Source organism: Ornithodoros turicata, chromosome 4 (genome assembly GCF_037126465.1).
Source record: "Ornithodoros turicata isolate Travis chromosome 4, ASM3712646v1, whole genome shotgun sequence".
Lineage (NCBI taxonomy): Eukaryota > Metazoa > Arthropoda > Arachnida > Ixodida > Argasidae > Ornithodoros > Ornithodoros turicata.
Window position 1 is genome coordinate 59,985,789 of NC_088204.1, and position 72,089 is coordinate 60,057,877.

The following is a 72,089-nucleotide window of genomic DNA, read 5'->3' on the forward strand; positions in this document are numbered from 1 at the left end:
CTGGTGGATCTGATGGATACTAGCATGCGCTACCTAGAGATCTGTGCTCGGTGTGGCTCGTAGGCTGCGCGACCCGTAGCGAGAGGCACCTGGCGAGCGGCACCGATCGAATGCCATGCTGACGATGACTGTCACTGATGACTGTCTGCTGCTACTTGCACGGCTACAACTGGCTTCTTGCCGCTTCCGCCTTCCTCCGTGCTTCCGGCAATCGCGATGCTTCTTGGGATTGCACTCTGGCGCTCGGCCGATTTTCTCGGTATGAGTTCGGGGCAACTCAGTGCTGCACTGAACGGGTGCACTCCTTTAATCGAGTACGCACCAGTGCAGTTTATCGAGGATGGCAAGCCGCACCAGGTCGCACCGGGGCGCACCGGTGCAGTTTATCGAGGACGCTATTAGTGTTTTAGTCGCCTGCGTGTGTTCGAGTCATCAGGGCTAAACGCATGGAGCGTTTTCCCGACGTTTTCAGGACGCGCGCGCGCTCGGCGTGCGTGTGACCTCGTAAAAATCAGTTTTTCAACGCGCGCGGAGGGCGTACGCCGGAATCTGTCAACTACAGATAATCGCGCGCGTCTGGGCGCGTTTTCCGAGAAGTAGACAGAACCTGGCCGTCGTGCGGCAGACAAGGTGGCGTATGAGCAGCTCGCATAAAGTTTTGGGCCATTATCCATCACACTAAATTTACGTGAACATTTTAATAGTTACTGGAATGAAGGAACGCAGGAACCACAGGAAAGAGGAGCATCTGCACGTTCTAACAGATATTTGTGGTCGACGAATATAGCAACAGTGACGCGCGACACGTTTCGTGACACGATGCGTTTCGGGTGGTCGCCTCGCTGGCGTTTCTTCGCCGCGTGTGCAAGGCCATGGCGTACGCGCGACATTTTGACGCTGAGAAAACGTCCAATGCGTTTCGCCCTATCTTGAATAAACCTCTACCCGAGAAACGTCATCATGACGTTGGTAGACAGGCTGAAACCGAAACAGATCGAAAGGGAAGGGATGGGTTCCACGAATGTTCCCTTCTTCGCTGCCTCCTATTGAAAGAAAAGTAGAACCACAGACCGTGGTAGAACCGAAGGTCGCGTCCTATTCAGGGAGCATTGTAATCCCCTCAAAACCGTGGCTTACGAGCACGACCTTGTTCGCAGCTAACTTCGAGCAGAGCCGGCTTCGAGCATAGTTCAACTCTACCAAACTAGTGGCGCTGTCGAACCCAATGACGTCATTTGTTTACAAACAGGGACAGGTCTATTGTTCGTTTGGGACTTGGCACTGTGCCGTAGATTCATTTCATATCCTCTGTTGTTGTACATATCTGATTAATAGTATTTTGAGTACGGCATTCTTTACCACTTAATCAAGTAACGTCAATCATACATAATGTCAATCATACATAAATCATCAATAACGTCAATCATACATACGTTGGAAGTCACCGTTGCTACACGTGATGTTTCCGGGCCCGCCTACTCCTTTTGCGTTCTGCACGCTGTGACTGGTCTTCTAATAGAAGTGTAAACATTCGAACACACAGAAATAAAGTGCAAGCACGCGTTCAACGTAATACTGCCATCTGAACTGCGACACAACTACAGCTCGCGTCGTCTGCTCTAGTGGCGCCGTGCTGCCTGGAGGGTCACGTGAGCGGTCACGTGGTAGACAGGAGCATCCCAGCATGCAATGCGAAGCCGGCTACTCTCGTCTAGAGGTGTGCGCCGTGGGCATTTTTTCGGCGGCGGCGTAGAGCACGTTGAAGGCCCGGCGGCGGCGGCGTCACGCCGATGCTGTCATATCGGCGTGCGCCCCGTGGGCTGTCAATATGTTCTCTTCTCCAACGGGGACGCACGAACACCTCAGAGCGGGGATATTTTCTCCATCATAGTCAACGCGACGGTGGCAGTATTTACTGTACCTTGCACCAAACAAGTGCGTCAGCACTGGATAGTATTATGAAAGAAAACCGAACACACAAAGGAACATTAGGAGAAGTAATGCACTTCAAGAAGGTCGTCGCCCAAGAACTTCGACTGGGCGCGTTAAGTGAACGTTAAGCGCTGGAGAAAACAACATAGCTAGATAATCAGAATGACGAGCCATCCTTTTAATGGCAACTACACGTAACAGTTATAGCGAGTGCTGATCGAATGTTCACAGGAGGGCGACGCGTGAAAGCTCTGTCCACTGATCCAGTGGCTCTTTTTGGGAAACCATATAAATATGCGAACTTTAGCAAACGATATGACATAAGGCGCACCCACCACGTCATTGAACAGTATTTTTGCAGATGCTGTAGTTATCATGAATAAATACTGTAAAATCATTTAATTTCGCAGCCCTAAATTTTCGCGAATCGAGTAGGGATGTATTCGCAACAAGTAAATTTCGCGCACTCCACGAGTTCCTCGAATTTTCTCGATTCGCAAAATTCGCGAAAATTAAGGTCTCGCGAAATTAAAGGGTTTTACAGTATAAACTTGTCCAGAACGAGTGGGTTGAGTCTGCCATGCTTCGCGTGCATTATAAGCCCCGCAGTTCCGCGATTGAAAACACCCTCTCTGACTGTGTGCTTTTCGCCGGCACACACAAAATGCACTATTTGCTACGCACTTTTCGAGCGCAGAAAGAGCGACGGGCAATCCACGTGAGAGGACCAAGTGCTTTGGAGCGATCGAGCTGATTGGTGTAGGCGCTAATCTGTTGGTCAGATTGACCGCTTTCCAACCCAGATAAGGCGAAAGTCGCGTTATTTCTGCGCTCGGAAATGGCGTACTTCTTGTTTCGGCTCATTTGCATAGCGACATTCAGCGTCGGATATTTCAACACACGTGCGCGTTTAAGAATTTCTTATAGCGTCCTCGATAAACTGCACCGGTGCGCCCCGGTGCGACCTGGTGCGGCTTGCCATCCTCGATAAACTGCACTGGCGCGCACTGAACGTCCTCGATTAAAGGAGTGCACCCGTTCAGTGCAGCACTGAGTTGCCCCGAACTCACACCGAGAAAATCGGCCGAGCGCCAGAGTGCAATCCCAAGAAGCTTCGCGGTTGCCGGAAGCACGGAGGTAGGCGGAAGCGGCAAGAAGCCAGATATAGCCGTGCAAGTAGTAGCAGACAGTCATCGTCAGCATGGCATTCGATCGGTGCCGCTCGCCAGGTGCCTCTCGCTACGGGTCGCGCAGCCTACGAGCCCCAACGAGCACAGATCTCTAGGTGGCGCATGCTAGTATCCATCAGATCCACCAGTGCAGTGCAGTTTCATGTTCGATAATGCCTCCGCCCAGGGCACCGCCAGTGTAGAGCGCCACGCACCACTGTGGTTTCGGGGCAATTCCGGAGCAAGTTTATCGAGGACGCTATAAAACATGGAATGGCTTTCAACGATGAGTATCTTCCGTTCTGCTATCCCGTTTTTACACGAAATTCCTTAATTAAAGAATTAATGAATTTGAGGTAATTAATGATCTTATAGTTCCATACTTTCTTCGAGATAATATTCGCATGACCAACTCAAAAGCGGCATGTATTTCGTCCCGCTATTTTTTAAACAAAAATTCTGTGACGAATAAAAAACAAAACACCCTGTATATGGATAATGACCAGTGCTATGGTGTTGGTGGATGACCGGCAAACAACCTGCAAGAATTGAATGACAAGTTTTCCTGGAGTTGTGTGCCTCAAGGGTCGACTATTAGCGTCCTCGATAAACTTGCTCCGGAATTGCCCCGAAACCACAGTGGTGCGTGGCGCTCTACACTGGCGGTGCCCTGGGCGGAGGCATTATCGAACATGAAACTGCACTGCATTGGTAGATCTGATGGATACTAGCATGCGCCACCTAGAGATCTGTGCTCGTTGTGGTTCGTAGGCTGCGCGACCCGTAGCGAGAGGCACCTGGCGAGCGGCACCGATCGAATGCCATGCTGACGATGACTGTCTGCTGCTACTTGTCCGGCTACACCTGGCTACTTGCCGCTTCTGCCTTCCTCCGTGCTTCCGGCAATCGCGATGCTTCTTGGGATTGCACTCTGGCGCTCGGCCGATTTTCTCGGTGTGGGTTCGGGGCAACTCAGTGCTGCACTGAACGGGTGCACTCCTATAATCGAAGACGTTCAGTGCGCACCAGTGCAGTTTATCGAGTATGGCAAGCCGCACCAGGTCGCACCAGGGCGCACCGGTGCAGTTTATCGAGGACGCTATATGAAACGAAACTCTAAAGCATAAACAGCATATCAGGAGATGAAATTATCACTGCTAAAAACACCACAAATGAAGCCTGGAACCTAAGATGAAAGAAAAACAAACAAAAATATTAGGTATGGGAGATATTCGTTTATAGAAAGTGGATCAAAATGGGCACATTACACAGCCGCGCCGATTTTTCAACATGGGCGGAGGCGGCGGCGGCGCGCCGACAGTTTTGGTACAGCGGCAACGGCGAGGCTCCAACCCCCGGCGGCGGCGCTTCGGCGCGGCGGCGCACACCTCTACCTCGTCCCGATGGAAAACTGTCGGAGGCAGAGGGGTCGGACTCGCTCAAAAAAGCGTGACCACACGGGAGCTGCCATCCGTTGGTCATGGAAGGCGTTGCCTTCCGTTGGCTGCTTCATTCCGCTAAACTTTTTTTCATCGTTTTCCTAAATTAATTACATGCTATTTAAACTCGGCGTACTATGTACGTGTCTCATACGTATTCGTTAAACAAACAAGCAGTGAATATTTTCCCACTACACCACTCGCTTGTGTGCTGTCGTTCGTTTGTCACTTTATTATCACGAAACTCGACAGACCAGAGCATGGAATGGCGGGCGGTTTCGTTTTTGCCATTTCCGGTTCCCGTTGGTTCGCAGAGCAGCATGAAAATGGCGGTTTACTGTGTGTATTCATCATGGTAATACTGTTGCCTTCGGAAATACATGCCTACATTCGTTACGATGGGTAACGATTTATTGATTTCGCTCGCGCAGCATACAAACGCCACTTCAACATGCCATTGGCGGTAAACATCTTCATCTGTGTCGGCGAAAAGCAAAGGGTTGGTGGTTTCGGAGGTAATTCCATAGATACGATTCACGTTTAATATGACGTTTACCTTGTGATTCCGATAGCACTACTCAATTCTGCACGTATCCCGAAGATTCGTACGTTCTCAACGCAATTACGCGGCTGGCCTGGCGGCCTGGCTTCCTATGGTGGACGTCGTTCCCTCTATCGGCTCGTTCACCCGTTTGTCATCTCACGTGACTTCACAGGGTTGGCAACAAACGGAGTAGCTCCGCTGTAGCTAGGGGGCTGAAATTCGTTCACTAACACTGTCCATGACCAACGGCTGGCTGCGCCCGTGCGGTCACGCTCGGGGATAGGAGAATCCCATCGACGGCGCGCCGAGTACGTTCTCTAGAGTTTTCCTATATTAACTCTATGGTCGGAGGGGCCGCTCCTCGTGTTTCATTCCTCCATGGTCTCACAGAACGGGGCGTCTGGACGGCGCCTTTCTCTCCGCCTTTCTCGCCCTCTCATTCCTCTGCTTAGGCAGTGACGTCACGCCACCGGAGCCCCTGCAGCTGCGGAAGCAGCCCTGGTCTCCAAAGTGTCACTACGGACTAAATCTCGTGTCTTCAGAATCCTACCAAAGTTATGTTACTGAAATCTTTTTGTTTCACTTTACATTCCTGCAAAATGCTCTACGGCTCAATTCCTAAATAATTCCTAAAAATGCTAAATTCCTGCTCTACGGGACGCCAATGCTAGAGAGAATAAATTTTTATCTTTGAGAACCGTGACGTCATGTTGGGCTCCAACGGAGTGCCCGACTCTCATCTGGCAACGTTGTCGCCCCTTCGCGTCCTCTCGAGGGGGACTCACTTTTTGTACTCCGTTTTCAATCAGTGTCACGTGACTTCTCCACCACGTGACCCTCCCCGAACGCCGGCGTCGTTGCTAGGAGTTGAATGCCTTCTCCAGAACATGACATCATTGCAATTTGTGGGCTTATGATTACGTCACCCGCTTCTCGCGCCATCGAAACTTGTGGAGGCTCAGCAGATCTTCAAAAATTCAAAGAAATGCACAGCGTTCGTGAACATTATTGAAATTTCAGGCATAGAATCCTTGAGGCACCTTCTTTTCATAAGTTTAATATGTGAAATATATAAAATATGTGCAATGTGTATAAAATATGTGTAAAAAATAATATGTAATAAATAAAATTAACGCTGTTTTTTGAGTCCGGAGTGTCACTTTAATAGGCCTTCATTTAATATCTCAGCACTTTTCGGACGAAATAATTAGCCAAGTAGATCTTGGCACAATGCCGAACATAGTGACATGCAATTCGTAGACGGGTTTCGCGATGGGACCGTCCCTTTAAGGAATGCCAGGGAAAGTATGGGAAGTTGCTTATGAGTCGGCGTTTTTTGGTGCGCGGCGGTGGTGGTCGGCGCGAAAACTTACTACAGAAGTTACTCCACACCAACGTTTCAAGTTATGTACGTCAAACACCCATGATGTCAGGTATGCATCAGTCATTGATTGTGCACAGTCATAGTTTATTTAACCTTCCCCAGCCTTGTCCCTGTCCCAGTCAGGGAGGAAGAAGGCGGGACCTGAGGCGATCGGCTCGTGCCACGAATGTCCGGATCTGTCCTGGCCTGAAGGAAACGGTGTCCTCAAAGCGGCTTCGGGTCCCTCGCTTGAGCCAGACGCGCATGCGTTGAGCCTCGCTCACTGGAGAACGACGCCGCCACAGAAAATGCAAGATCTCGTCCTTGTCTTGTGTGGACCCCAAAGATGTCTCCAAGATCTGGTACAGCACCTGGTTCTTCAGCAGCCGCTAAATATACGAGTTTTCAGATGACCACTCTGAACCAGCATGCAAAGTTACACTCAACCGTTAATTACACTCAATACAAAGCTCATGTGCGTTGGTAGTGGCTGACAGCTGCTACTGTTACACGAGGCGGCACGAAGCCTTTCTGCAGTTATCTTTTGCGATGTCCTCGCTTAATATATATGACAAAAAAGGGGGGGGGGGAAAGAAAAGAGAAAAAAACGATCAAGTAACACAAAAGCAAGGCGCTTATGTCTCCGAGTGGTGTATGTAACACACAGCCAATATCACTCCAGTGGACCTTCCATCAAGTTTCGACGTAAAATAATTTTCGGAAACAGGGCAGTTTACAGATTGGTACAGCTTGGGACAAAAGTTTACGGAACACCGGGGTGTGGCATTTCTCCACTAGAGCGACACCCTAGCAGCAAACAGGAGCACACAGAGAGCATATCCGGTCACGCGTTTCTTATTCGACCTCTTCCTCATATCTAGCAGGGGACCGCTACGATGATGAAATACGTCAGTGCCATGTTCCGTAAACTTTTGTCCCAAGCTGTACGTTCCTGCTTAGAGAATTTCTTACGGCAAATCTTCAGCCGTTAATCAAAACGTCTCACAATCTGCAAAATAATTTCAATTCCGACAGTGATGTTTGGCCGAACCGTGTCAAAAAGGGTAGAAACAGCAGCAAAACTGTAACTGCGTACATAAATTACATTGTGGGTTTGAGCGCAGATGAGCAAGACTCCATAGAAATCCTACCCCGTGAAGCATATGCAAGTCAAGCACGTGAAAGTGAAGCATGCACATGTGTGTGAAGCATACGAAGGGAGCTATACGCAATATGTAGGCGTAAACCAGAGGTGCGAGAGAATGCAGAGCGTTTCTGATGTGCGAGTACATCTGTTCTGCTATACAAACCTCATAAAACTGGCGCATCAGGAGGGCAGGACGACTGTCAAAGTCCAAACAACTCACACAGTTGCGCCCAACTGTGTGTAAAGCTAGACATTTATATTTATGCTACCATCGTCGCCAGTCTGAAGGACCAGTTGAATAACGCTTTGTGCGCGCCAGCTGCTTTGCTCAGAACTCAGCCACTCGTGACCCATTTGGTCAGCTCGCTTTTGTGGCCCTATAGAGGCAATCCCTAAAGCCGAAAGCACTGTGGACACTACGACATGTCCAAGATGGCGGACGGGATTAGCAGATTGAGTCCAAGTTGTGGCGGAGGATTTCACGTGTCCAACCTAGTTAATGTAACCAACTTGGTGGTCGGTTTCACTTTCTTTTGAATGTTTTGATTGGCGCCACCATGTTGGTGGGCAGCGGCCAACTTTGGTCTTTATAAGCGGACACCCGCTATTTTGCGACAGCTCGAGCGGGGACTTTCACCACCGGAGGATCTGGGACCTTGTCGCCATCACGTCCCCTGAGTTCTTGACCAGTAAGCCTTTGCCTTGTATATAATATTTGTATTAAATATTGTTGCTGTTGAGTTATCCCTCTTGTCGGACGTCTCCTGCAACCGGCTACCGCGTACTCGCAACACATCACCGGCCGGACCTCTCTACGGAACGAAGAAACGTTACTCTGTGCTACTAATATCGATTGTGTTTCGTACGTACCGACACCGGAAAATGTACGGGTGATTGTCCTTTTCCCGGTGGAGCGTACTCGAAACGAACCAGCAGTCTCTCCCCTGATATGCGCTCCAGGCTGAGGAGGTGCAGGTGCTCCGGTAACGGTTGCCTCAGGCCGCTCCACTGCAAGATACCACGAACACGTGTGAAAGCAATTCGGTGGGGGGAGCGCACTGTGAATCATACCCGGGTGCGCGTGAGGTTGGTGAAGTAAGTGTGCCTCGCGTCCACCATAGCCAAGACCGGTGGGTACGCGACGCGGCTGCCGAAGGTGCGTAAGAATCGTTGACCTTCTTCGACGGAACCCAAGTGGATCCAGTGTTTGCCCGTGACCTTCTCCTCTGGGTCGCCGAGAAGCCTTCGCTGGACGAGGAGTTCTATTCTACCTGGTCCAGGACTGGAAGCGGCTTGGGAGCGGTCTGGGAACACAGTCAGCTGTAGGTCTTTTGCATCGTCCTGCGGGAAGCGTAGTGGAACTTGTTGCGGTTTCCGAAAAGGTGGTTTTATTCTGGTACATACTAGTGCGAGCGGCGTCATTGCCACAGTACACATTGCTTCCGCCAGAGGACTGTACCTTGGACTATATCTTTGTTGTGGTAGCCAGGTTTACCGTAGTTGTTAGAAACGGAACGTCACCGCATAACGCGCTCAAGGTCAATTAACATTCGGTACGGTATCGCTCTGCCCCACAGGGGGGATATATGTTTATTATAAACAAAAGGAGGGAAAGATTAGCCTGCCTCACGATTTACTGAGGAAGAGAGGGACAATCGCCATTTTACTGACACTCTACGTGCATGTAAGGTATCGTAGAAACTGTAGGCCTCTCGTTAGCATCAATCACACGACTATAGACGGTGTAATTCTGAAGGCTGGTTGGTCTTTAGCGTGTTATACACCTGTCACAAAGTCAGTCTTCAATTATAATTGAATCCAATGGTCATTGAACATGTGCGTAGCGCCACCTAACGTGTAACGTGTCAACTTCTCAAGGGGCATTATATCCAATGCTCCCTGAGAGGTCGACACGTTGCACGCTTGGTGGCGCTACGCGAATGTCGATGAACGTTCGTTTCAATGATCATTGAAAGCTGCCTGTGTGACATGGGTGTTATACGGCTCAGCTCTTACTGCCGTAATCTCGTTCCTTCCACAGGGGCCCAGAGAACCTATAGTGCGCCCCAAGGGGCCCTCTCAGTGACCTCGGCAGTGCATTGAGAACGCACGTCCACCAGGTTCAAAGGACTTCTAAGGACGGAGTGAGAATACTGCGGTTATAATGTAATGCCCGCGTGCCCTTGACATGCTTTCAAAAGATAAGACTCTTACCGTGAGAAATACCCACGATGTAACTGGATAAAAGTTGGCGGCTACGGGACTGCCGTCCTGGTGCTTCCGCCTGTAAATACCACATCCTTGTGTACATGACGGAGGATATGTTTCCTGTTTCACTCAAACGAGAGAAAGAGATTGGTGGAAAAGCAGTTACATAAAATGTTAGAAAGGCGTGCGCGAACTACAATGGGGCATCCCATAAGTTCTCGGCCTGAACCAGAAGGAGGTGGCCCAGGTAAATGAACTGTTGGTTTTCAACGTTAGCTGGCATCGTTTAGCAATCGGATACCATTTGGGCCGCGCCATACCATACCATATCATACCGCATCGCCGATACCATACCACATCGCAGCGCTTATGTAGGGACCTACGGTACCTACGGCGACTGCCTGGTTCGTCACTCCGTTTGCGTTAACTCTTGTTAGAACTATGGTTCACCCACCACTGATAGGCACACTGATAGGCCGCAGTGGTGTAGCAAGAGGGGGGGGGGGGGGGTTCAAACCCCACATCCCGAAATCGTACCTTTGTCAGTGCCTTTGGGAGAGGGAAAGGACTGTGAGATCCTCCTCCCTCATGTAAACTCCCCATCGAACCCTTCCCGAAATATTTTTCTGGCTACGCCACTGGTAGGCAGTGCATTTATGGGATTCGTCTCCGGCCTTTTTGGGGTTGGTCAACGTAGAGTGCTGCATCTCTACATATTTTCTTAAGAGTAAGTACATGTTCTCGTAAGAACTAAGAAGTGTGACCACATATACCGTCTCTCGATGCTTCGTCTCCCGTTGATGTCCGTAGAAAAGCGATCTCCGGAGCGGACTGTAGATTCAAATCGCGTGACGATCTCTTTACCCTTGCGGTCATCCACCGGAACGGCGCCCATTTCCCACTCGAGCTCGATAACGTCCTCGCTATCGTAGAGGCGTACCACTTGACGCAGCCAAGGCCCAAACTCCTGCGTAACATGTAACATGCTCTTAAAGTGGGACTCCGCAACAAAATCACCACAACGGTTGTGGTATATCTGTAATCTTTGGGATGTCAGGAACCTGTGTACGAAACATCCCGATCCAAAACTGTGCAGATTTTACTCAAACATATTATTACGAAGCGAGCGCTTCGCCTCTGTGACGCGAGAGGGCGCCGAAAGCAACACACGGTCAGAGCCGTATATTAAAAGGGAGTCTGGCCATTGGGAGGAGTCACAAAAAGAGGCTCGACCTGTCAATCACAGTTTCGCTCCTCTGATTGGTTTGCTTTTTACCAAGGGGGTCGCCATGACACCATACTGCCACCCAAAATGGCGGCGAAAACAAACACAGTGAAGCGGGGATTTCGTGACAAAAAATTTTCACAGACTAACCTGATTTTACGCTGCAAATGTACATCCTAATATAAATTTCTCGGAAATTAGTTTCAACTTATGGTCATCCATCGATATCTAACTGAAAATAATACGTTTTGTCGCCGGTGTTAGGCCTAGTGAACACGGCGATCACAACGAAATCATAACAAAAACGGTGCTGTGCTGTACAATCTTATTTTTAACAGCTGGATTTCATGGATATAAACATTCTTGTCTCTTATATTCCAACTATTCATGTAGATTTGTTTAAAAATCATACCGACAACAGAGTGTGTATATATGTACGGCTTACGGCTTATATGGTGTATATATATACGGCGGAATGTGTATATATAATATACGGCTCTGCGCACTGTCAGAGCCGTATATTAAAAGGGAGTCTGGCCATTAATGGGTCATGCCTATACCTGAAGCTCCACCCACTTTTTCAGCTTTCCGACCAATGCAGTCTTGAAATATGGGGCGCTATCAATCAGCCTATCCTCACTATTTGCCCCCCTATCCAACATGGGCTGCGCCATTTTGGGTGGCAAGTGGATTGGATGGGATTGAAATGGATACCTCTCGCAATCTGCAAAACTAGTGGATTGTTGGTGCAAATTTGATAAGCGCCACCTAGGGAGCGTAAGGCACGTCGGGAATTGTCGTCTGCTTCCGTCGTTGTACCGCTGCCGGCAGAACCACCTGCTGGGACACATTCTGTTGTCGGTATGATTTTTAAACAAATCTACATGAATAGTTGAAATATAAGAGGCAAGAATGTTTATATCCATGAAATCCATCTGTTAAAAATAAGATTGTACAGCACAGCGCCGTTTTTGTTATGATTTCGTTGTGATCGCCGTGTTCACTAGGCCTAACACCGGCGACAAAACGTATTTTTTTCAGTTAGATATTGATGGATGAGCATAAGTTGAAACTGATTGCTGAGAAATTTATATTAGGATGTAAATTTGCAGCGTAAAATCAGGTTAGTCTGTGAAAATTTTTTGTCACGAAATCCCCGCTTCACTGTGTTTGTTTTCGTCGCCATTTTGGGTGGCAGTATGGTGTCATGGCGACCCCCTTGGTAAAAAGCAAATCAATCAGAGGAGCGAAACTGTGATTGACAGGTCGAGCCTCTTTTTGTGACTCCTCCCAATGGCCAGACTCCCTTTTAATATACGCTCGGCACACGGTTGCTGACGGATGCTGACGTCATCCGGCAAGGGAGGAAGAATGCAGGCTTGGAAGCAGACGACAATGCTCGGTGACGTCACGGAAACCTCCTCCGGTCGAACCGCCGTAGTATGGAGCTCTGTTTTCTGCTCTTCGTATTTCGGTTTCGGTTTGCTATTGTCATCATTGACGAATTAATTACTCGCGCAAAATGAATGCGAATGTTGTATTCGGTATGGGAGGGGGGGGAGGGGGTTCGTGTTCGGTATGATGCTCACCTAATTATTTTCGAATACTTGCGAAGTCTCCATTTAAGCACTAGTGGGCGTCAACAACACATGCGAGCAGTCTCTGGTTTTGATTGGATTTTATCCGACAGACCTTTATACAAACTTCGTAAATCGTGTTGAAGTTACAAAAGCAGGTAGCATTGAACTGGGCAGATGCACCGGCCTTAGAGACGACCCTCTGTTTACAAATATGTGACGTCACGAGAAGACCGGTTCGAGGTTATATTTTGCCGGGGTGGGCAAAAAGCGGGAAAAACGCGTCGGCTGATAAAGCCGAGTGCCCACCAGCATGCTTTGCGCGGCGGCGTTACGTAATCAATGACGTAGGGGCTCAGGTCGTCTACTGCGACCTCATGAGCCGTGCGTATGATAGCAACGTTTGCTAAAGCGGCGTCAGTAGGTCACGTGGAACTGGCATTTTTTCTTCTTTCTTTATTTACTTCACTGGCTTTGTACCGAGATTTTCAGTTGGTGAGGCTCTCATGTCGACGAGAGGGCTTGACGTTCGTGACTCGTCAAAGGTTGTGTACCTACGCGCTGCTGACAAGGTCCCAATAAAGTTGAAACAGCTGTCCTATGCTGGGTTTTGAACGTTTGAGTTGTAAACTCATGTACTACGTGCAGCCATAAAGTTTCTGCTTCTTTCTCTCGTCAGGTACGACATCTATATATATGAATGTCTATATCCCGAATACAGGATTCATAACAGACTGAGATATGATACAATTAGTATCTGGAGCTCATGGTACTTCGGCAGAATCTGCAACAACGGACTTAATAAGCCTGAAGTGGGAGTTTGGCGATGTTCCCACTGTGTGTCTGCTGTCCACTGCTGTAAATTGCTTTGAGTACCATGAGTAGTTGAAGCAACATGAGTGAGTAGTATCGTGAGTGAGTTTACAAAACCTGTGGCCCTTTCGTTTTTGTTGAAGACCGAAAGCGGCAAAGGGGGTGGTGACGTGATATGCATATCCCTTTCCGAGGACGCAAAAAAAGCTATGAAGAGGACGTACGTTAAGCTTACGCTGGAAGCCGTAGCGTTGGGATCGCGTTGCATCGTCAAGAGGCGAAAATGCAGCTGAGCTTTTGGAGGCTGTTCTTATGTCAACAAAACGGGCAGCCGTTGTGCTACAGGGTTCAGAGTCTTGAGAGGTGAGAAAACGAAAAACGAAAGAGCCTAGTTGGTGATGCGGGGATTTGTCTCTCGAATATACGAGGCTAAGCACTATGCTGATGCGATTTCGCGTTCAAACGTTATTGAGCATGGAAAATCTGGTGCTGAAGAGAACGCTTTCACTCTCTCCCTCAGTTCCTATAAATATAGTATTATTATCGTCGAAAGCAACGGGCCAAGGAAAGATGCGAGGCTTACCTGTCCCTATTGCTTACTCCCCTGGATAGAAGTATGACTTTGTGTATTGAATATATGGACTATAATATTCCAAACAGTGCACCAAACGCATGCGGTTAGAGATGGTTTCTCAACTCTTTTGGGCTTTGCATTTCTCCGAGGGATGATATCTACACGTTTGCGGCGTATAATTTTTTGCTGAATCATTTAGTGCGCAGCTGCTTACCTGCATCTTCCGACTGCAAATCAAGTGAACGTCCCTCAGTTTCAAGTTTGCCACGCATTCTGGAGACAAAGCAAGACGTGACTGCACTCCGGCTAAACATTTTTTAAATCGTTTTCAGTAAATTGGGGTTATTATAGTATGTGGACCTCAGGTGGACGACATGCCAAGGAAGAAAAACGTCCAAAAGCCATTCCAAATGTGCGGGAGACTACAGGCACACGACGAGTCCCATCCTTAGGCTTTTGCACTTCCCTCGTCTTTTCAGACTGCATGTGCTGTTCTAGTCTACCTTTAAGAACTCGAGCGGGATGAATAAATACCGTACCCGAGTAACTCACCTGGTGCAGTTCCTGCACAAGAGATCCCTTGATGATACGGTAGGTAACGTTATGACCCAAGTGGAAGGGCTCTTCGTTAACCGGACTGAAGATTCGCGCGTCGGCGGCAGGTCGACTGGTGCCCTGGTAGGCATGGTACGCCATGAAAGTTTGTCTGAGCACCACCTGCTGGCCGCCTCGAAGCATGACGCCGCTGAGAAGACCCGTCGTGGTGTCCACAAGAACGCGATAGCGCTGAGCACAAACAAGAACGCGTTCGCATGAGTTCATAGCCAGGTCTTCATACAAAGATAGCATGATACGCGAACGGGAAAGTTCTGTTGACGATTAATATAGGTCGAAGGGTTTTACGTACCCTTTAGCTGAGCTAATAATGCGACCATTAAACAAACAAAAATGATGAATGTGCGATGTCCTCTGCCTTCTATAATATAAGGCACCAAGGAACAACAAGAACAACCATCAAACAATACTCAGGGAAAAGACGTGATGACGCCAGTAATCGCAACTGTCGGGTCAATCAGGAATCGGGAAAAGCGTGGGTGGTTGTCCGTCCCCCGGCACTCTAGCTCAAGCGAAAAGGCGTGCTGCTATGGTATAGCGGTTAGCACATCTGACCGGAGATCAGAAGACACAGGTTCGATTCCTGGCATAGGCACTTCCTTACCCTGAGTTGTTCGAATTCGCTATTCTCTGGGCGTTTGAGTCTTACGTGTGTGTGTCGTCCCTAATTGTGGTCTGCCTCGTTCATTTCTCGTTGTTTACGTGGAAGAGCAACCTTATTTGCTTCGAAGATTAAGGCGTAGTTAGGAATAGGATCTTTGGCATTCTATATGACGTGGTGGTGGTGGTTGGCAAATAACAAGGGGAGGTTGAATTCGCGCAAGCGAATTCTGCTACCCCCCAAAAAAGAAAGACGGTAGATCCCAAAGCAGAAAAAAGAAGAAAGGAAACGGTACGATTGCACCACAGAAGGTGCGAGCGCACCGCAAAAGTTCACCGGGGTGAGCGTCTCGACCGCGACCACGCAGGACCGAGCGCGCCGTTCACGTCAAGGATCATAGTAATGACGTTTTGACATACTTCTCCTATTTTTTCTTCTGAATTCATTCCTGTGCTCGTATTGCGATACCCGATGGTCGTACGCGCAGAACTTTTGTTCTTTTAACCGCAATAATACAATGTTCTGCGTTAAGCTCACCTTGTTTCGTATGACCATTAGCTTGCTCTTGGCCTTGTGGCTCTTTGTTGGAAGGGGCGGGACTGTGGTGATGGTGGACGCTTCAGAGCGTGAGAGATGCACGGCTACGGGTCCCAGGGCTTCCAGTTCCACACGGGCAACTGCCTCGTTGGTGCCGGGTACGTTGGGAATCGGCTTCCCGTCAGCTAGGTACGTAAAGCCAGATTTTGCCGGCAAGCGGATGTACAAGGCATAGGAGAAAGACAGGGGATTATAGATGATTAGCCAGCTTTCATCGACGTCCAAGCAGCCACGATCCGTGCCGTTGCAATGGTTGAGTTGCATTTGGCTCACAGAGTTGCCTTCCCACAGGAGGACGCGCAGCGCTTCGTCCATCACCAACTGGAGAGTACATCACATCAGACAGTATTCCGCATGGCACCTGCACCGTCGGCTTTGTATGCGGCATTTCTATGGATAGCAGCGTGGACTCGCAATGCACGTGCATTTAGAGAGTGGTGTTTTTTGCGTTGTGGGGAATCCATAGCATATTGTGCTTTCTCGGCTGCTTCGCACTTGCTGGAAGTCGACTGCGTGGGAGAAGTTACGGAAAACGAACTGGAAGGCACAACGCTTCGTCTGATGCTGAACTACGGATTTGCTCATGATTTATTTGACATCTACTATCTATACCGGTTATACTGTTTAACGAGTGAGTGCTGCACCGGTAGGAGACAGCTTGCGGACATTCGACAGCGTGCACGTTGGGCGACCCAGCTAGGATGAAGAAAATGAACATTTCCCGGAGAACATTCTTGGAGATCAAAATACGCGTGTACTTCGCGTGTTCCTGCGAAGATGGAAGTTTCATTCCCGTCTAACAGTCTTCTACTTTTGTAACGTTATGGATTACGTTCTATATTCTGCGCATTAAATTAATATTGAAGATGATGACGGCAATACAAAAATATGGCGCCGGCGACCCACACGTGGCGTGGGACAGGCTGCTGCGGAGCACTTCAACACTTTGGTTCTTTCAGAGCACTCCAGTAATCTTATTTTCTGTCGTGGTCTTTACACCGAGACAATAACGCAATTAATCTAACGGTACCAACGTAAACTCTCTTCCTATACTTACGGTGCACTGTGCCACTCCGGCTTGTAACCGCGCTTCGTAGTCGGAAAGGAGTTCGCCACGTCCGGTGCCCCTGATGAGGAACACAGTTTGTCAATGTAAGAGGGGCGACACTGGAGGCTCACCTACGTGATTATATTGTGGCTTTGACCAAGGGCCACGGTTCCTCCTGCGTACATACAGAAAGAGAGACAAATTCGTTGTCACCTATTCAGATGCTCAAAAGGTATAGGCTCTGTGAGACAAGGCTCAACTGACATGTTTAGAAGAACAGCGAAATGACATACGGGACTGTTCGAAAACCAGCTTAATCAATCAAGGCGTTTACCAGAAGGGGTCAAGCAAAGTATCTTCGCCGAACGTTACCTTACCACTGCGCAATTCAGTAAAAAAAACAAAAAAAAATAGCTGCATCATATAGCTGCATCAAACATAGCTGCTTGTGTGGTGTGGTGTGCCCTGGCGCGGTGGCCCTGGCCTGTGGCGGTGCCCTGGCCTGTGGTGTGGCGCGGTCCGGTCTGCTCCCCATTACCCCCCCCCCCCCAAAGCAAGATACCCTATCACAGAGTGATGTCAGTTTCACCAATTCGCTTGTGGGCTCCCTCAAAAGAGTTGAGGGATTTCTAGAGCGTATGGCGGTTCAAAGATCATTCGCGCGCGCTACAAATCGCGAAATTTTCTTTGAGTACGAGAGCTACGAAAGTCAAGAAAGCCACGACCACTGTTTGTGTGCAATTTTCTCACAACATATAGGGCTTTGGTCCTCTCTTTGTGGCCAATCATTATTCAATTTGACCACATTACCGCCTGCAATGGGGGGTTGAGTACCGCCCCTGGCGATGGAACTCCACAATCATCATCGTTACTATACAGTTGTTGCTTAACAAAAAAATATGGATGAGCCTTTCACTGCTCGTTTAATTAAGGGCAGAATGAACAAGTTCGGGAAATTGTAGCTTCGTACTCCGCTGCAGTATTCGCATTGTCTACATGCAATTGTTGCACTCTAAGAAAAAATGGTGTGAAAAGGTAGTAACTTCTATAGTTACCACGTAGGTCAACATAGCGTCTGATAAAGGGTGTGAAAGGGGGGTAAAAGCAATTATGAGATATCCAAATTGCTACAAAAAGGCGTACGCCCCCCTTGCTCACCGAATCAGAAGCGTTAACCCTATCATTCGTGGCAGAGAGGAGGTACCAGGTAGAGCTTTGCAACCTTTTAGGCACAACATATGCGACAAATATTACCCCCTATAAAAGGAGTAACTACTCCACCCTTTTTTCTAAGGGTGTGTAAAGAAACTCTTTCTGTGGAAAGAAAATCCGTTAACGAAATTGAGGCATACTCGGCTCCCTGCAATCATTGGGTCAAACGGTATCATAAAGGACTATAAAAATGGCTAGAAAATAAGGTTTCCGATACCTTAAGTTCCTGTGCTCCTGAAAAGTGAGCAACGAAACCTATAATGCAAGTGCCTCTATCATGACACGTACCGGAATGTCCTGCGGTGCATGACCAACATGGCCCTGGAAAGCAGACGTCTGGGGTGGTATTGAGTGCATGTGTAGAGTTACCTATGAAGAAGAGCGAGAGACACGGACACAGTCTTCTGACCGAGACACTCGGTCTTCTTCATGGATCTGCACCATCTAACCCGCACCCTTTCCTTTCATGTGTAGGGTTGCACGCTGTATGACTTTTCGACTTGGGTCGCCTGGATTCATATCGACCGTGTATAGCTTACGATTAATTGTATCGTAATTTTTTCAAGTAGAATGCTGTGCAACTGCCCTTGCCACACGGCAAGGAAAAATGACATTAAGCGCTTAGTGAGCTAAGTTGCGATGTCACTCGTGCGGTACCACACGGACAGTACTTATTGCGTTTGTCCAAATGCCGTTTTCTGCTTACTGAGTTCGCAACAACTGATTCGCCCATGAAATGCCTGCTCTCCCTCCCATTGCTAGCGCAGGGCAACAATTTTAGTATACATAAAACCGCTTTCTACTGTACGACACAATGTGATCTGATAAATTTGAGCTCCACCAAGAATGTTCTGACGAAACGAGTCCCAGGTTGCCAGAATTTTTCATAGGCGACAGCAAAAGAGCTTGGGGTGGCGCCATATCACTTTTTTTTTTTTAGATTCGGTACCTGTTGGCAAATACGTTAACTGACCATGTTATTCCAATACATTAAAACTGCTCCACACGAAGTCCTACTTGATATTATTATATTCCAGCATATTACATTCATTTTCAACATGTTTAACTATATGTTTAGTTTTTTAAGATAGCATAACGTCTATTTTACTTAGCAACTGGGCCACACGGACATCATGGTGTTTAGTGTTATTAAAAATGACGTGTGTCACGAGCTCCATAAATAATTTCGTTGGAGACTCGAATGCCATTAGGCGATAATATCATTTTTGTGCTCACGTTGCTTGGGTGTCACTTTTTGTGTCACTGTAAATCTACGTGTCTCACACTGTGCTTTTCCTTGTTCTTTGTTCTTATTTGTTCATCAAAACTTGTTCTTTCACTTGACGCGGAAGTATAATAAATTTAATTTATTTCTAGTTTTGAAAAGTATGACGTCATGAGGTGCCCAATCCCGCAACGGGTATGGCAACACTGTTCCTTGAAGGTCGATTTCCGTCTCCTCTACACAGCTGCTGGCAGATATCAAACGTGGCACGGAGAGCAGATATGCGCTGCTGCTAGAAGACAGACGCTAGATCTTGTCGTGACGTCGCTTACTCTTGGAAAATCCGAAACTATCAAGTTTTGATGGGTTCTTTCGAAACTTCGTGTGCGCGTTCCACTCCTAGAGTGGAAAACCTCCCCACTTCATCATCACAATATATATGTTGTTGTTGTTGTGTTGTTGTTGTTGTGTTGTTGTTGTTCGTGTGCGCGGAATGTTCGGTAATGGTGTTTATATTTTGTATACAGTGTCTTTGACTGTTTCTGTCAGCGAAAAAATCAGCGCACATCACACAAGCATAGTAAAGCGATGCCAAGATAACGTCCACCTACTACTACTATAGTTATTAGACAGCACCGCTGATGCTGAAAGTCCCTTGGACTTATCACAATAGGAGGTCGACTAGGCATTGAAAAAACAGGTTTCCTTGAAGAGCGAATCTCTCTTTATGAGCGAGCTGTAGACAGCAGACCGAGGGAAGAAAGAACTGCAATAACCTCTATAGAGAACGGCACATGACAGTCATTATAAAGGCACTACGTGCCACCTCCAAGAGGTCTGCAGCACGAAGCCGCACCAGTCTGTATGTAGCTTTCGTGGACATATATCTAAAGAACTGGACAAAATGACGCTTAAGGGCACGAAATAGAGTTTATGCACGTACTAAAGATATAGAAATACATGGGGGGGGGGATATACATTTGGTACAGAAATCTCAGCGTGATCCAAGGTCGGCTCTCTATCCATAAAAAAAGACTGATACCAAGATAAACCAAAACAAATCTTTAGATTACGAGGGCGGAGTGAAGTGTACATGGCATGAAAGGCTGGTGGTCAAATCATAATTGTTTCATGAGGCCTGCCGTCTGGAGGAACCCAAGGAAGCCGAGAAAAGCTCAAGTGGCGCACCACAGACGGGAGCAGCGCACAGGGCCAATTAATACCGGAAGGTCGAAATGTGCGTGTCTCAGAGCAGTCAGGCAGGAATATATGGATGTGTTAGTAGTGCAACAGCTGAATATAGCCGCTGAATATAGCCCCTCATCGCCTTCATGACAGTATGAGGAATGACAAAGAAAGAAACGTACTTAATGCCGTGACGTCCTTGCTGTGCACGAAGCCCAGTACGGAGAGCTGCTTACAGACTTCAAGCTGCGCTCCGGCCCGGCGAATGATGCCTTTCAGCGCTGGGCGGCTGCTGTACATACCCGTGGAGTATGCGGGGCCCTGGGAATGAGGGAACAGATCGTGGCCGTCCATCTCGGGCCACTCCGAATTCGTCTCCAGCAACGCTCGCAAGTAACACGAGGGCGTGGAGTAGAAGGCACGGACCTTGGGCAAACTCCGGTGCTAACGATGAAAGAGAGAAAGGAATCAATATATCTACGTACACCAAGGATCGGCGTAATAACGTTTCCGATGTCCTCGTCCTGTCCTCGAAGTCCTCGAAGTACCAGACTGGTAACAGGCCTGTTACCAGTCTGGGTTACTGTGCTGGGTCTGAGTCACTGTGCGCAAATAAATTTGATTTGTAGCACACAGTTAGCTTTGACTCTTTTGGTATCGGGGATTATTTAGCGGTGTGCTAGTTTGATGCCTTTGTATTTGATCTCCGGTTTTATCAGCGGATTCCAACAACAAGGTTACGCATCTGAGTTCCGAGAGTTTTGCCCTGGGTATAGAACGAAGACGTGTAGACGGGGCCATACTACCTTTGATGCAGATCCAGAAGAATTTGTAAGGGTCAATCCTCCGTTATGTTTTTAGTGAAGATGGCGAAACTCTTAATGATTCCTGTTAACCGCCTGTAGACGATCGCTACAAGATATCTTCCTTTGACGAGTGGGCACGATATGGGATATTAGCGGGCTAATATTTGTGAAAGTACATTTTCACACTTTTTGACAAAATTCGAGTAAAGGTGCGAAAATGGTATCTGAGAAGGCTGTTGGTTTGTGCAGGTGTCTAAAATTTGGCATCAGTCCTAAAAGTAGTATCGAAATGTCTCTTTGAAACGAGTTGAAGTCTAAGGGGAAACTAAAGGCTGATTCACATTACAGTGTTTACGGCTGCGTACAGCGTCTTACGTGTACCTTCGTCCCATCCGTTCCGTTGCAATGATTCGCTGTCAGTAGACGTAACACGCAAGCGCAACCGTAAACGCAGCAACGTGAATCAGCTGAAAGGGACTATCGCATCCGGGACCGTTTGTATGATACCGGTAGCGTAATGTTCGTCACCGCTTCAGAGTCAATTATGCCAAATTTCTCTTCCGAAAATAGCTTACATAAGTAAACGAGTTTTAAAGGTTCGCATTCCATCTGCAGCCAACACGATGATGACGTATGCCAGACCCACGAATGGGAGCGCAGCGCAGGCGAATGTTTCCGAGGTCGTCTGCTCGGCGTTCGCATCGCATCATACTAAGTGAGAAGTCCTCGGTATATACGCTGACTTTCGCTTACCAGTGTGAGTGCAGACGTAACCATGTTACGTGAAACACGGCATTACACTCCTGGCTGTACGAACACGTTCGACGCTAACCAGAAACAACATTCCGCGAGCAGATAACAGAGAAGACGCAGTCCCCTAGCATTTCGCCTAGCCCGCACGCCTGTCGGTCGGTTGCCAAGGCTAACCAAGGGCCAAGGTCCCTCCGGCCGCTCCGTGATTGGTCTTCTCCGCGTCAAAGGGCGCGCAGTGATTGGCCTCGTCCGTGTGACGTTTCCAGAGAGGTAATCCCGGAATGGCCGGAATGCGTCGTCTGCTCTTGCAAGTTTCATATCCAACTGCACAGGAACAACGCTACCAATTCGCGTCGGGTTTTCGGCGTTATTATCAGTGATGAACGCGGAGTAAAACAGCACTACAGTTTCGGAATCGACAGGGACGAATGCGATAGTCCCTTTAAGGTTCTAAGCTACAGGTTGCTGAGTGACGGACCGAAGGATACTCAACAGTTCATCGTCATAGAGCAGGGGTCGGGAACCTTTGCAATCCTAAGGGCCACACTTCACCCAGAATCACACAGGACCGCAGAACGTATTTGAAACCATTTCAAAGTATGCCTAAATTAGCCCGCCGCAATTATTAAGCGGTCGAACAAGCTGAAAATTCCATTTTCGTCCAAGTTCCAAGTTCATCCAAGTTCGCATTTTTCATGGCTCGTTGCATTCACAAAGTTATGGTAGGAGAGTGCAACAAACACCATTTGTTAACTTTACTAAGAACGGGAAAGGCAACACAGAGCGCGCACTTTCTCCTGAGTTGTTCGCTTGCCATGCTGCGCCCTCTGCCCTGCGAGCTCAGTCTTGGATAACCTCTCCTCGAGCACATAACCAACAACTCTCAAGCATTGGAATTTTTGTTGCGCGCTTGGTCCGCGCTGGGCCGTAGCAGCGCAACTGGGCCGCAGGTTTCCGACTCCTGTTATAGAACAACGAGAACAGGCTACCAACCTTTGCGTTCACGTAACGAATTAGGTTGTCGATGTTTTCGTAGCTGTAAGCAGCCACTTGAAAGTCTCCACCCAGGGGCACGAGGATATGGTTCGTCTTGCGAGGCTTCATTTAAGGAGCAATCATTTAGTGATAGAATAAGTGACATGCAGTGCGGTCTTCAGAACTGTTGTATATCGCAAGCTTGAGGATAATGACGGAGATAAGTAAAGGCATGCTGCGCATAATTTGTTTTGCAGCGCCAAGGTTTTTTCTTTTCGCTTTTTTGTCTCAAAACCACACCCTTAAAAATGAACTTCACCACATAGCACGCACCTAGCCAATCATCACCCCGAATGACAACGTTCTCGCCCTAGATTTGTTGAAAACGGGAGGAGGAGCCTATTTTGTGCATTATGCACGGCACAAAATAGGCTCCTCCTCCCGTTTTCATCAAATCAGGGGGCTTAATCGCTTCATCGTCGTTACGATAGTTACAAGCTAACGAGTACCGGGAAATTCAGAAAGGCGGGCGGGAAATTTAAAACGATAGGCACGTGACAGAACACGTGCACGGCGCTCTTCGTGCGATACGTGAAGGCCGTGGTAAACGTCACGCGCAATGTGTCACGTGCCCACCTTTTTGAATTTCCCGCCACTCGTTAGATTGTAAGGAACGTAACGACGATGAAGCGATTAAGCCCCCAGGGGCGAGAACGTTGTCATTTGGGGTGATGATTGGCTAGGTGCGTGCTATGTGGTGAAGTTTATTTCACATAATCTCATCTCATCCTGGCTACAGTCGTGACGCAGTCCACATCCGTGAGGCCAACAAGGGCAAGCCGGTTTACCACCACCACCACCACCACCACCTTATTTCTAAGAGTGCAGAGGCGACAGTAGTCATGCTAGAGAGAGAGAGAGAGACGTAACGGGGAGAGCAGAGGATTCGTAAACAGTGAGACCTCCCGCAACGACCACCACTGTTGTAATGCTAGAACCCCAATGCCGCCCGCCCATGCCGAAAGGAAATGCAGAAGCAGTAACCCCGCCCCCTCCTTTTTTTTTTCTTTGTAAATAGGAACCTTTCTGCACTCTACAAAGAGAACTTCACCGCATAGCACGCTATGCTCCAACCATTACCAAGAATGATATGGTTATCGCTTCTGATTCGAAGAGAGAGGGGGGGCGTACGCCTTTTGTGGCAATTTTCATATATTCAAATTGCCACACAAAGGCGTACGCCCACCTCTCTCTTCGAATCAGAAGCGATAACTATATCATTCGTGGCAATGGTTGGCGCATATAGCGTGCTATGCTGTGAAGTTTTGTTTTTAGAGTGTACTTGAAGTTGACACCGCACTCTTAAAAACGAGCTTCACCGCATAGCACGCTCCCAGCCAACCATCATCTCGAATGATATCGTTATCTGCCCTGATTTGTTGAAAACGGGGGGCGTACGCCTTTTTTGTGACACTTATGCTGTTCATAATTGTCACAAAAAAGGCGTACACCCCCCGTTTTCAACAAATCAGAGACGAGAACGATATCATTCGAGATGATGGTTGGCTGGGAGCGTGCTATGCGGTGAAGTTCATTTTTAAGAGTGCGGATCTCGCACAGTGCCGAAAATAAATCTCTTTGTTATACCGTGCATAGTGGACCCTTCCCTCAAGCTCCGAGTATACAATAATTCTCTTTTAAACATTATGTATATATTACCATATTTTCCGGTGTATAGCGCGCGCGTTATACAATAAAAAAGTGTTCTGGAGAGGTCCTGCGCGTTATCTAACGGTGCGCGTTATACACGGAAACATTTTACTGCACAGTTCCTTTTCAGGTCGGTGACGTACAAATTCTGGCCTCTTCCAGAATGTGCTGTGACTTTCTCCCATATCTCTCTTAGGGTCAGTTGACAAAACCGGCGAAAGGGCACTGAACTTCATAAAAGGTTAATGATGCTTATGAAGGATACTATTCAGAAATCAATTCTGAACGTTCACACTGAAAAAACAGTGAAAGTTCATTTCAGAAGAATGGCGTGATTGAGAAGGGGCGAAAAACGAGGGAGGAGACTGAAGTATACTATGACAGCGACGCTGTTGCATCGGAGTTTAACGGATTTATTTAAATGTGTTTCAAATATAGCATATGAATATATGATACACCTCTTTGGTTTATTGTGTATACTGGTGGTAGTACAGAAGCTTGTAGCACCATTGCGATGCGCGTTATGCACCGGTGCGCGTTATACATACAGAACATTTTTCAAATTCGGCCCATTTTTAGGGGTGCGCGTTATACACTGGAAAATACGGTAGTTAATCAAGAAGATGGAGTGCTCCCTACCTTGGACGTGACGTTTCGAATAAACGTCTCCGCTTTCTTCATTCCGTTGGCCACCTGAACATGAATGGGGCGATTGGCATGATTTTGCTACCCAACGGGGCTGCTGCTGCTTACGGTGAGTTTGTCCTTAGTACAGCCGGGGTCGAAGCAGAAGCCCTCTGGCCAACCGCGTTCCGTGGACACACCGAAGATCTCCCCGGAGTCTCCTGGGCACATTCAGTAACACAATGCATATTTCTGCCACTACAAAAAATTTCTCATTACCGTTCTCGTCTCATAAATATTAAACGTTAAGAAATAATATTCAGTAAAACACTCATAATGGGAAAAGCTGCGGGACAACCACTTCAATAGTCCTTACGGTCACGTTATGCGAATAGTTACGTATCTTCCAGCTTCAGTCAACCATTTTGCAAATACTAACACTCCTGAGGGAAGAAACCTCTGCAAGGACATTCAACAGGATAACATGTCCTTTTTCCCGCCCACACCTGCGCGCCGCCACGCAAAGAATAGACGTCACGGTTGCACACTCTCTATATGCAGATGTTCAACCATCTCTATATGCAAGAATCTTTTTCCAAACAACACAGAATGTCGATAGGTGTAACAACACACCACAAATTTTATTTCAATGCGAGTAATAACTATTCTGCATCTACTATAATGAACGGTTCTTTGACTCGCTACAAGTTTTCAGTTGAAATCTCGGGGATATAATCATAGCGAGCAATATTTATTCTGCTTGAATTCAGGCACAACCAACGTCCTAGATATCGAAACCAGTTCATGACATTCACAGCAAATTTTACGAATGGAATCAAAGCGAGCGATAATTATTCATAACCGCATCATAACCTTTTCCTGAAAGCTACCAATGCAATCCTATAATTCGAAATCAGCATGACGGAAGCAAAGCGAGTAAATATTATTCTACATATACTATCATAATCATTTCTTATACTCACCACAAATTTTACACTATGGGAGGCCTAGTCGTTTTCAATCACCATGTGACACAGAAACATAAAAATTCCTTGTGTAGGGACGGCATTACAGATATTAAAGCACAGTATACATGTAGCCGCACGAAACACGGGCACAAATTTTGATTGAAGAATTGAAGAATATACAGGGTCTTTTTTTTTCGATACAGATTTTTCATAAAAAACTATAAGGGCATAGACATGCTGTTTTTACTTCTATCATCTCTGGGCCGGCGGACGTTTTTGGCCATATGTTGCTCAACCGTCAAATGACTAATTACCTAAAATCGTTAATTAACTTTTTAATTATCAAAGCTATGAAGTTGTCACAATGAACATCTGTTCCTTTCAGTGACTTGATATCGTCGCCGTTTTCAGAACAAAAATCCGTACAGTGGATCGTCCGCAAAAACATTCGTGAAGGAACACCTTTTTTTTAAATTTTGTTCATTGCGCATCTTCGAAGACGCGTCTTTCCTTCACCCCCAATGTGAGAAGGTGAAGGAGCCTCATGGGTCGAAGATGCCGCCACAGTGCCGCCTCATACGTCGAAGATGAGCATTAACTTGCGGAAACAAAACAAAAACACATGTATCGGGTGACGCTATCGGAACTGCCCTTATCTTGGGTTGCATTTCCTGGTTTCTTTTAATCTTTCTTCAGACGCAAGAGGCGACAGCCCAGGCAGCACAATGTACTGAAAGTCGAGTGCAATGGGGGTGGACGGGTAGGTGGAAGGCCTTGAACAGACCGTGGAACTAAAGCACATTGATAAGACACATGCCGTTTTGTCCACCCCTATTGTACTCGACTTTCAGTACATTGTGCTGCTTGGGAGTGTGCTCTTTCACCCTCTCACATTGGGGGTGAAGGAAAGACGGGTCTCCGAAGATGCGGAATGAACAAAATAAAGAAAAAAATGTTGTTCTTTCACGAATTTTTTTCGAACGATCTACCGAACGGATTTTTGTTCTTAAAACGGCTACGATATCAGGTCACCGAAAGGAACAGATGTTCTCATTGGGTCAACTTCGTAGCTTTTATAATTAAAAAGTTCATTAACGATTTTTAGGTAATTAGTCATTTGTCGGTTGTGCAACATATGGCCAAGAACGTCCGCCGGCTCAGAGGTGATCGAAATGAAAACAGCATGTCTATAGCCCTTATAGTTTTTTAACGAAAAATCTGTATCGCCTAAAAAAAGACACCCTGTATAAATCTGGGGTGTATATACCTGTTATCATACAGGATCTACTAAAGCGCCAGTAATGAAGCAGCTCACGCTGGAACATATCACAAGGCATGCAGAAAGGACGCTGATTTTCACGCATGCATCCACCAATACCCCATGGTCTTCTTGCGCGTTTGTCATCCTGGGCTCCTGTGTCCTTGACGTGTGGAGCGCTTATCGCACCAGACGTCTTCTACGGCTGCAGAGCTGTACGCTGTTCTCAATGCGGTCCAGTACACTGCCGACAAAGCAACACCTGTCGACTGGACAATCCTTCCTGATTCCAGGAGCGGCCTTACAGCACTACGCGCATCTGTGGCCTCCACTGGTCTTGTGCTCGTTGCGTACGACATCATCTTATCGTACAATGCCGCTATTGCAAAAGAACACACAATCGAGCTCCAGTGGATCTGCTGTCAGCAAAGTAGAGAGCCACACTGGCATTATGCTGCTGACACAAAAGCACATGATGCTCACCAATGCGGTCCCATGCAAAAGATATATTTCACTTCGGAGGATGCAAAACGTATGTCGCTCGTCATCCAGCGTCATCCATCATCAGTTAGAAGCCACTGGTCCAGTTCCGCAGAGCCGACGTCGCTGCGGCGCAGAATCGTCTTACCGAATCCCTCCGCGGATATCCCGGCCGTTCGAAACTTTGCTTCACAAACTTCGACTCGACGTCGCATTGACCAACGTGTTTCTGTTCAAGATAGAAGCTCGACCTTCGTCATTCTGTGCAACATGTGGTGCGTGTGAAGATTCGGAACATATTATTCTCGAATATGCACACACAGTCGAGTGCTTCATACTTCCCGATTCCAATTGTAGAGATCCCTGGACCGTCTTCATCGCCGACCCTTTGACGTCGTGGAAGTGCTAGGCGCATTATCAACATGATGATCATCAACAGCGTGCACAGCACTCACTCATCATCTTCGTTAAGAGCAGAATAAAGATTTCGTGTTTTTAGACATTTTTTTTTTTTCATTTTTTCCTCTACTAGATCTGGAGTGGACTTGTCCCGCGGTGAGCGGGATCACATCTCCATATTTCTTCTCGTACCGTCATTGTCATCATCATCGTTTATTTAATATCCAAGCACTTTTCTGGAGAGAAAAGTGGCTAAGTAGGTCGTAGAACGACGCCGTACATTACGGCAGAACGTGTGGAACGAGCAATAGATTATGGTGGAAGAGATCCTTCTGTCTTTGTTGATTTTACCAAAGGCTTTGATTGTGGATCGGAACTAGAGAACCTGAGAGGCGCTTGACACGGAAGCCAGGACACTGACGTAATTTCCACACAAAACTACGGGTGACCTATTGTCGAAGGAAATGTGTTGCAAGAACGTCCCTTTCCAGCATTTTCTTGTTACCAGTCAACACCGTACGAGGGGAGCTCCGACTGGGCCGCGACGCATAGAGATTTACCTCATCAGATTCTGTAGTAGTGGCAGCCAGAGCTACCGCCCACTGCGAGTGGAGCAATACACAGGTCAGCTTGCACATGCATGCGCAACAGAAGATAGAGCAGTGTAGGGACTGCTATAACTGCTATACAGGGTGTCCCAGAAAACGTGTCATTGAATTATAATAAAAAAACTACGCCCTAGAATCATGCTACTAGAATCTACTACTACCTACCTACTACCTAGAACCTACTACCTAGAATCATGCGGTCAACGGCATTTGTTCTTATTAGGTTTTTGCCACCTTGTAAAGTTAATGTCATGTACCCCAACTTTAATTATGCAAATATTTGCGAACTGAACTCAGAAATTTGCCAAGGGAAGGTCACTTTTTTACCCCACCAATAGGAAGAGCGTGCCGAATTCACTCCAATTCACGATAATTGACAGTGATATTCACGAGCTATCCCATCGGAAAAAATAGCCGAATATCATGCTTTTCGGAGCACCGGACCATAACGCGCGACGTCTTTTTGAGCGCAATCGCTCGCAGTGCGACGAAAGGAGGTTCCGAAGCCAGCCCAAAGAGTGATAGTAGAAAAAGTAACAGTTCCTAAAATTGGGAGAGGGAAAGCATTATCCCAGCGAAAGTCGGACGTGATAAGCCATGCCTGCGTTATCTCTTTCTGCGATGCCGGGGTGGGCTGGGTTTCCAACCTCCTGACCAGCTCCGGTGGCGCAGCGGTAACGCGTGCGCTTGGAGACTGGGAGGTCCGCGGTTCGAATCCGCGGGCCGGCTGTGCCGTCTGGGGTTTTTCCTGGGTTTCCCTCAGATGTGTAATAGGCGTATGCCGGCACAGTTCCCCTGAAGTCGGCCCATGGACGCAGCTATCCTCCCCCCGAGCGGATTCCGCTCGGTCTTCCACTTCACCCTTTCCTCTCCTCCTCTCCACCACCTTTCCCTTCCCGAGAAACATGCCGCCTAATCAGGCAGGCAGACCTCTCGGGTTCCTCCCAACGACACTCCTCCTCCTCCTCCTCCTCCTCCTCCAACCTCCTTTCGTCGGACTGACAAAGATTGCGCTGAAAAATTCATCGTGCGCTATTCTGAGCGACCTCCGTAGAGCATGATGTTCGGCTATTTTTTCCGATGGGATAGCTCCTGAATATCCCTGTCAATTATCATTAATCTGAGTAAATTAGACACGCTCTTCACATTGGTGGGGTAAAAAAGTGACATTTACTAGGCAAATTTCCGAGTTCAGTTCGCAAAAATTTACATAATTAAACTTACGTTACACGACATTCACATGAGGAGGTGGCAAAAACTCAGTAAGAACAAATGCCGTTGACCGCATGACTCTAGGTGGTGTAGTTTTTTTATTATAATTCAATGACACGTTTTCTGGGACACCCTGTATACTGCAGTGTAGGGACGCTGTTTTGGTGTTCTCCGACTATCATACCTATCCCGTGCCGCACTCAGGATCACTAACATTCCTATCCTCTAGGTACCACAGCTAACGATGTTTAACCTACTAAAAACTAGTCACCGCATCATTGAAGGTGATCTTATTTTGCCTGGGATTACTTTTACAAACCCGGGATGCCGTACGAATGCGGTAACAGAGGGCGCAGTCCTGCGCAATATTAACACGAACTATGACAAACACACACTTGGGGTGCGTTCCGTGCACGAATTCAACTGCCTGCCCCTGAAATTAAATACGTCATATATTTATTATGGCTTAAAAGCAGAAGTGTTTCACATACTGTGTGTTTCACGAAAATACCCCGGCTGAATAATTCGTGAACAGGTGGCGCTGACCAAGAAATTTTGTTTTGGTGGAGATCCTTGGGACAGCGGCCATGAACTGAGTAGTGAGCGGCTTCATTTGCATACGCTCACTAATTAGATAAACATCCTAACTTTTACTTCGCACGCTTACGGAACCTCTGTTTTACGCATCGGGACCTTCAGCAAAAAATATTGCGAGAAAAAAAAAAACGCATCGACACTTAGTGATTTTTGAGTAATTAATCGGTTTCGGTTTACATATTTCTTGCGCGAAGCAGTGCACCAATGCGCTCTTTGGATCAATTATCCGGCTGTCAATTTCGTGTTCATCCACCTGGTTGACACAGGGGGGTGACGGCAGATTAGGAACAGCCGCAAGAGATGCTTTGATATTCCTTCTCTAAGCGACTGGGATACAGCCAGGGATGGGCAGTAATAGTAATACTTTGTATTATAATACTATTACTGTAATACTTTTGAGTATTTGTATTATGTATTATAATACTCATTTTTGAAATGTATTTGTATCTGTATTATAATACACAAAACGAGGTATTACATGTATTATAATACTTTTGAAGGCGTAATACTTTCCCAGAGGTCGTAAGTTCGACCTGCAAAGTGTCACCCGTGCACTTTATCAGTAATTTTTTGGGTCCCACAAACATTTGAACAGGAACAAGGCTCCTATTACAGTGTTCCCCTGCCCCAAATTATCCCAAAGCAAGTGACTTTGGGGCCAGAGGTTACTGGAGGTTTCCTCGCATTCCTTCTACTTCAGAATCCGTAAGGATGAGTCATACCAGTACAAGCCATTTGTCTTATGAAAGAGTGCGTCCAGTGCAGCCAGTCACCCCTGTACGTGGTTGCACTATGGGCAGTCACAGGTTTTTGAACGGCCCACATTTTATCGTCCAGAGTGAATGAAATCAGGGCTCTGCCACAGTGAGAGCAAGTTGTTCACTGCGATCGAATTGATCAGCGCTATCTGATCTTATTCGGAAAGATCAGGCCATGTGCAAAAATGTAAGCGTGAATAAAACGTCATTGGAGAATGATTGTCTCGATAAGTAATGGGCATATATCTAAGTAATTCTCCTGTTCTTTCCCTTTTTTCTTCCCAAGTTAGGTATATTACAAGCGTATTACAAGTATTACCCGTGTAATACACAGAAGTATTAGTATTATGTATTATAATACTCATTTTTGAAATGTATTTGTATCTGTATTATAATACCGATTTCTAGGAAGTATTATGTATTAGTATTATAATACAAAATATGAGTATTACTGCCCATCCCTGGATACAGCACAGCCGGTTCTGTCGTTCCGTAGGTGAGACAGCGTGGTGTTATCATGGATGATGACGAATTCTCCGCGAACGCTGTGAACTAGTCGGTACACTCTTAAAAATTAACTACACCACATAGCACACTCCTAGTCAACCATCATCCTGAATAACAACGTTCTCGCCCGGTTTGTTGGACAGGAGAAACGGAGCCTTTCGTTTTGCCCTTATGTACGGCATCTTTGGTACTAAAAAAAAAAAAAAAAAGAAAGGCATACGCCTCTCATACTTATCAAATCCGAGGAGAGTACGTTTAAGAGTACTATCAAGGAGAGTACGTTGTCATTCGGGATGATGGTTGGCCAGGATCGTGCTATGTGGTGAAGTTCATTTTAAGAGTGTAGAGAAGGAGAGGGAACACCAAAGTTCCCTTCAAAGCAAAGTGTCTTCTGCGGTCTTGCGGCTGTTCCTTATCTTCCGTCAACCCGGTGTGTCAACCAGGTGAACGAACAGGAAATTGACATCCGGATAGCTGATCCAAAGAGCGAATTGGTGCACTGCTCCGCGCAAGAAATATGTAAACCGAAACCAATTGGTCGATATCCCAAGGATCTCTACCAAAAAGAAATTTCTTCGATAGTGCCACCTGTTCACGAATTATTCATCCGGGGGATTTTCGTGCAAATCCCTGTATGCTTTCCAAAGCTCCAAGATTTATGATCACACTTGTCTCGCGGCGTAAAGCCCCGAATTATTATCTTCAAGATGTTGTTGTTCCCTTTCTATGCATTACTTGTAGATAAGTTGATGAGTAGTCATTGTAGTTGCTTTGAAGATGCCTTTTCTTTTTTGGTTGACTATTACGGTCCCATCAAGCAGCAATGACGCCCTCGTGCCTTCTGAAGTGAATTTGTCGTTGTAGTATACGCAAAGCTGTCATACTTGCCGACACTGAGTATAGAAGAAAATAAAAATAAATAAAATGGCTGTACAGGCGTCAAAACGCTTAAAGCTAGTGCGGGAGCGCATGGCCTGTTTGCATGTCGGCGTCGCCTTGCATCGATCCTGAGGTGGAGACTCTAGAGCCATGGTACACGAGCACCTCCCCTCGACGAGATGAGCTCGGACGAATTGGCGTAGTAGGAATACAATAAACTAGATCTAGAAAGAAAAATATGGAAACGTAGGTCGCACAGCATGCTGCGACCAATTGTTTCATGACGCTTGATGTGTGAAAGAACTGAATGATTTGAAAGATTACTTCAGCAGCTTTCGCTGCATCAGTGATAGCCCGAAAAGAGCCACCTTCAATGTCGGGTGTATTGGCCGCGGAAGAGGATTCGAGAGCAGTTCTGTAACTCTCCCAGTTGGTCCGCTTGGTGCAGTGACTAGCGTGGGGGCGGCGGACGCCACGGATGTTAAGAAGTGTTGGCAGGTGATCACTCCCGAGCGTGTCTGCGTCAAGGCACCAGGTGAAACGATACGCTACCGGTGCGGACATGGCTGTAAGACCCAGAAACGATGAAAGTAGTGCGCCTTGGGTAAATCTAGGGGAGTCATGATTGAGAAGCCTAAGATCCCGTTCTTGAAACGAGGCAGCAAGCCTCTCTCCTCTCCTATCCGAGCGTGTGCTGCCCCAGATGACGTTATGGGCATTGAAGTCCCCAGAGACGGGATACGGAGAGGGAATGCTGTCCAGTAGGACGGCCACACTCTTAAAAATGCACTTCACTACATAGCACGCTCCTAGCCAATAATTTCGCTCCTAGCCTCATCCCGAGTGACATTGTTCCCTTCCTTGATTTGTTGAAAACGGGAGGCGTCCGCGTCGTTTTTGTGACACTTATGCAGAAATGTTAATTGTCACAAAAAGGCGTACGCCTCCCGTTTTCAACAAATCATGCCGGAGAACGATGTCACTCGGGATGATGGTTGGCTTGGAGCGTGCTATGTGGTGAAGTTCATTTTTAAGAGTGCAGATCATCAACATTATAATTAGTTGCCGGCGGGATGATAGGCGCTACGCATTAATTTCGTGCATTCGGAATAGCATTGCTGCCGTCTGTACTGTGATAACACTATGCCGTATGTAGCCACTTGCAGGTGGAGCTGCGACGCACTATCGTTGCTTCCATCAACCGCAATTGCGAAGGCGCGTCGTCTCAGGCTCTCCAACATTGCATTTTGCGCGGCCGGAGCCGTTTCACCGATGATGCCACTGGTCTTCGTCCGTTGGCTCCTGTAGAGTTTCGCTTCGTAACATTTTGAGAACATCTTCGGAACAGCGGCCACGTGTGGTCGCTTACGCTCTGCGGCTGGTTGTACTGAAACTTCAACTCAGAAAATCCGTGCAAAGGCACTTACTTGGTACGTATGACGTATGGTATGGTACGTGCAGGTATTTCATCTGTTTGGTTAGCGCCATCAGAGGAGACGAAAATACTTTACGAGATTGACTGCTGATAGGACAATAGCGCGTCTTCTCGAGAACCACGGACACAATGAAGCGACAAGCCCTTTCACCACGAACATAATGAAGCACGCGATCTGCCGCAACCACCAGCCATCGATTGTCATGTCACGCAGCACGTGTTACGGGTTCTCTAATCCTTCAGGAATACGCTTGCCCAGCTTTTAAAGGAAAACGAGAGAAAAAAAGCTCGAGGCCCCAATTTTTCGGGAGATTGGAGGACACATCCGTACAATCGTGAGACTGAACGAAATTCGTGAGTCTCCCGGGAGACTTGGCAGGTATGTCACTATCACATTTAAAATTCAAAGCACGACCACACAAGATAAGCTGTGATGTGCTCGGAGAGATACAAGTACTACCACACCAGATGGAGGCTGGAGCAAATCACGCGATAGCTTAGCCAGCTGTCATTGGCATAGCACGGCGTTTCGGGCCTTCGAAACTCAGGGTCACAATGATCTCATAAGACGTGAGTTCGGGCCCTGCTACGTACTCACGTCTTATCAGAGATGATTGTGATTTTGAGTTTCGAGGGCCCGAAACGCCGAGTCATGCTCATTGGTGAAGGCAGGGGGGATCAAGGATTCTTATGAGGTGTGTGTGTGGGGGGGGGGGGGGGGGGGGGGGACGTCCTGCCTTGGAAAGCATGCTATTATACTACCAAGGTCAATTGGTACGCTATGTAACGACTGAAATATTGAGGAGGGTCAGGACATCCAGACCCTCCTCCCCCTAAAATCCGCCCCTGGGTGAAAGCCTCTTCTCACTTCCGGTGGAGTTGCGGCGCCGCGCGCTTTGTTTCCCCCCACCTCTCTTTTTTTTCTTTTAGGTTCCCTTTTTCCTACCGGACCTTCTGCGAAAATCTGCACGTGCGTGCGCCGACGCCGGCACGAGCGGATCGCGTGCAAAAACGTGCCGCGTGGGTCGGGCTCTCAACACGTTGTAGCGCGTGTTCGAGCGCGCGTTTTGAAATAGTTCTAACGCAGGAGAGCGACGGTTTTAAGTAAACTAACATCCCACAAACGAGCAGAAGATTGTAAAACATACAGTCGAAACCTCTGCACAAAGAAGGTTCACACGGAGTTGAAAACTTATATCCGGCGCTGAATGCACAACCAGTCCGACGACACTATACTATACCATATAAAGCATATCTAGGAAAAATGTAAATGCGTGGTAATGCACTCTTAGATGGACTAAATTAGATATCTGTTGTTCCTACTCGTGGTTGGAACCTCATAAAGCCTAGTATGGGCCACCGTTCTTACGCCTTGTCATTTTGCATCCGGTTCACAGAGGACCATACGAAGGTTGACGGACAATTTTTTGCGTCCTCATCATATTCTAAACGTCCTCTCAAATAGTAAACAAAAATATCAGAATAATTTCGCTTGCAAGGAATGTTCCCTACCGAGAGTAGAGTCCGCCTTCCAGAGGAACTTGTATCCTGGCGGGGACATGCGTCCCAGGAATATCCCATTGAGGCCAGTCTGCGCGAAGAGCGAAGCCATTTCCACTGAGTGACCCCAAGGATCCAGTTGCCAAGCGACGCGTGGCCTGGCGCAATCGCCCAGGTGGTCTTCCAGCCATTGGAGCCCCAGCGTGAGCTGATCTACGAAAGAGGTGTAGTGGACGGCGGCTTCGTCGGTTTGCGTCCATCCACCGCCCACTGGTTCCACACGGCCTGAGTCTACCAGGAGCCGAAGCCGGGAGCGGGAGCTCACATTCTGGTCCTCCCACCAACGGGACAGGAGAGAGACCTGTCTCGCATAACAAAAACAAAAATGTCAACGACGTCTTGCATGCTATATTATTCACTTGTACATATGGTAGACGTACGTACGGGACATTTCGTGCATGATGAACGACCACCCATCGAGACAGAACTAAAGATGCAACGATCAAAGGAAATTTTCAGAAATAGGGCCCTGACATATTGTATTTCTGGTGGTGATGCATAACAGTAAGTCTTTGATCGTATAGTTCGTAAGTCCTAATCGGAAAGACCCAAACTGGTTACCTGGAGCGGTCTGCCTTCCCGCCCAACCTTCCCCTACCTAACACCTCCCAAGTCCAGCACCTCTGAGAGCAGGAGGGTGGGAGAGGTAGCTGTGGTGCGCGCCGCGCTGCAGCCGCCGACAAAGAGGCAAGCAGGATTCTTCCGGTTCACGCTGGTATCGGATTAAACCGTTTGTAAGCTGACCTCACCCAGATTGGTAGTCCTGTCTCAGCTACCACCACACGGATACTTATTTAACTGCTCATGCTTTATGTGCAATTCTTCGGCCCCCTTCTTAATTGGTTGACTTCAAAATTAATAGACGCGTATCCTATCCTAGGCTCTTGCCAAGAGCCCTCAAATAGCAAAACCACCGCAGGTCTATACCACTTTAAGTAGCGTAATGACGCTAGCATACATCGGTGCGAGATGGGCCCAGGTGTCGTGTCGGAGGATACATCTATTTCGGAGTCATCTGCAACGTGGACTATAATACCCACGGAAAGCTAGAGACACGTGCCATGTAGAAGGGGGTCAATGCCTCTCATCTCTGCAGCAATGCGTGGTGTCCTGCCATTGGTCTCCTCAAACGATCTTCCGCGCTGATCGAGCTTGAGGAGACCAGTGGGGAGACCGCTGCACATTGCCACGTGAGCACATAAGATGGAAAACATATTTTGCGGTTTCGTTAGCGCGGAAATTACGAACGACGGAACAGACGACTCACGTTCCTTTTGTGTTGTTGTGAAGATAACGATCATTGTCTTGACAACAACACAAAAGGAACGTGAGTATATCGATACGGAAAGAAATCTTCCATTCCGAGAGGAGAACACACTTTAATGTCCTTTGTGATTCCAGATAAATGTAAGAGCACGGTTGTTTGGTAATGGTACTGTGATGTTACACGTATGTCCGGGCGGTGTGGCGACATGTTGATCGTGCCGCAGGGCAGGACTGCAGATAATTTGGACCACCTGGGGTTCTTTTGACGTGCGCCGGAAGTCTACGACACACGGTGCTGGAAACAATGTTTACCTCCCCCACATTGCTACCGTCCTCGGCCGGGATCGAACCCGCGATCTTGAGTTCAGCAAGCCAGCACGTATCCGACTGAGCTACCGAGGGCGAAGGTTGTTTGCATCAATGTGAAACCTGCTTTCCGTGTTTTACAGAAAAAGGGTCAATAGACGCGTAGAGAGAGTGCCCACGGCGAATACTAAAACTAACGCCTCTGTGACGTCACGGCAGTTTGTGGTGGTAGTGCTGACAGAGCTCGTCGTTGTCGGCCTCACAGAGGTCGGCAACGCCCTGGGGGGAATGTTTGTCCTGGACTGCCTTCTACGGGAACTGCGTAGCGACTGAGGAAAACCCAGGAGAAACCTCAGACAGCGCAGCCGGCACCGGGATTCGAACGCGGGTGCCTCCCAGTCTCGACGTGACATGGCCAGCGCGCTAACCACTGAGCCACGCGAGGTGGTATCGCCCACTGATGGCCACTAGTTAACTACATGTAGTTAAACTACTAGTTATTGTTTTAGATTAGATTGTAGATTAGACTTAGATGGTAGTTAAAAAGTAGTTATTGACTACTTACAGAAATGTAGCGGCAACTACTAGTTAAACTACTATTTCGAGTAGTTAGCTACAGTAGTTAGGTTACTGCAGGCGCCAACTACTTCCGATTTTGCCGCAAGCTTTATGACACGACTGTGCTTCCGGCTTTTACCTGAGATACTTGTTTGATGAGAATGGAAGTGCAGAACAATTGTGCCGTGCATGTGCACTAAGTCTTCACTTTTAATGCTTGTCCAGTGAGGCCTCATTCGTTGTGAAATAATTCTGTTTCTTAGTTTATCACGTAGGCGCAGGAAGAATCCCACCGCAAGCTTTGTACTGGACGATCGTAGCGGCCTGCGTAATACCTTAGTTACCATCCTCGTGTGCATATAACCGCATAGAATGGCTACGTGATCGATCATCGTGGCTAAGTGAAAATATTTTATGGTCCACACTGGCGCAATCGGCAGCCATCACAATATTTGTGCGTGGCGCATTGATCTGTGACGAAGGAGCGCATGAGTGTAAATCTCGTACATGGTCCGTCGTATGTTGTACGTACATTTATAGCGGAAGCTTTCACTCCATAGAAAATATTTCCGCAACAAGCTCTTTTGTCAGCGCATAATATACAAAGGACAGGCAGTGGATTTTACGGCAGTATGTGAATTAAGCGACGTAGGCACAAGAGTATATTTTAAATATTATCACTGCTTGTGATTCATATTTAGGTGTCCAACAACACTACGAGGGGTTGGTGTTGATGGACAGCGTTAAGTAGTTATAGATGTAGTTAAAATACATTGCAATAGCTTTAACTACTCCACTGAAAAGTAGTTGAACTACTAGCTAAACTTCTCCATCGCAAAGTAGTTAGTATTTATAGTTAAACTACTGTAGAAGTAGTTAGTGGCCATCACTGGTATCTCCAACAGTGAGGTGGTCTCACGAGAGGCCACGTGCTTACGAGAACCAATAGCAATGAACGAAACTCTCTCTCCTCTGACGTCGGAGCTTGACGCCCAAGTTTTTTTCGCTGGTTTCAGTGGTTTGCATTTCGCTAAATACGAGACGTCCAAAGGGCTCGTACTGCACGAAGAACAACAGTAACAACGACAATTATTTTTTTTCCTTCGCTGCGCGCCTCATTTAAGACTGCACCAAGTACATTAAGTACAGAGACCATTGCCGTATCAAGTTCGCTGACCCACCTGGATAACCGCATTTTCAGCGCCGAAGAAGTTCACAGTAAATTTTTTTACGCCCTTCCCGGTATGAAAAGGGTGTACTATGTGGACACACCCGAATTACACTTATACTACACTCAACTAAGCACCCGTGTGGGTGTACAACGGGTGTAATGTACCAATACACCCCGATCACACTTATGTTACACAACATGCTAAATTCTGGAACCCTCATATCAGTGCAATAGGGGTGTATGCCGCACAATGCTCAAAGCTCCTTTAGTTTTCTTTTTCATTGTGATAATCTTTGCAATATATACATATATATATATATATAACTTCTTATGTATGTGTATGGATAACCTGGTACATACAGATGGATGCGAGAAGATATAGACCATAAGTAACGGAGAGACTTGGGAAGCCATATAAGGATGAACAACAATTGCTACTTTTATTGCACTAGCAAAATTAAATGGGAATTATGGGAATTACTAGAAACAGATTTACAGTCGTATTGCCAACTGTAGGACATCTGTAGTCAAAATTAGGGGTCGACGTTTTGGCAGTCAGCGCTGCCTTTAGCAGGACTAAACTTGAAAATTGATGACGAGGGCTTGACCCCCTGGCTGGAAGGTTTACAGGCGCGGGTGACATTGAAATTAAAAATACATATGTGTATGTAATTAAAGGGCTGATTAGTGTGAGTGATTGTGAAATTAATATACGAAAAGAAAAAGTAGAAAGAACCAAAGATTACGAACAGTTAGGAACAAACAAGGGAAGTTCGACAGCAGCAGCCTTCAACTGGGCTTGCAAATGTCGAAGGCAGGCTACTGTTGAAGTGTCGACTTGGTTAAAGCGCAAGGACTTGGCTTAGCTAGCAAAGCCTTTCTAAGCTCTTGTAGTGCACAGCTAGCTAAACTCGAACCCAGTTCCCGTGGCATAGGGGTTAAGATCATCGCTTTCCACGCCGGTAACACGGGTTCGAATCCTGTCACCGTCTGGGTTTTCCGAAGACTTTCCCAACGAATGTCAGTTCCCCCGCAAGTCGGCTCAGGACGCACACTAACCCCCCTGCTCCCCACTCCTTCCTGCTGTCCTCTCTCCATCTGTCCACGCCTGTACACCACTCATGGCCACAGTTGCTTCGCAGTGTTAACACGAAAATAAAAAAAAAAGCTATAAGTGTCTAGATAGTTAAGATGGTCACACTTGCAAATGCAGGTTGCACTGCATCAGTGGAACTAGTGTTCCGTGAATTTTGTGAGCAAGCCTTCTTTTTTCGTTTTTGGGGTCAATACACCCAATAAACACCCTTGTTTTGGGTGTAACATGTGACACCCCTGTTACACCCCTTATTGAGGTGTAGCATTTACACCCTTAAGGGTGTGAGTTATCTAACACTCATTTTACACTCATAGGGGCGTAAATAAATTTACTGTGTTCTTGGTTGCTGCCATGTGGGTTGTGCAATTTTGTGCAATTTTAGAAATCATGTGACCTTCTCGACATCTCTGAAATATCTGTGCTGCTCGGCTACTGCCCTAAGGACAGCGTACACTGTCGTGTTCGGCTGATATCGGCAGATAAACGATGGCCCCTGGCAACTGTGGGATATTGCGCAACACAGTGTAGCACGCGCTCAACGCGTCAGTCGCGCACAGACTCCCATAGTGGAAGCTATGCTCCTATGTACTTTGATGTAATCTAAATTAAACAGTTGGCAAATATAACGAATGGCGACGAGGATGGGATTTCTTACACCAATGGGATCTCCCACATCGATGGAATCATCGACTGATCGCATGTGTCTTATGACGTAGAATCATCGATATGCCAACTGTGAGTACAGGAATTTGCTACTAAAATTAGTGCACCCCTTGTCAGAAGACTTGATGCCTTCGATGAAAACATCGAAAGCTGGACCTCGTACGTTGAACGTGTAGAGGGGTATTTCGTCCTCAACAACCTTCAAGAATACAAAGTGGCAGCGCTTATAACCAGCATGGGAGCGAAAACATATGACACTCTCCGCAAATTGACGTGCCCAAAGAAGCCTTCGGAGTTAAAGTTCAACGAGATAAAAAAATACCTCACGGACTATTTCTCTCCGACGCCGTTGGAAATGTCAGAGCGGCATCGTTTCTACAATCGTGTTCAAGGACAGTCCGAATCAGCAAGTGAGTGTTTGGTTGAGCTACGTAAACTCTCAAACCATTGCAATTTTGGCACCTTCCTTGATGAAGCCCTTAGAGAAAATTTGATTGTGGCCTGCGAAACACCTCTGTTCAACAGCGCATGCTCACCATGAAGGATTTGACATGGACAAAGGCGCTTCACGAAGCGGTGTCATGTGAGCTCGCAGCCAAAGGTGTGGATGAACTACATCCCAAAAGAGAAAGTATAGACGGAGCCACGTCTAGTGTTTCGAAAGTTCGAGACGAGGAAAAGAAGTGCTTCCGCTGCAATAAGAAGGGTCATGTTCCTTCGAAATGCTGATACCTCGACGCTGTATGCCTCCACTGCAACAAGAAGGGTCACATACGTCCCGCCTGCAGAAATCTTGCAGTAAACAAGTCGTCCACTGAAGCTAAAACGAAGAAAACTAAAAAGAAGGACACTACAAATGCTTCAAAGGCTGAAAATGTTGGAATCATTCGCCAGGGATGTTGACTCAGAGCTACTTGCGCACATTACTGGTGGTGGATGCGAGCCCATTTGGTTAAAACCAGAAATTGAGGGTCATGTAATTCCAATGGAAATGGACACAGGGTCAAAGTATACTATTGTACCTCAAGCTGTCTACTCGAAGCATTTCAGCCACATTCCACTGGAACCTACCTCCATGAAATTTCGAACTGTGACAAGTGAATGCTTCTTACCTGATGGCGTAGCCACATTTCAAGTAAAATTTCGAGAGAAATGTTCAAGGCTCCAACTCTATGTTGCAAGAACCCCACTACCAGCACTGTTTGGCCGAGAATGGATTCAAGAATTCAAGTTGCAAGTGTTCAAGGAACAAATGGAATCTTCAAGACGTCGACTGCAACGAAAGCTTCTCAAGAAGAAGTCAAAAATAAGCTGAACCAGGTTCTAGAAACTCACAAGGTCGTATTTGACGACTCCATCGGGAAGTTGAATGAAATCAAGGCAACCTTAAACCTGAAGGAAAATGTTCAGCCCAAGTTCCTTCGTGCTCGTCAAGTCCCATACGCACTCAAGGAAAAAGACCGAATTGGACCGACTAGAATCGGAAGGTATTCTGACCAAAGTCAACGTCAGTGAATGGGCTACTCCCATAGTTCCTGTAGTAAAGCCCAATGGGACAGTCAGGATATGAGGAGATTTCAAGAGCACCATCAATCAACACTTAGTCGTGGATCAGTATCCTCTACCAATGGTTGAGGACATTTTCGCGAAATTATCTGGTGGTCAGAAATATAAAAAAATTTACCTCCGGCAAGCATTCCTTCAAATGGAAGTGGATGAGAAGTCCAAGCATTTGCTAACTATCAATACAGAAAAGGGACTCTTCCGGTATAACAGGATGGTATTTGGTATTGCTCCCGCACCTGCGATCTGGCAACGCACCATCGAACAAGTTCTACAGGGTGTTCCTATGACACATGCAACGCAAGACGACGTATTAGTGAGTGGTACTACTAAAGAGGATCATCTTGAAAATCTTTCGGAAGTCCTCAAGCGCCTGGAATCGTTTGGACTAAAAGCAAACCTGCAGAAGTGCTCCTTCTTCCAGGACAGCATTGTGTACTGCGGATACAAGATCAGCAGCGAAGGTTTACACAAGACCCAAGACAAGATCCGTGCTGTACTTGAAGCTCCAGCACCGCAAAACGTCAGTCAGCTGCGTCCCTTTCTTGGGCTATAGTCAACTACTACGGAAAATTTATTCCGGACAGCGCAAACCTTTTGCGACCTTTGCACGCACTTTTGGAAAAATCTGCGAAGTGCATGGAAGTGGACAAAAGACTGCAAAGTAGCCTTCCAAAAAGCTAAATAAATTATTGCGTCTGACACAGTCCTTGTCCACTACAATCCGCAGCTACCAGTCCGTCTCGCTTGTGATGCCGGACCACATGGTCTCGGCGTAGTTCTTTCTCACAAAATGCCTGATGGGACGGAAAGGCCAATCGCATTTTCCTCGAGAACCCTTAAAACGGCAGAAAAGAACTACTCACGACAAAGAGGCCCTAGCCATTGTCTGGGGAGTACAGAAGTCCTACGCTTATTTATATGGCAGACATTTCAGACTTACAACGGACCATCAACCGTTGACGCAGATCTTCTCGCCAATGAAGGGTATACCTGCAATGCAAGCAGCACGTCTCCAACGCTATGCTCTCTTTCTTTCCGGTATGGACCTCGATAAGAGGTCGGAAGACAAGGGCAATGCTGACAGTTTGTCACGCTTACCTCTACCGGGTGTTACACCGGAGGGCCCAGATGAAGCTGAGCTTTACCATTTAAGCCAATTTGAGCAACTTCCTGTTACTCATTCACAACTGCGAGACGCAACCCGACGAGATATTACTCTGTCCAAGATATATTGGAATGTCATGAATGGCTGGGACAGTTCTAACTCGGACGAAGATCCTGTGCTTTACATCCGGCGCAAAGATGAACAATCTGTGCAACAAGGAGTTCTAACATGGGGCACTCGCACCGTTATTCCCGCGAAACTCGTACAGTCAATTATTGACGAGCTTCACCATGGTCACATGGGAATCGTTAAAATGAAAGCTTTGACACGATCCTACGTATGGTGGCCAAACATCGATCGTGACATCGAAGCTGTTGCAAAGAATTGCGAAGGTTGTCTGAAAAACCAAAATGAGCCACCAAAGGCTCCATATCATCCGTGGGAAATTCCTAACGGACCATGGAAACAAGTCCCCTTGGACTTCGCCGGGCCATTCCAAGGTAAAATGTTCCTAGTACTTGTAGACGCCTTCTCCAAATGGCCTGAAGTGATCGTCATGAGCTCTACTACTGCTTATCACACTGTAGATGTCCTACGGACGATCTTTGACGAAGGCATACCTTGAGCTTGAGGGAACGATAACACACGAAGAAGTAGACAAGACGATCTTTGCCAGAAACGGCGTACCCGAACGTATCGTCACTGACAATGAACCACAGTTCAAATCAAGCGTGTTCATGGAGTTCATGAGGAACAATGGAATTCAACATTCCTTGACAGCGCCATACCACCCAGCAACCAATGGACTTGCTGAGCGTTTTGTCCAGACACTCAAATCAAGCCTGAAATTTATTCAGGGGGAAGGGAGTACCCACGAGAATCTCGCAAAGTTCCTTATTGCATATCGCACTTGCCCAGTGCCGCCAGCCAGTGTGCCAGTGTGCCGCCTCAGCGGCGGTGAATCGCCCACCCCATCACCATCCAATGTATGTGTGTGTGTGTGTTGCCCCTACACAACGACTGGAGAAACTTCATCTAAACTATTCCTGGGACGCGAAATTCGCACCCGCCTGTCACTTATCAGGACAAGTGTTCAAGACATTATACGAGCCAAGCAAGATAAATTGTGCGAGCGGAACCATGGAAGAGAACGTTTCTTTGAACCGGGACAAAATGTTTCTGTTCGTGGCTACAGAGGAACTGATAAGTGGACCACTGGTCTTGCCCTCAGACGACACGTTCCATTGAGTAAAGGTAGGTTACAAAATCTGGCGCCGTTACATCGACCAGCTGAAACCGAGTGCCTGCGAACGCCAAAATGCCCGAGAAGAAAACCGCAGACCAACTTCAAATGACTCTGCTGCTCCAAAGCTCATGGTAGCAGATCGACCACACCAACCAGAAGCAGAAGTTACTCCTCCGAGCGAGTTGCACACGACTCCTGAAATCTAGGAAATGGGAATGCACAGGTCGCAAAGACGCCCCGTCCCCAACGAAAAAGAAGACCTCCGGCTGATTGTGGGACTAGACTAAAGAATTTGGCGGGGAGGAGATGTCGTGTTCGGCTGATATCGGCAGATAAACGATCGCCCCTGGCAACTGTGGGATATTGCGCAACACAGTGTAGCACGCGCTCAACGCGTCAGTCGCGCACAGACTCCCATTGTGGAAACTATGCTCCTATGTACTCTGATGTAATCTCAATTAAACAGTTGGCAAATATATCATATACTGTGCAGTGTGTACCCTGTGTGCAGTGTGTCACAGGGCAACCAGTTGTTGTGCGAGTTTGTGTAAACATATTTCGGTTGTCCTTTTTTGCGAGTTAATTTAGACAAGAGTTAGAACGGGCACTTGCTTGGCTGGCCATGACAACTCGGGGATTCCAGAAATTACTGCCTCCAGATGTTTTGTAAGACGCGTTGTAGGGACAGTCCAAGTAAAGAAACCGGACACTTCGACGCAACTACGTGTGCGTACTCCGGGTTGTTCTCGACCCCCTGTGGCGAGGCCAGGCATGGCATTTTTGGGTCGGTCGCACCGTTTACGGTAACTCGATGCCACATGTTTTTCGTCCAGTCTTTTGGCCCCCAGATCCTGGGAATTGTCTTCAGACTTTGACATTTGGAAAGTGAAAAGTACATTATCGTTTTTTTTTTTATGTTAAGCGGCCAATCGTGTTGGGTGGCAGGGGCGTGGTGACCCTTTTTCCCGCCCAAGAAAGGAGGGATACCCCGTGAAATAAGTTTTGGAAGCCCCGTTTAACGGGGTTATATAAGAAGATAGTTGGAAGAAATTGGGAGAGTCCGGTAGTCGATTTGGGAAGGAGAAGAAAGACAACGCGAACGGGGTAGCAGCGGTTTTTCCCGCCGGGGAAGTTTGGGAAGAGCGGCGGCGACACTAGTTTCTGTTTCAAGTAGCGGTATCGGCGATCGGTTTGTAGTATCGAATGCAGGTTGCTGCATAGAAAGTGGTTGATTGATGTGAAGTGTGCAAGAGTTGTGTGCCACGGTGTGACGTCGAGGGAAACGCAGAAGACAAGCCGCCGCAACAAGAAGACGTCTCAGGCTCTTCGAAGTTTCTTCGGACTTCCCCACCCCTATACAGCTAAGTGATTTCTATGAGACTGGCGTAGTGCATTTTGTCGAGCAGTCTGAGTTTTGATTGTGAATGTAAGAAGCCGGGATACATTTTGTGCATTTTGGTTGGTGCCTGGGTGACGAGTGTGATTTTAGGTTCATCGAGCAGAGAGTATCGTTGGGAAAGTTTGTAGGATCGCAGAGGTGGAATGTTTTAGCGTGTGATATACCTTCATTTCTGTGTTTGTCGTGAAGTACTCAGTAAAAGTGCAAGTTTCATTGTTTGTTGAAAATGAGTCCGGGCTCATTACCGCACTGGCCACACTCCCTCCACTAGCCGGGTCCGAATCTATACATTGATCACGTGTGTACCTAGGTTTCTTCCACTCATTCCGACCCGAACTCGTGACACAGTGCAGTGTGTACCCGACAACAATCCCCGTGCCAAATTTCTTTTTCTCCGCTCTCCGAGCGTCGCTCCTGTCATTGCTTACAGTTTCAACTGGTATATTTGGTCTACGACTTCCGCTTTATTGCATCATTAATTGGCCACGTTCATTAGTTGGCCCCTACTTGTTTTTTGTTACGTCTCTTGGACATCTTGGGGTTGCATTTGCTTTGTTTTTCTGCTTTATCGTCTATTTGTGTGGTTTGGACTGGCCTGTCCCGACTTCGCTGGGACTCACATCTCCGTATTTTTCTTTTTTCAACCAGTCAATCAATCAATCTTTTTCTTTTTTACCCAGCCGATATTCTCTTCTGTAGACAATCAGGAAGCGTAATACCTACGTGGTCAAAGGAGAAGCGTCGAGGTGAATCTGGAGACAGTTCCTGCAGGACGGAGCTGAAGCTGTTCTTAGCCTCGACACCTTCGTTGTCCAGCCGCCAGTATGGCACCAAGTGAATGTTCAGTACGCCAGCTTTACCCTCGGGACATGTCTGCATGAATGGTGAAGTGCACATTGAGGTTTAGCCATTAGCTCACTTGCCTGCCGCTAAAAACGGAATGAATGTTTGTCTGTCACGAAAGTGACTGCAACATTGTTCAAACGGCCGGCGGGGTTCTTACTACTCTCTCCCTGCCACACATGGCGACACGCTGCTCGCCGTGGCCGATCGTGCCTCCTGGGACCACTTCACAGGCAACTGTGCAGACATTTGCCTTACAGCGTATGTGAACACAACCGCAGAGCGGTGCAGGTGCCGCGATTCGAAAGGTCGCCACCCAGTCCCAGTCCAGTCCCACCCAAGTCAAGTATGAAAGGTGTGCTCAAAGCTTCCCAACGACGAATTAAAGATACTGAGACGCAGAAATGCCGTATGACCTGCCACACAATGCGCCATGTCACAGAATATATGAAAGCTACACAATTGCTATCGAAGTGTCGATATCGACATTTCGAAATTCATCCCAGTTTCGTCGCATGACACAGACGCCTGTCGGAACAGGAGATGTCTCCTAATGCGTTAGGAAGGACGTGCTACACTTTACGGCAGTGGTTCCCAAACTGTGTGAACCCGCATCGTGAACTCCAGCGCCAACCTTACGGGTTGGCGAACCTTACTGGGGGAACCTTACTGGTTGGCGAACAGCGTGCTATGTGGTGTAGTTCTGATTTCAGTGTGCACTCTTAAAAATGAGCTTCACCACATAGCACGCTCCTAGCCAACCATCATCTCGAATGATATCGTTATCTATTGATATAATATCGAATGATAATGTTATCGGGAGGCGTACGCCTTTTTTGTGACACTTGTGCTGTTCATAATTATCACAGAAAAGGCGTACGCCTCCCGTTTTCAACAAATCAGGGGAGATAACGATATCATTCGAGATACTGGTTGGCTACGAGCGTGCTATGCGGCGAAGTTCATTTTTAAGTGTGTGTGGAGGCAGATAAAGTTATCCAGACAAGTTGAAGAATTTCAAGGTCTCGGTCCAGGCTCGGCTGCTACTGCTCGCGCACGGCACGGGTCCGACGTCTTCTATATATTTTTAGCCCAGGGTCCGCCGGCCCGAGCCCAGCCCGTACCCGACTGTTTCAATGCTCAGGCCCGGTCCCAGCCCGCCTCTGTTCTCGAGGTTCGGAGGCGTATTTATAGATTTACTAAAGAGCACAGCGAGAGACAGGAGGTCAGGAGGTACACTCGAACGCAGTCAGGAGGTACACTCGAACGCAGCAGCGGCTGTGTTTCTCTGCCGGAAAAGCCGCTCTGTGCTTGGTGCTTGCTTGCTTGGGAACGCAGCGCGCAGTGGCGTATGCACATTGCGGTTCAAGGGAGACTCATCGCCGCTCTATTGCACATGCTCCGCGGTTAGTTCCCCTTTCTCGAACTCTCACGCAAACGAAATATATGCCAGAACACCTAACCTAATCGACCCTCTCGCCGGACTCTCATAAAAACGAAATATATCAGAACACTTAACCTCACTGACCCTCGTGCCGGACCCTCACGAGAACGATATATGTCCCAACACCTAACCTAACTGATGCTCGCGCAGGACCCTCAGCACGCCAGCCACACCAATCGTCTCCAAATGTGTGTGAGTGCATGTGTGAAATCCAGACCCATTCACGAAATAAGCATGATCACATGCAAAAAGTGATAGTTCTCAGATGAGAATACCTGATGTCCCATACCCAATGGGGGAAAAAAAAAGTAACGTGAAAATCCAGCTGTCCAATCTCGTGAAATATGTTCGCGTACATGCTCGACCATGCCCGACCATGCGGCCCACGGGCCGGGCGGGCTCGGGCTTTCGGGTAAGCCCGGGACCGTGCAGTGCTCTAGCGGCAACGTTACAGCTAAGCTTGTAGCGCTGTATAAAAATGGCGGTTGAACGAATTTCTCTTTGCAGACAAGTGTTCCACAATCCTAAACGATGCAGTTCCTCTGCCAAGCTGTGACCCTCTGTGTCTAGGAAATATGCCGCGTAGAGTTCCCAAAGGAACAAACGGAAAGCACACGGGTCGTTATCTCTGCTCTGTCGAACGACACGGACGAGTGTGAACCGCGTGTAAACAGCAAAGATGGGGTCACATAAGGCTGTTGATCTTTGATTTGACAGCTTCCTTTATCGTATCGTTACCGTAGAGTGCTGCCGATGTGATAAGACTCCTGAAAGTGTGCTTCTTTCGCATCCGAAATTGAGGCGTCGTCCTTCGTCTGTTGTAATGTTATCGCATTTCATACGCTTGTGGGAGTGCGCAAAAGACCACATCAAAATCGGTCAGCGGTCGGGACATTTACATGGATTGGAACCGTTACTGTTTTCGGTCCCGGCTTAACCGGTTCATGCACTGTTAAAACAGAACTTCACCACATAGCACGCTCCTAACCAACCATCATACCGAATGATATCATTCTGTGTCATGATTTGTTCAAAACAGGGGGGAGGCGCCTATCTGGGACAAGATAATCTGTCCCAGATAGGCGCCTCCTCTCATTTTCAACAAATCATTGCACAGAATGATATAATTCGGAATGATGGTTGGCTAGGAGCGTGCTATGTGGTGAAGTTCTGTTTTAACAGTGTGGGCATCTTGCTACATGAAAGCGAGCTTACGCTCACCGTACACGGTTGTAAGAGAAAGGTGTGAGATAACCGTTTCAGGTGAGTCAAAAAAAAAAAAAAAAAGGTTATTCAGTAGCACAATTATTTCACCCCTGAACCGATTCCCGAACCGGTAACCGTATGAAATTTTTTCGGTTCAGTTCCAGTTCGGTTCAGGACAAGCAAAAAATTGTTAGGATTCGGTTCGGGTTCGTCAGAAAATAACATTTTTTTTTTCGGTTCGGGTTCAGTCCTGGTTCCGATCCCTGGTTAAAACTTCACAGCCTTTCACGCTGAAAGCCAACCATGGCACAGACTGATACCTGTATCACTGCACACTGTTAAAACGGGGGGGGGGTGTCGAGGTAGCTTGCCGTTGTTGGCCGCACTCAAGTGGGCATCGTCACGACTATAGCCAAAAAAAAGGAAAAGAAAGTGGGAGAAAGGGGAGTTGAGGACTTCAAAGTGATGTAGAGGCAGGATGACCGGTACTGATGGGACGGAAGCACACTGTAGATGAGAGGAGCACTAGAGTGGTCTCTCCGCTAGGCCCGTTGCTTGAAGAAAGCGCACGAGGCCGCGAGTTTTTGAAAGTCGTTCCGCACAAGAACCTTCGGGGAAGAGGACGTCCGTCAGTATACCAGGCCTGGCGTGGGGAAGATGGGTTTCCCGCATGGCATGGTATGCACGACATTCTGTCAGGATATGCGCAATTGTCTCCGGATGATTACAGTGTCCGCAACTGGAGTCCTCCCTGGAGCCGATCTTGCACAGTTGCGAGTTCGTGAACGCAGATCCTGTGCGTAATCGATGGAGCATTGTCTGCATACCACGGGGAAGATCTTTCGTGGGAAGAGAGGGTCGGTGATTCTGCATGATGTCCTGTATGCCAGGGTGACGCACTTCAACTAGCTGTTTGACGACCATGAGCCTGTCAGTGTCGGCCGGGACTGCTAAGGATGGGCTGCAGCTGTTGTGTGCTGAGGAAGCTAGCTGGTCCGCTCGTTCGTTGCCTCTGATGCCGACATGAGATGGTATCCATTGGAGCGTAAGCTCACCTCCGGTTAGCCTATGCTGGGCACACGATCTCCTTATGCATCGGGCCAGAATGCTACCACACATGGGGTTTATCACGTTGTTGAGAGCACTTCTGGAGTCCGTAAGCAAGACGGCCTTAGGTATTCCGGTGACTTGAACCGCAGCAGCTGCGTGTAGCAAGGCCAGGAGTTCGGCCGTCGTAGATGAGATTGGGTAGCGAACTGATTTCCCTTGCCAGGCCTTGTTTATTGACGGGATGTAGTACGCACTGGTAGCACTTTTCGAACGGTGGTCAATGGAGCCATCCGTGAACACCAGGGTATGTGTGTGATAAACGTGTGTTAAAACAGAACTTCACCACATGGCATGCTCCTAGCCAACCATCATTCCGAATGGTATCATGGTTGTGCCCTTATTTGCCGAAAATGCGAGGAGGCGCCTATTTGGGACACATTACGCATGTCCCAAATTGGGGGGGGGGATATGTTTATTAAGAAAAAAAGAAAGGAAAGGTTAGCCAGGCAAAGAGCCGGCTTGCTATTCCGAAAAAAAGAAAAAAAGGGGGAAGGGGCAAACGAAGGGGATAGGCTCCTGTTTTGAACGGATCATGACACAGATTGATATCATTCGGAGTGGTGGTTGGCTAGGAGCGTGCTATGTGGTGAAGTTCTATTTTAACATATCGTCCGTCCTTCCTTTGTGTTTTGTTTTGCTATGCGTTTTCCTTTTCTTTTTTTTTTTTTGGCTATAGTCGTGACGACGCCCACTTCTGTGTGGCCAACAACGGCGAGCCTATCCTGCCATCACCCCCCCCCCCCCCCCCTCTATTTCAACAGTGTACCAAGCCACCCTGCCGACTGTGTCGGCTCCCAACGGCGATTTTTAGCTTGTTGGCTGCGACACCTTTTGTATAGATGAATCTGATAGGTTCGTATCTCCACCACATCCGACCATCATCCGCAATGACAACGTTCTCGGTCTTGATTTGCTGCTAACGGGAGAAGGAGCCTATTATGTACCATTATGTATACTGTATAATGGGTACAAAATAGTCTCCGCCTCCCGTTTTTCACAAACCAGGAACGATGCTGTCATTCGGGATGATTTTTAGCTAGGAGCGTGCGTTATGTGTACCTCCGCGTTGGCGTCCGATTGGGTGCTACAATTCTTCAGATGACGTAACAATGGATAGAGGTATCTGGATGGCGGTGCATCCACTCGCCCGTATCCGAAAAAAAGTGCGTGCGAAAAAAAAATGTGGTGAAGTTCTATTTTAACAGTGTATATTTGTTGAAAACCGGCCGGATGTATGCCTTTTCGTCACAGACTCTAAAAACAGAGCTTCACCGCACAGCACGCTGTGCGCCAACCGTTGCCACGAATGATTGGGTTATCGCTTCTGATTCGGGGAGAGAGAGAGGCGTACGCCTTTTTGTGGCAATTTGGATATATGGTAATTGCCACAAAAGGTGTACGCCATCCTCTCTTCTCGAATCAAAAGCGATAACCCTATCATCCGCGGCAATGGTTGGCGCACAGCGTGCTATGCGGTGAAGTTCCGTTTTTAGAGTGCACTTATGCGGTTACGTTAATTGTCACAAAAAGGCTTGCGGTTCACGCAGTCGTAAAAGTATCATTCAATGCGCCTTTAGCGTGCTATGCGGTGGAGTCCTGTTTGGTCCGCTGAAGTTCTGAGTGTAGTCGATTCAAAGCCAGACAGCGGCTGGTGTCAAACCAAGCATCTCTCGATTGTCCCAGATTCGAAACAGCTACTTCCCATTATGTTCGAGCGAATGATGCAATTCACGACGATAGTTGACTGTTCGTCGTTTTCCTAAGAAGGCTTTTGTCTCAATAGATGCACGGAAATGCATCTGCCAAATTCATCTGCTAGAAACGATGATGGAACATTTTCTTGCTATACTTGGATCGATCGCGCTAAAAATGCTGTCGTGGAGTAAGGGTCCATAAGGGTCAAATAATCAAGAGTGCAGAACACACAATAAATCACACTCAAAATAGAAAGCAGCCTGGAAGAGCTCATATTTTCTCCAACCTTGTTCCTTTCTCTCTTTAGTTGTTAGTCAGAAGTAAGACAAATGTAATTGCCAAGTGCCTCGTACCTTCCCAGAAATATGAGGCTAATAATTCAACAGGCAACGCGACAAAATGGTTTATTGGATGAAACCTAAGCAGCGTCTTTTTGTGTTACAGGAAATTGGATTACAGGTAGGGATGGTATCTCTACTACTGATTATTTTCCCCAATGTGTAATGTTATCCTTGTTCTAAAAAAATCGATATTTTATAAATTTTTAATGAATATCGATAGATATATCGAAATTGTTATATCACACGTTAACATATCTCGACGAAGTAACCATACTTTTAAACGACGTGTATCGATAATCCGTTTGAGATGTCGATTTTTAATTATATTCCAAACCCCTACATAATTACAGGTCGTAGCATAAAGCGCCGTAGAAAAGTGCAGCAAAAGCCGCAGTATACTATTTGTAAACATGCCGGTTTTTACACACAAGTAAAGTATTGCGACTCACCCAGTAGCCACATTTGAGATTGGCTGCCGATGTAAGGAGGGCCAATGACACAGTCAAAAGAACAGCGCGACGCATTCTGCCACGCAGCGTCTCAGAGCAGTGTAAAGGAAATATTCCCGGAGGTAACATTCTCGGGTGTTCGGCGACACATTGTACCTTGCTACATGCGATTCTATTGTTTGGTGGAAGCCATCCGACGGGAGCTTATATCATGAATACACACACGCAAAAGTGTGAAACTGGAGGAACCCGTCTACGTGAAATCATAGTTCGTAGTATTATTCGTGGTATCTGCAATTTTGATGATTTCCGCGCAAGGAACGTTATCGCCCAAGGTAATTAACCGCCTTATCACCCAAGAAATCTTACTCAAAGACTGAGTACGCGAAGGATAAATGCCGCCAGTGAACATCACGCGCTTTCGCGAATTTTTGAAAGACACGGCAAAACTCTATAATTTCGGATTCCCCAAGAGCATAGGTGACGACACCGGGTGACCTAGCATCTGTCTCCTAGCAACAGCGCGCGACTCCAACGTTGGAAGGCAGCTAACAGTCAACGCCACCTACACTCTAAAAACAGAACCTCACCGCATAGCACGCTGTGCGCCAACCATTGCTGCGAATGATATTGTTATCGCTTCTGATTCGAAGAGAGAGAGGGGGGGGGGGCGTACTCCTTTTTATGAGAGGCGAAGGCTAAACTCCGGCTCACAAAGCGTCGCAACCAACCTAAGGCAATGGGTACACGAAAGTCTCAGGAGAAGCTTTCACACAGGGGTGTACAACCCGCTCCCAAAAGCCTCCAGACGTCGCAACAACAGATCGTTTGGGCGGAAACTGATTTCCCCCCTCTAGGCCCTGTCGACCATCCAGAGGATAAGGATGCCTCCCCGGCACAACCCCATGGAAAGAAAAGCGACCCCCCGCTCCCACTCCATTCCCAGCCAGCCTACCGTAAGGTGTTAGACCGTCCAGAAGGCGCAGACCTGCCCATGGTCATCATCCAGCTTCTCTTTGCTGCACTGAAGGCTATCGTCTCGGCAGTCCCTGAATGTACTGCTCTAGCAGAAATCCAATCGGTCCTCCAACTCGAAGCTGTGATAGCACCCCTGCTCCTCCCCGGCAGCAGGCGTTAACAACACCAGCTTTCGTACATCGATCGGCGGACAATTTATGACCGAACATAGAAACAAGAAAGCGTTCCTTCCCGGCATCCTGCAATGGAATGCCAGAAGCTTGATTCATAAACAGGCTGACCTCAAACTCCTTTTACGGAAGATGGACTTTGATGTGTTAGCGATACAAGAGAGCCTTATCCAACCATCATTCAAGATCCCGCCGTTTGTCTCCTACAGCGCCAAAGGCCACCATGCGGACGGTCTCCCGCGGGCATCGCTATTTGTCAAACGGTCCATTGCCCAGGCTGAAATTGACCTATCCCACCTTTGCTCTTCAACTGAAGAATATGTAGGGTGTCTACTGAGGGCCGGCTCCAAGTCAGTCACAGTCATATCTGTCTACCAGTGGGGTCATGCTCCGCCCAACGTCGAGTCTCTCAAGGCTCTGCGGCTCGTTTGTCCAGGTCCCCTAATTGTGTGCGGAGATTTCAATGCGAGCCACAGTCTCTGGGGTGGTCGACGAAACTGCAGACGTGGTAATTCCATTGTCAATTACCTCTCCTCCAGGGACCTCGTGGTGCTCAACACCGGCTCTCCTACATATATGCGTTCGCCGCGCTACCTAAATGCCATCGATTTGACTCTGGTCTCTCCTGACGTCACCCTAAAGTGGGAAGCCGAGCCTGACACATGGGGTTCAGATCATTTCCCCATCCTGCTTTCGCCTCCGAGTCGCAGCAACGGCCCCAGGAAAACGAAGACTATTACCAACTGGGTGAAGTTCAGGGAGGGACTGGTCGGCTCCACGGTAGATACCTTGCTCGACTCTGTAAAGGCGTCATTGGCTAATAGCTCAAAAGCAGTATCCTACCTGGCCAGTATGCCTGCCCCTGACCTCCGATACCTCAACCTCCGTGCTGCGCGACGACGAGCACAGCGACGAGCTCTGAGAACCGGCCTTCAGGGCGATTGGGTCGCTTACAAGCGTGTCTGTGCTGCCCATAGAAGGTATACCTTGAAATTAAGGCGGACCCAATGGAGACAGTTCAGCGAGTCCCTCAATGCCCACACTCCAACAACGAAGGTTTGGCGTACCCTGCGAGCGATCGAAAGCCTTCCCGAGCCTGTCGACCCGCTTGTCACCTTATCGGTAGCCTCAAACAGGGAGCCCAAGAACATAGCCGAAGACTATGCCAGCGAGCTAGCTCGCGTCGCAAGTTGCAGTGCCCAACGCCTTTTTCCTAGCCACACAGGAGCAAATGGCTCCCCGGCGGACGACGACCTCACGATGTCCGAGCTGAAGTACGCCATCCAAGGCTTAAAGCGGCGCAGTGCAGCTGGCCCGGACGGGATCCCTAACCAGGCCCTCAAGAACCTAGGCGACGACCAACTCGACGCTCTGCTCCAACTATATAACAACGTCTGGACCTCTGGATGCATCCCATCTGATTGGAAACATGCTCGAGTAATACCCGTCCTAAAGCCGGGGAGGCCACCGAGCCAACTGTCCTCCTACCGTCCCATTGCCCTAACCTCGTGCGTTGGCAAATTATTGGAGCGTATAATCCACAAAAGGCTGGCTTGGGTCTTGGAGCGAGGCGGTTGCTTCCCAGATCACATTACGGCATTCCGGAAGGGCTGGAGCGCGTCTGACGCAATCGCTGAAGTGGCTACTAGCCTGAAGCAAGCGAGAGAGTCCAATGAGTTTGCTCTCGCTTTCTTCATTGACGTGAAAAAGGCATACGACTCGGTAACGCACTCGGCATGTTTCGCTGCGCTCGAAGCAGCTCGAGTCACTGGCCGCCTTCTAGGATACCTATGTGACTTTCTGTCCAACAGAACGTTTGACGTCTCCGTCCGCGGGTGTATCAGCTCTGTGAAGAAGTTTGAGCGAGGAGTCCCACAGGGCAGTGTTCTATCACCTATACTATTCAACCTAATCATGGCAGGGATTCACCGAGGAATTCGCCCTACACCGTATGCCCTTCATCTCACCATCTACGCGGACGACATCTGCCTCCGCATTGTGGGAACGAACAAGGAGAAAGTTCGTGACACAGCTGATATTGCCTTGAACGGGCTCAATGCAGCGCTGCTTGCGAGAGGGCTGGAAGCATCACCAGAGAAGTCAAAATGCATGGTCTGCATTCCCCGTGGAAAGTACGTGGGCAAAGACTTCCCAAGCCTCAGCATTAACAACACTCCCATCCCAAGATGCGCGTCATGTAAATATCTTGGTGTCACCATCGATAGCACATTACGCTGGTCTAAGCAAGTAAACGAGACTATTTGCAAGGGGAAGAAAACGCTCAACCTGCTACGCAGAATCAGCGGTAAGTCATGGGGCTGCAATGCGCGGTCATTGCTCACCCTTCACAAAGCCCTGATCTTGTCACGCATTCTCTACGTGGCGCCATACGTAGACCTCGCGCCTACACAATGGCAGGCCCTTGAGCGCCTTCATCGCGCTGGCATAAGAACTGCGCTTGGTCTCCCAACGTTCTCTAGCGTCACCCAAACGTACCTGGAAGCTAAGGAAAAGCCTGTTAGTGTCCACTCTGAGCTCAAAGGACTCCAGTTTCTGGATGATGCATCAACATCCATCAGCAAGCATTCCCTCTTCACCGACCTCGAACAGAGGACACACACATCCCTAGGACGCCTGGCTAGTGCCACCAGCTCTCTAGCCAACAGGGGCGCTCTTCCTCGGCTCCCAGCTAGTCCACCTACGCCGCCGTGGCGGGAGTTCGTGCCCGCAACAACGCTTCACATCCCGGGTCTACGGAAGAAGAGCGAGTCCAGCCCCCTAGTGGCCAGGATGGCGGCTGAGAACCTGATCAGCGACGTTTATCACACACATACTCTGGTGTTCACGGATGGCTCCATTGACCACCGTTCCAAAAGTGCTACCAGTGCGTACTACATCCCGTCAATAAACAAGGCCTGGCAAGGGAAATCAGTTCGCTACCCAATCTCATCTACGACGGCCGAACTCCTGGCCTTGCTACACGCAGCTGCTGCGGTTCAAGTCACCGGAATACCTAAGGCCGTCTTGCTTACGGACTCCAAAAGTGCCCTCAACAACGTGATAAACCCCATGTGTGGTAGCATTCTGGCCCGATGTATAAGGAGATCGTGTGCCCAGCATAGGCTAACCGGAGGTGAGCTTACGCTCCAATGGATCCCATCTCATGTCGGCATCAGAGGCAACGAACGAGCGGACCAGCTAGCTTCCTCAGCACACAACAGCTGCAGCCCATCCTTAGCAGTCCCGGCCGACACTGACAGGCTCTTGGTCGTCAAACAGCTAGTTGAGGTGCGTCACCCTGGCATACAGGACATCATGCAGAATCACCGACCCTCTCTCCCCACGAAAGATCTTCCCCGTGGTATGCAGACAATGCTCCATCGATTACGCACAGGATCTGCTTTCACGAACTCTCAACTGTGCAAGATCGGCTCCAGGGAGGATTCCAGTTGCGGACACTGTAATCATCCGGAGACAATTGCGCATATCCTGACAGAATGCCGTGCATACCATGCCATGCGGGAAACCCATCTTCCCCACGCCAGGCCTGGTATACTGACGGACGTCCTCTTCCCCGAAGGTTCTTGTGCGGAACGACTTTCAAAAACTCGCGGCCTCGTGCGCTTTCTCCAAGCAACGGGCCTAGCGGAGAGACCACTCTAGTGCACCTCTCACCTACAGTGTGCTTCCGTCCCATCAGTACCGGTCATCCTGCTTCTACATCACTTTGAAGTCCTCAACTCCCCTTTCTCCCACCTTCTTTTCCTTTTTTTTGGCTATAGTCGTGACGATGCCCACTTGAGTGCGGCCAACAACGGCAAGCTACCTCGACACCCCCCCCTTTTTGTGACAATTTGGATATATGAAAATTGTCACAAAAAGGCGTACGCCTCCTTCTCTCTTCCAATCAGAAGCGATAACCCTATCATTCTTGGCAATGGTTGGAGCACAGCGTGCTATGCGGTGAAGTTCTGTTTTAAACTATACGTTTTGACTCTTGATTACATTTTGAATTTTGACTAAATTTGGACTACATACTCTACAAAAGTGAACTTCACCGCATAGCACGCTCTGCGCAAACCATTGCCACGAATGAAAGGGTTATGGCTCCTGATTCGAAGAGAGAGTGGGGCGAACGTCTTTTGTGTCTTTACATTTGGTTATGTGACAATTGACACAAAAAGGAGTACGCCCACCTCTTTCTTCGAATCAGAAGCGATAACCCTATCATTCATGGCAATGGTCGGCGCATACCGTGCTTTGCGGTGAAGTTCAGCTTTTAGAGTGTGTAGTCAAAAGAAATAGATCCCCCCCCCCCCGGGTGTAGTTCCGCACCCCCAAAATGAATTTAAAAAATAGCGAGCGCTTTAAAAAGTTGAATACTGCATGGAATTGAGACACACACACATTAACGGGATGACGACGTGGTGCGTCATTCACCGCCGTTACTGGAGGCGTACGCCTTTTCTGTGACAGTTATGCTGTTCATAATTGTCACAAAAAGGCGTACGCCTCCCGTTTTCAACAAATCAGGACAGATAACGATATCATTCGAGATACTGGTTGGCTAAGAGCGTGCTATGCGGCGAAGTTCATTTTTAAGAGTGTATACACTGCCCCCATTACTCTTGTAGAAGGGATGAGAAAGGGATGATGATCGAAAGGTGTCCTATCATACACTCTTAAAAATGAACTTCACCGCATAGCACGCTCCTAGCCAACCATAATCCCGAATGATATCGTTATCTGCCCTGATTTGTTGAAAACTGGGGGCGTACGCCTTTTTGTGACACTTATGCTGTTCATAATTGTCACAAAAAAGGCGTACGCCTACCGTTTTCAACAAATCAGGGCAGATAACGATATCATTCGAGATACTGGTTGGCTAAGAGCGTGCTATGCGGCGAAGTTCATTTTTAAGAGTGTATACACTGCCCCCATTACTCTTGTAGAAGGGATGAGAAAGGGATGATGATCGAAAGGTGTCCTATCATACACTCTTAAAAATGAACTTCACCGCATAGCACGCTCCTAGCCAACCATAATCCCGAATGATATCGTTATCTGCCCTGATTTGTTGAAAACTGGGGGCGTACGCCTTTTTTGTGACACTTATGCTGTTCATAATTGTCACAAAAAAGGCGTACGCCTCCCGTTTTCAACAAATCAGGGCAGATAACGATATCATTCGAGATACTGGTTGGCTAAGAGCGTGCTATGCGGCGAAGTTCATTTTTAAGAGTGTATACACTGCCCCCATTACTCTTGTAGAAGGGATGAGAAAGGGATGATGATCGAAAGGTGTCCTATCATACACTCTTAAAAATGAACTTCACCGCATAGCACGCTCCTAGCCAACCATAATCCCGAATGATATCGTTATCTGCCCTGATTTGTTGAAAACTGGGGGCGTACGCCTTTTTTGTGACACTTATGCTGTTCATAATTGTCACAAAAAAATCGTACGCCTCCCGTTTTCAACAAATCAGGGCAGATAACGATATCATTCGAGATACTGGTTGGCTAAGAGCGTGCTATGCGGCGAAGTTCATTTTTAAGAGTGTATACACTGCCCCCATTACTCTTGTAGAAGGGATGAGAAAGGGATGATGATCGAAAGGTGTCCTATCATACACTCTTAAAAATGAACTTCACCGCATAGCACGCTCCTAGCCAACCATAATCCGGAATGATATCGTTATCTGCCCTGATTTGTTGAAAACTGGGGGCGTACGCCTTTTTTGTGACACTTATGCTGTTCATAATTGTCACAAAAAAGGCGTACGCCTCCCGTTTTCAACAAATCAGGACAGATAACGATATCATTCGAGATACTGGTTGGCTAAGAGCGTGCTATGCGGCGAAGTTCATTTTTAAGAGTGTATACACTGCCCCCATTACTCTTGTAGAAGGGATGAGAAAGGGATGATGATCGAAAGGTGTCCTATCATACACTCTTAAAAATGAACTTCACCGCATAGCACGCTCCTAGCCAACCATAATCCCGAATGATATCGTTATCTGCCCTGATTTGTTGAAAACTGGGGGCGTACGCCTTTTTGTGACACTTATGCTGTTCATAATTGTCACAAAAAGGCGTACGCCTACCGTTTTCAACAAATCAGGGCAGATAACGATATCATTCGAGATACTGGTTGGCTAAGAGCGTGCTATGCGGCGAAGTTCATTTTTAAGAGTGTATACACTGCCCCCATTACTCTTGTAGAAGGGATGAGAAAGGGATGATGATCGAAAGGTGTCCTATCATACACTCTTAAAAATGAACTTCACCGCATAGCACGCTCCTAGCCAACCATAATCCCGAATGATATCGTTATCTGCCCTGATTTGTTGAAAACTGGGGGCGTACGCCTTTTTTGTGACACTTATGCTGTTCATAATTGTCACAAAAAAGGCGTACGCCTACCGTTTTCAACAAATCAGGGCAGATAACGATATCATTCGAGATTATGGTTGGCTAAGAGCGTGCTATGCGGTGAAGATCAGTTTTAAGAGTGTAGCTGGGCGGCCTCACTCATGAGGACCCTCATGAGGACGCCTCACCCTCACCTCACGACGATGAGGTGAGGGTGAGTGAGGCCAGACCACGCTGAATGTTCCTCATGAGGACAGTCGTGAGGGATTGTCCCTCATGAGGTCCACCGTGAGGGCCCTCATGAGGCCAGTCGTCATGAGGCCATCAATACGTGAGGGTACAACGTATTCCGTGAGGAGCCTCACAGATGAGGCCGTGAGGCCCTTTGTGAGGAACCTCACGGTTGAAGCCGTGAGGCCCTTTGTGAGGAACCTCACGGTTGAAACCGCGAGGCCCTTTGTAAGGAACCTCACGGATGAGTCCGTGAGGCGTTTCGTCAGGAACCTCACGGATGAGGTCATGGGAACATTCCTCATCCAGAGCCTCACGGATGAAGGGGGAGCCACCGTATCCCCTCGCTTGGAGAAGGTGTGCGGCAGATGACATCACTCTGCACGAAGGGCCATTGGAAATTCGAAGATCTTCGAGGATCGCCATGTTCCGTTCTTAGGTTTCATTCCTCCATATACAGGGTGGTCCACCAACCACGATAGAAATTCATAGTAAAAAACGTAGGCCCCGGAGAGACGTGCGGTCAAGGGATTTTTTTTTCTGCCAATAACTTTTGCCACGTATTGGTAACGTTTTTATTTCATGTCAACTTACGGAAAGTTAACTTCTTGACTTCAACTCCGAAATTTTCCAATGCAAGCTGACGTTTTATTGGCGGAAATTGGTTCCCCGTGGTCATTTTACTCAGCATAGCACATAATCCCACTCGTAATGCAATACCAATTGCCTAAATAAATTCGAAAATCCGTGGAGATGAGCCCTTGGCTCCACCTCTTTTTTGACGGCTTTAAGTTTGAGAGCAAAGCTACGAATAAAGGAGGTTACATTGACATACCACACGAGAAGGAAAAGGGTTACAAGCCTTATCCACGGAACAAACACGCGCGGTGAGTGCGGGAATCTTATCAAAAATGAGGTCACCCGACGTGTTGACAGGCAGGGAAGGAAATACATTTTTTGAGCGTTTTGCACTCCGGTCTCAGTGAATGCAGTGAACAAGTAAACGGCAACGATGGCAAGCACCGTGTATTCCAACCAAGAAAAAACAAGGATGATCATTGCTCTAGGGGCTTCAGGTGTGGCCTACGACAGAGCAGTCCTCCAATACAGTGAAATGCTTCCAGGAACTAGGGTGGTGAGCTCCTGTACCATAAGGCGTGCATTTTTGAGACTGTCCACAACAGGAAGTTCCCATTCCGGTACCAGAGCTGGTCACACCCAATCACTGCCAGTGAGTCGAGACAAACAGACAAGATCCCGAAAGAAGTAGAAGATGATCTCCACGTAAAGTCTGCGCACCCTGGCAAAGCGAGTATAGACATCAAAGTGAAGTGTGCTGAGAATACTACACAAGCACAAACTCCACCCGTATCACGTGAGCCTTCATCAACATTTCCAGCCGGGCGACAACGAGGAACGGTTGGATTTCTGTAACTGGATCCTATGTCAGACCGAGGAAAGCACAAACTTTGTGAATAGGGTAATTTGGGCTGATGAGGCCCACTTCTGCCATAGCGCTCAAGTGAATCGCCAAAACGCACATTATTGGAGCCAAACAAACCCACACTGGCTACGGGACTGCAAGCACCAGTACGAGTGGGGATTCAATGTATGGGCCGGGATTTATAACGGAGCCATTATTGGGCCAATCTTTTTCACGGTATCTCTAAATGCCAACCGCTACTGTAGCGAAATTTTAGATGCCGTGTTCAGCTTTGTTGATGACCTGCCTCTTGCTGAACGGACCCGCGTGTGGTTCCAGCACGACGGGGCTCCACCTCACAGCGCGCGGCATGCAGTACAGCTGCTCCGTCACATGTTCCGGAAGAAGTGGGCTGGCCGATTTGGTCCATAGTGTTGTGGCCCGCCAGGTCTCCTGGCTCAACGCCAAAGACGAAGTATATAAAAGCGAACCACGATCGCTGGCTGACCAGCAGGGGAAAATCACTGCTTTCTGCTCGTCGCTTTCCAGATCCGAAATAAAAAGGGCCGCGAAAGATACAATTCGGAGATCCCACCTGTGCATTGCAGCAGACGGCGAACACTTCGAACACTTTTACCCATGGTGCATGGCGATATTTTGCTTTCACGCCTTTCGTTTTGCTTTCAACTTTCATTTTTTTTTAAAGTTTGTTTGTCTTCTGTTGTTCAGGGAAACGTATCCTGTTCTGCATTGAAAGTGTCGCTAATGATAACCTAATAAAAGTACACAGGAAGTGTGTTGAATGTGAATAAATCCGTAGCATGTTGAAACAAACAAAATGAAAAAAGGAGAGAGCTGACAGGCGTTCGTGCATACAACTCTCTCTCTCTCTCTCACACACACACACATACACAGGTTCATGACAATAAGGTGGTGCAGAAAAACTGCGAGACCGCTATGAGCGGTCATAGTGAAAACTGCCGCGTACGCACCCAAAAGCAAACAAACACACTGAGCAAAACACGAATTAAGGAAAAAGAGCGCGACCCTGAAACTGACGTGGGCAAAGCTGATACCTGGCAGCGGAACTCTTCTGTGGGTTGGGTTTGTAACCCTTTCCCGCTCGTGTGGCGTTTCAATGTAACCTCCTTTCTTCGCGTCTTTGACCTCAAACTTTGAGCCGTCAAAAAAGAGGCGGAGCCAAGGGCTCTCATTTCCACGGATTTTCGGCGAATTTATTTCGGCAATTGCCGTTGCATTACGAGTGGGGTTATGTGCTATACTGAGTAAAATGACGACGGGGAACCCATTTCTGCAAAGAATACGTTAGATTGCCATAGGAAATTTCGGAGTTCAATTAAATAAATTAACTTTCCGTCAATTGAAATGAAATAAAAATATTACAAATATGTGACAAAAGTTAATGGCAAAAAAAAAAAAATCCCTTGACCGCATGTCTCTCCGGGGACTACGTTTTTTACTATGAATTTCTATCATGGTTGGTGGACCACCCTGTATGAAGTCTACAATGAAGAATCTCGCGGGTGGGAGCATGCGACTTTTGCATGAGGGACCTTACAGATAAGTCATGACTCTCTTAGGCGGTCACGTTATGTTTTTGCATAACGACCCCGAGACCGAGTTGCAGTACAACCCCGAGAATAGGAAACACGATTTCGTTGACGTTAAGTCGTGTTTTGAGCGCCACACTACCTCTTGTGGATTTGTTTTTCTGCCTGTTTACTGGAATAGCAGCGTCGTTTGGAGAGGCCCTGTACTGCGTTTTCGAAAGCGCGTGCAGCTGCTTTCCCCCGCTAACATCGAATGATTGCAACTGGACACACGCGTTCTGTGTCGTGCTAAAGGTGTCATGTGCGGTATTTTTGTATTTTCTTTTTAAACAAATGTTACCGCCGCTGGGAATTAACGAGGCTTTCTTTTTATTTTGACGTCTCTTGTTCTTAACAGCATAAAGCTCAATATAAAGCAGCTTTTACCGGGCTCCCCAAAGTCTGTGCGACAGCAATAATGAAGGAAGTACTAAGGAAGGAACTAACAAAGCAGAACGAACAAATAGCAATCAAAATGATCTATGATGAAAAACCCGAGACTGGGGAAGAGACGAAAAACAGACGACGCACACAAACTCTCAATTTCAACGTCTGTTTTTCGTCTCTTTTTTCGTTTTTGTGTGCGTCGTCTGTTTTTCGTCTTTTCCCCAGTCTCGGGTTTTTCATCATGGAGTTGTAAGAATTTTCAAAATCCTTCTTTGTCTCCTCAAAACGAAGCCAGGAAAACTGGAATCCCCGTGACTGTAGAGCGCCTTTGAAATGCAAAAGGAGGAGAAGAAAAAAACAACAACAAAAAGGCACGACCTGATTGCAGGTGCGATTATAGTACCACCACAGTGCCCAAACGCTTCAGCTGTGAGCGTATCCTCTGATTCTGGCAGCAGCGTCATACGGTACTGAGTACAGGATCTCTTCAAGCACTATTCCCCGCCACCACCCGATCATTTCCGTAACGGTACATCTGCACTGTAGTATTTCGGGCTTCACTTTAGTGATGCAAAGCACTAACGTTAAACCTCACTGTGACAGTAACAACTGTCAACACATTTATCCAAGCACTGCACGAAACCCTATAAACAGTTTAATGCCGCGCAGTATCATTAGTAGCAACTACTGACAGAGTAGTTCAACGCCGACGTCTCATGTGAACATGACGGAAAGTTCTTTTGAGACTCACGTGCCTCCTAGTGACTTGAAGACACATGAGGCCATGAGTGCCCTCATGAGGTGAGGGCACGTGAGGATGAGGACACGTGAGGGCATGTGTGTCCTCATTAGGCGAAAGTACGTGAGGCGCCGTGAGGACATGAGCGCCCTCACGAGGTGAGGGCACGTGAGGATGAGGACTTCTGAGGCCATGAGAGCCCTCATGAGGTGAGGACAAGTGAGGATGAGGACCTTCATGAGGTGAAGATACGTGAGGCCATGAGGGTTGTGAATAGCCTCGTGAGGTGAAGGCATGTGAGGATGAGGATTGTGAGGCCTTTCGGGATCTCGATGCACTGAAGTGAGGTTTGTGAGGGCAAAATTTGAAATGGAATGTGACGGTGAGGGCGACTGAGGTTAAGTTACTGGTGAGGAAAATTTGGTGAGGGTGAGTGAGGCAGATAAAGTCCGTGCTTCGTGAGGTGCGGATGAGAGAGACCGCAGGAAAATGCCCACCTATTAGAGTTCGTCCATTAGTCCAGTGCTGGAGAGGAACTCAGCAAAAACTCGTAGGCCATCTGATGTGAGGGGCCCGACCATGGCCCAAGAATTTTGCCTAAGTCGAACTTGAGTTGATCGACGTGTTGCAGAGCAGTTTCCATGAGGGCGCGCTCGCGATCGTACTGCCTGCAGAACAGGAGGATTGAAACAGCGTGATGTACGAAATAAAAAAAAAAAAGTTTTACGAGTAAATGTGCCCCATCTCGTCATCGTCTCCTTATGTGTATGTGTGTGCGCGCCTGTGCGCGAATTAGAACGGTTTTTATGCTGGTTTGCATCGCACAACAGAAACGACCTTACTAAGCCTAACGGAGGTGGTAGCTGCCATCTCGTAAAATCTGGAGCTGTTGGTAAGCATATCTCGGTTCGGTTAGTGCAGGTTAGGCTGCACAGATTGGAAGTCCCCCCCCCCCTAGGCACGGGTACGCTCTAGGCAGTGCGGGCATGAGATACAGGAAGGACACTTCCGTTCGGGTTATATTGCGCATCTGCTACCTTCACAAACACGGCGGATTTCGTTGCAAAGTTGAAAAAATAGGATTATTATTGTTTTTCTTATTTCTTTTCTTGTAATTCATCTTGTAATTCATCATCTTGTAATAAAGTTTTTTGTTTCTTATTTCTTTTATCACATTCCTCGTTCATGATGCTGTCAGCCGTTCGCTAATTTTTCGCTTTTTCAGGTAATACTATGTTGGGATTTCTTTCATTGTTTTTCTTTTTAGAGCCATAAGTGCAGGTACGGATCTACATCCCAACACCCGTTCCTTACGGAACAGGAAGCAAACCAAGCACACGCGATGATAGCAGTCACACTTCGCTCAAGGGCATGGCACATGGAGCACAGCGGAAGGAAGCGACACCAGATTGCCCATGCGGACTGGAGTCGGTGGCGTTCACGCGTGGAAAGGCCGTGCTCGAATCCACCGTATCCATAAACAAACTTCAACACGTTCTTTCCTCTTCCCACCCGCTCTTTCTTTCTCTCTCCCAGCTTCTTTTCTACTCCCGCTCCTTCTAATTTCTATGGTCTGCTGAAGCGACGGGGCGCAACGCTATAGCAACTGCTGTGGTGATTCGCCGAACAGCGAAGAAATCACGCGCATAATTTCAAATTCTGTAAACTCTTCACTGAACACGGGCGCTCCCTTAGCGCACACTTTCTTGACGTCATTAGCGAACTACAAACGATCCCGTACCGCGGTGTACCCAATGAATCGCTTACGAATTACCGTTGTGACTATGACACGTAATTGTTTCAAGTTCTTTCCGCTTTCGTCGTACAGCAACATGACTGGCGCGTCTTTCATCCCCTTGCCTTGTCGATAAGCCTGCGACGAAGCAAGATGTCGCTCTTACCGCTCGAGAGTCTCTCTGGCATTTATTTCGCTGCGCCTCGACATGTTTTCTTCTCAGCTCGATATTCTGTTCTGAGAGGCCCTTTTGTCGGTTGTCTCATGATCACCCTTTGTGGGTGTCATACTCTATCAACCACCCCCGAAACCATGGCCACATGGTTTGATATTGTAGGGGGGCTGCACCACACGCTGACGCTCCGCGCCCTGCTGCGCCGTGCCTAGGCGGCTTCATTGAGTGCGCATGGCGGGACCTATCGCCGCTCAGCGCTACAAGCGAGTTTCTGCTCACATCGTCCAGAAGACCATGGGAATACCACACTAATCATATAGCTGTTTTAAGCAGCAAACGCTGCGTACGACCATGTATGTTGCGGCAAAACCGACGAGGATGTGGTATGCATTGGAAAACGCCGCTATAAAGAAAATCATACTCTTATATCAATAATAATGTGACGACACCTCAAATGCCCAAGAGCGCCTATCGTTGCAGTGCAGTTACCACACTCCTTATCTCTTCCTGGTACATTATTTGGACTGCGACGAATGACATTTCATTCTTCACCCGTAGATAGATTGATTGGGTGGATGTGGCGTTCCATTGCCGATTCATACACGGCAGCATGAGAGGGTAAAGACAACGAAGCTTCTAGCGCACCTTGTTCCGCTCGTGCACCATAGAATAAACGTAGAGCGCAACATGTCTTCAACACAGCGTCAGCGACCTACGCGTTCGAGGGAGTCTCTGATGCCATCACCGGATTCCCTACTCCGCCCAACTAAGTCTCAGCGTACCACCCGTGGACGTACCCCCAAGACCAAAAGGGTCTCGTCTGATTCTTCGAGTCGGGTTGAGGTTTCATCGAGAGGATCATCTCGTGACATGTCTTCACAGGCACCGTCTGCGAACCCCACCCCACAACTGTCTGAACCATTTCAATCGAAGCGGAGGAAGATGCATCGCAGTAGGCGTCGTACACCGCCGTCACTGCCACCCGTGATCGAGGCGCATGCTCTCGAAGGTCCGCTGCGGCTTCCAATGCCACAGCCGAGCGAAGGAGCCAGCCGAGCGTCCTCAGCCCCTAGCACAACGGGACAATTGAGCGCAAACCCGCAACTGGAAGCATCCAGTGAGTGCACGGACATCACTCAAGCTGACATCTACGGCCACGGCTACTACCAGAGCACGATCCTCTTCTGCTGCGTCTTGTCTTTGGTAGTCTTTCGATGCCACAGCCTTGCGTTCAAGATCATCGCGCGTCATGTAGACTTCTGGTGCAGAAAGCCCGCTGTATTTCAGAACTTCACTGATGCTGAGTGGAAGAACGTCGGTATACCGATAATGCAAGATGGTACTTTCAGCCGATGCAAAGTTTACGACGATCCGCTCGGACCCTACCGTAATCAGGTGCCTTGTGCGGCTTGGGAGTATGATAGGTCACCTCGTACCATTATCACTACGTGGAACCTGGTGTGCAACAAGGAATGGGTATTATCATTTGCAGCGGTGATGTACATCATAGGAGCAGTGGTATTCCTTCCAGCCATGGGAATGATTGCAGATCAAGTTGGACGTCGCCCTGTCACCTGCATTGCGGTAGCAGTCCTTCTGGCGGCCGGCGTTTGGACCTGCTTCGCTTCCAACTTAACATTCTTCGTCTGCGCGCGCTGTGCTGTGTCAGGGTGTACCAGCACTATTTTTGTGACCATCTTTACTCTCCTCTTCGAGGTGACCTCTGTGGAGTACCGAACGTTGTACTGTATCGTTGCAATATCACTGGGAGTCGTCATATCCAGCATCATTATCAGCGTCCTCAGCCAGTTCGAAATCGACTGGAGAATAACACAAGTAATGCTCATGGGACTGACATCACTGCTGCTCAGCACGTTCTACATAGTCGAAGAATCGCCGTGCTGGCTTCTTGCTTGTTGCAATTTCAAGCGAGCGGAAGAAGCGATGCTTTGGGCAGCCCAGATGAATGGCGAGTCGCTTGAGAATGTGAGGATGAAATTTAACAAGTTGAAGAGCACCATGCCTCTGAAAGCGGCCGCCAGGGGAGTAACACCACTCGGAGTAACACCCTTTTTTCTATTCATCTGTCCGGTGATACGTGTCCGTTGTGGCAACATACTCATCTTTTGGTTCATCGTCATGCTCACGTTCTACGGATATGAAACATCCAATGTTATTGAACATGAGTTAATGTGGACAAAAGTCATCACACTCTTATGTCCTGGGCCACTCAGTGTAGTATCCTACTACGCTATACGCCGAATAGGTCGAAAGACTACCCTTATTTTATCCCTTGGGTTCGTTGGCATGGCAAGCGCCGCGTTGATTCTTACCTATCCTCGTCAAATGTGGCACATCGCGAACCTCTTTCTAGTGATAGCAAGAGGAGCGACGTACGTTGCCGTCTCCGTAAGCTTTATCTACACCGCCGAACTGTTTCCTACCGTACTACGAAGTATTGGCATCTGTACGGCTTACCTGTGCGGCCAATTGGGAGCTGTAGCGGCTGTTGTATTGAGGTCTGCCCAAAACCTGATACCTGGTCCAATCGGAATGACTGTGCTGGCGGCCGCAGTGCTGTTTGCCGAGTTTGCTCTTCTGAGACTGCCTGAAACAAGCTCTCAACCGTTGATTCATACTCTCAAGCAGCTCGAAGAACTGAACTTGAAGGTGCCTCAGCCAGAAACCTTCCCTGAGGGCGTTGGAAGGGCTCCACCGAAAGAACCTCATGGTCTGGCAAATGATAATGGACCTGGAGGAGCACAGACTGCATTTTATGCTGAGCGCCTCAAGTCTCAGTATAGGTCTTTATCATCCGTGCAGTCTGGTGGAAGGCCCAAGTCTAGAGGAGCATCGACCCCACCTCTAAGTAACCGCAAGGCCATCTCTACATAATTATAATACATCCTGTTGTCGGCAGGAAGATGTTCTGACTGAGCGTCTCTCTCCGACTTCCTGGGTCGTAAATGACAAGATGAAAATAAAATAACGAAGTTGCTATTGCCCAAATACTTTTTGGTGCGTAAGACCAAAATATAACATTTCCGTAGTTTTGGCACAGGTCTGGCCCTCGGCCGATGATATGCTAATTAGCACCAGTTAGCAGGTTAGGTATAGACCTGTATTCCTATACAAACAGGAACAGTTCGGCTTAACATGTCCACTGTGACAAAATTTATATTTTTCTTATCGGTCGCATACTGGACGTTCTACGTCTTTCTTAGAAAAAGCGGAGAGAGAAGATATTTGTTCTATAATCGAATCTAACTATATTCGAAATTTAATACCCGTGCATGCACATTTTGTACCAACCGAATTTCATATGCAGAGTACCTGGAGATTTGGTATGAGTATGGGTATTGGAGATGGGTATGAGTTGGACTCAATGGACTACTAGACGGGCTGGAAGGCATCGGTCAGCACCAGTTTCATCACGTTTGGCTTTTGGAGATCAGACATGCCGCCGACAAGAAATCGTCCGTTCGCCGTATAAAACTTAGGCGACTTGTATAGTAGCATTGGGTGACATCAAAGAACATAGGTGACTTGTAGTAGCACGTCAAATAACTCTGTAGTGCGCTTTTTGAGATATTCATTGCTCCCGTTGGTGCGCTCTAATATAACAAGCGGTACTCTTGTACAACGGTGTGTACAGGAGGATATTAATAATTGGCTTAGTCCGGGCGTTGGCAAAGTAAATTCTCTGACACGACAGCACAGCCGGCACCGGGATTCGAACCCGGGTACCTCCCAGTCTCGACGTGACATGGCCAGCACGCTAACCACTGAGCCACGGGAGCTGGTGCTTTTCTGGAGTTGTTTCTGGAGTGTTTTTCTGGAGCTGGAGCTGTCTGGGGTTTTTCCTGGGTTTTCCTCAGACGCTTTCAGACATATGTCGGCACAGTTCCCTTAGAAGTCGGCCCAGGACGCACATTCCCCCAGGGCGTGAGTCGTGACGTTGCCCACATACGTGAGGCCGACAACGGCAAGCCCTATCACAACCACCACCACCACCATCTGACACGACAGGTGTCCTTGCGGCGGAAGCTCGGGATTACTGTATTCGAAATTTTATATATCATTTTCTATCGGGGGAGCCTCTGTGCTTGTTCGAGGCGACGGCGTCCCCATTGTGCCTCAGGTGTAATAGGGCAAATACTGCTAACACAGCACTTACTGCAAATACTGCACTGCGCAATATTGTGAGAAGTGTCGACGGTTTTTGGCCCTGGAACTGGCTGTGGTAGGTCATACACTCAAATGCAGCGATCGTATTAGCAAGACTGGCCTATGTACGGGGGCGTGCTAAAAAGCTCTGGGGGTGACCCACTTCCGGTGATGTACACGATATACGGCCGCCATCTTGTCATTGTAGACAGAAACAGCGAGACGAAGAAGAAGCAGATTATGTAAGTAATGGGTAATTGAAGTACATTTACAAAAAAAATAAATAAAAAAATCGCGGTTTGTAACGCGAAGCGTCCATTTTTGATCGGGCTTATTTGGGCAGCGCCCAACCTGCTGGCAAGCTTCAGCCCCATCTCATCGTCGTCCCTTTATGTGCGTGCGTGCGTGCGTGTGTGTGAGTGTGTGTGGTCGGCCTATCAGGAAAACCATATCTATACCACAGAAAATGATTGATGAAATTGAAAGAAAACGTAACTGTTGCGAAATTTTCAAAGGTTGAGCTAGTTGAACTTCGGACTGTACATGAAGTTCCCGTAGTTCTTGGAGCTTCTTCCCATGCCTCCGGCGGCTGTGGGCCTTGGTGTGCCCCGGCAGGTTGCTGGGCGTCTTG

General features: G+C 47.8%; 2 protein-coding genes across 2 annotated transcripts; one reads left to right on the top strand and one right to left on the bottom strand.

Annotated features, from left to right (window-relative positions):
* Positions 1-6,513: 6,513 nt before the first annotated feature.
* LOC135393248 (lysosomal alpha-mannosidase-like) lies at positions 6,514-53,567 on the bottom strand. The gene is made up of 16 exons (XM_064623732.1): positions 53,468-53,567; positions 47,103-47,252; positions 35,956-36,304; positions 25,472-25,563; positions 25,358-25,411; positions 23,027-23,131; positions 20,657-20,918; positions 16,988-17,027; positions 16,862-16,931; positions 15,745-16,125; positions 14,544-14,777; positions 10,576-10,769; positions 9,809-9,878; positions 8,666-8,935; positions 8,465-8,602; positions 6,514-6,836 (listed from the first exon to the last, which is right to left on the bottom strand). The coding sequence occupies exons 1-16, from the start codon at positions 53,540-53,542 to the stop codon at positions 6,588-6,590; spliced, it is 2,733 nt and encodes a 910-aa protein (XP_064479802.1). The 5' UTR covers positions 53,543-53,567; the 3' UTR covers positions 6,514-6,587.
* Positions 53,568-67,972: 14,405 nt separating this feature from the next.
* On the top strand, positions 67,973-70,283 carry LOC135393249 (solute carrier family 22 member 7-like). The gene has a single exon (XM_064623733.1). It carries the CDS (start codon positions 67,979-67,981, stop codon positions 70,184-70,186), a length of 2,208 nt encoding a protein of 735 aa, XP_064479803.1. The 5' UTR covers positions 67,973-67,978; the 3' UTR covers positions 70,187-70,283.
* The last annotated feature ends 1,806 nt before the right edge of the window (positions 70,284-72,089 follow it).

Excerpts from the sequence above, each read along its gene's own strand:
- LOC135393248 (XM_064623732.1), bottom strand. The coding sequence starts at position 53,542 with ATGCGTCGCGCTGTTCTTTTGACTGTGTCATTGGCCCTCCTTACATCG. Across the intron at positions 17,028-20,656 it reads CAAGGACGTCACGGCATTAA|GAGGAACCGTGGCCCTTGGT; the intron begins GTACGTTTCTTT and ends GTATGTACGCAG. Across the intron at positions 8,603-8,665 it reads CCAACCTCACGCGCACCCGG|TGGAGCGGCCTGAGGCAACC; the intron begins GTATGATTCACA and ends GGTATCTTGCAG.
- LOC135393249 (XM_064623733.1), top strand. The coding sequence starts at position 67,979 with ATGTCTTCAACACAGCGTCAGCGACCTACGCGTTCGAGGGAGTCTCTG.